The sequence below is a fragment of the Gossypium hirsutum genome, chromosome A02 (assembly GCF_007990345.1).
Source record: "Gossypium hirsutum isolate 1008001.06 chromosome A02, Gossypium_hirsutum_v2.1, whole genome shotgun sequence".
NCBI lineage: Eukaryota > Viridiplantae > Streptophyta > Magnoliopsida > Malvales > Malvaceae > Gossypium > Gossypium hirsutum.
The window spans coordinates 8,527,182-8,588,129 of NC_053425.1; the positions used below are offsets into that span (position 1 = coordinate 8,527,182).

The 60,948-nt window shown below is 34.0% G+C and overlaps 6 protein-coding genes across 8 annotated transcripts; 2 read left to right on the forward strand and 4 right to left on the reverse strand.

Annotated features, from left to right (window-relative positions):
• The first annotated feature begins 32,066 nt into the window (after positions 1 to 32,066).
• Positions 32,067 to 37,866, forward strand: LOC107951586 (nuclear export mediator factor Nemf). Of its 2 annotated transcripts, none has more exons than XM_016886682.2 (14): positions 32,067 to 32,333; positions 32,452 to 32,564; positions 32,643 to 32,739; positions 32,812 to 32,936; positions 33,125 to 33,671; positions 33,825 to 34,010; positions 34,163 to 34,456; positions 34,714 to 34,866; positions 35,119 to 35,273; positions 35,596 to 35,701; positions 35,799 to 36,620; positions 36,764 to 36,851; positions 36,952 to 37,305; positions 37,383 to 37,866. In XM_016886682.2, the coding sequence occupies exons 1-14, from the start codon at positions 32,082 to 32,084 to the stop codon at positions 37,580 to 37,582; spliced, it is 3,492 nt and encodes a 1,163-aa protein (XP_016742171.1). In that variant the 5' UTR covers positions 32,067 to 32,081; the 3' UTR covers positions 37,583 to 37,866. The 2 variants fall into 2 exon arrangements, with proteins under 2 accessions (XP_016742171.1, XP_040946094.1); XM_041090160.1 differs by lacking the exon at positions 37,383 to 37,866 and having other exon boundaries at positions 36,952 to 36,971; positions 37,063 to 37,284.
• A 240-nt stretch (positions 37,867 to 38,106) lies between these two features.
• Positions 38,107 to 40,612, reverse strand: LOC107951587 (30S ribosomal protein S1, chloroplastic). Its single transcript, XM_016886683.2, has 7 exons — positions 40,229 to 40,612; positions 39,575 to 39,850; positions 39,366 to 39,446; positions 38,903 to 39,184; positions 38,709 to 38,819; positions 38,468 to 38,554; positions 38,107 to 38,366 (listed from the first exon to the last, which is right to left on the reverse strand). Exons 1-7 carry the CDS (start codon positions 40,517 to 40,519, stop codon positions 38,262 to 38,264), a joined length of 1,233 nt encoding a protein of 410 aa, XP_016742172.1. The 5' UTR covers positions 40,520 to 40,612; the 3' UTR covers positions 38,107 to 38,261.
• A 1,540-nt stretch (positions 40,613 to 42,152) lies between these two features.
• LOC107951588 (craniofacial development protein 1) lies at positions 42,153 to 44,596 on the forward strand. Its single transcript, XM_016886684.2, has 5 exons — positions 42,153 to 42,438; positions 42,758 to 42,847; positions 42,976 to 43,100; positions 43,197 to 43,451; positions 43,954 to 44,596. The coding sequence occupies exons 1-5, from the start codon at positions 42,405 to 42,407 to the stop codon at positions 44,317 to 44,319; spliced, it is 870 nt and encodes a 289-aa protein (XP_016742173.1). The 5' UTR covers positions 42,153 to 42,404; the 3' UTR covers positions 44,320 to 44,596.
• Positions 44,597 to 45,888: 1,292 nt separating this feature from the next.
• On the reverse strand, positions 45,889 to 48,284 carry LOC107951589 (dihydrolipoyl dehydrogenase 1, mitochondrial). The gene is made up of 2 exons (NM_001327588.1): positions 47,982 to 48,284; positions 45,889 to 47,336 (listed from the first exon to the last, which is right to left on the reverse strand). The coding sequence occupies exons 1-2, from the start codon at positions 48,258 to 48,260 to the stop codon at positions 46,086 to 46,088; spliced, it is 1,530 nt and encodes a 509-aa protein (NP_001314517.1). The 5' UTR covers positions 48,261 to 48,284; the 3' UTR covers positions 45,889 to 46,085.
• Positions 48,285 to 49,170: 886 nt separating this feature from the next.
• Positions 49,171 to 51,279, reverse strand: LOC107951590 (probable protein phosphatase 2C 13). Its single transcript, XM_016886686.2, has 2 exons — positions 50,996 to 51,279; positions 49,171 to 50,490 (listed from the first exon to the last, which is right to left on the reverse strand). The coding sequence occupies exons 1-2, from the start codon at positions 51,095 to 51,097 to the stop codon at positions 49,495 to 49,497; spliced, it is 1,098 nt and encodes a 365-aa protein (XP_016742175.1). The 5' UTR covers positions 51,098 to 51,279; the 3' UTR covers positions 49,171 to 49,494.
• A 4,492-nt stretch (positions 51,280 to 55,771) lies between these two features.
• LOC107951591 (hydroxyproline O-galactosyltransferase GALT3) lies at positions 55,772 to 60,317 on the reverse strand. 2 transcript variants are annotated; one of them, XM_041090182.1, is made up of 8 exons: positions 60,054 to 60,317; positions 58,725 to 59,628; positions 57,636 to 57,871; positions 57,247 to 57,525; positions 56,945 to 57,073; positions 56,592 to 56,768; positions 56,409 to 56,516; positions 55,772 to 56,161 (listed from the first exon to the last, which is right to left on the reverse strand). In XM_041090182.1, exons 2-8 carry the CDS (start codon positions 59,539 to 59,541, stop codon positions 55,955 to 55,957), a joined length of 1,953 nt encoding a protein of 650 aa, XP_040946116.1. In that variant the 5' UTR covers positions 59,542 to 59,628; positions 60,054 to 60,317; the 3' UTR covers positions 55,772 to 55,954. The 2 variants fall into 2 exon arrangements, with proteins under 2 accessions (XP_040946116.1, XP_040946121.1); XM_041090187.1 differs by having other exon boundaries at positions 55,772 to 56,254; positions 60,054 to 60,252.
• Between the last annotated feature and the right edge of the window lie 631 nt (positions 60,318 to 60,948).

Sequence of the window (60,948 nt, forward strand, 5' to 3'; positions counted from 1 at the left end):
AATATAGATAAATTAGTTAAATTCAGTATAGATTAATGTGATTTGATATGAGTTAGGTTTCAGTCCAATGAACTTACTAAGCTTATTTAAAGCTTACTTTTTTTTCATTTTCTATTTTCTGTAGTTGAAATTTATGGAACTAGGTAATTCGGGTCATCCTCAAGAACACTATCCAAATTTCATTTTGGTAGACCTTTAATCATTCAACTTGATTATGTGGCATGTAAATAGCAGTTGAATTGTCGTTATGTGTTTTGGATTGAAAGTAAAGAGTTTAATGGTATTGTATAAATTATGTGTGCTTGTTGGCATATGGATATGATATCTTATGGCTTGGAAATGGTAATTTTGAATGTAATTATGTAAATGAGGTATAGATTATTATGGGGTTTTGGCAAGTTTGATCATGATATGGAATAATAGAAAATGAGAGATTTTGTCTGGTAACTATGGTATAACATTTTGATGGTTAAATTGTATGTCATTAGTATGATACGTGAACTTATGCTTGTTGACAAATAATAGCCTATTAGATTGGCATTATGGTAAACTTTTAAATGATAGGAATTTGGTATTTTGATCACATATAAGGAACTTGAATGGCTATGTTCTAAATTGGCATGTAATAGGTGTTAATGTATATATAAGTTTTGAATTTGAAACTTATGAACATGCCCATATTGATATGTTATAAGTGTAATGAATAAAAGAGATGTCGATGTTGTTTTAATAGGTTTGGTTCGTGCATCTGTTTATATGCTTGTGATATTGAGTATATTTAAATTAAAGTGTTATTAGGATTTGATATGGTATTGGTATGGTGATGCTTAAATAATGAATGGTGTGGATGATAAGTAGGCATTGGATTGGTTTGGTTTTGGTTGAAATATGGTGTCAAATGTGGCATATTGGTTAGGCATTTTAAGATGCATTTTGGCATGTTAATGTGTATATTTTGTGCAGGTTTTGATGTTAATGAAAGAGTGCATTTTAGGCTTTATTGAGTGTTTGAGCAAAACTAGGCATTTGGAGACATATTCTTGACTTCACAATTTGACACATGGCCGTGTGTCTCACACGGGATAATGATACGATCTTGTGTTCTTAATGAATTGGAATGCATGTATCCCACACACGAACGTGTGATTATTGCACACACGGTCATAACCTTTCACTCGACCTGGCCACACAGTCGTTTCATCCCTGTTTTAATAAATTCTCAATACTATTTGGTATATGTTCAATTAAGTCTTTATTTGTTTCCAAATTGGTTTAAGAGCTTTCATTAGCTCATTTGAGACTCGAATTTGTTTGTATATCATGTAAAACATGGATTATGATTTACTTTGTTTATTTATTGCAAACATAAAATGTTTAACGTTTGAATTGATTGTTAAATGTCAAGTTTGGATGTAATAGTTTTGTTATATGATGTAGCATTCTATAACTCGGGTCCGACGATCGGACCTAGTTAAGGGTGTACAATGTCTTCTTTTTCGGACGGCCCTTAGTGCTATGAAGTAATAGGTGTATAATTTGTGTACTTGAGTAATTTGAATCGATAATAAAATGGATGGTTCATGTTCAGGTGTCAAGGTATATTTATTTACTTTCTTGGAAGGGCCAGTTTTTGGCATATGGGTTCAGAAAGCTTAAGTGTATTGGACAAGTTTTTTGGAAAAAACGTTAGGTATGTTTAAGAGCATTTACTTAGGGGCCTGAGAATGACGTTTGGGGATGTGGTACTAAAGATGGCATCTTACCTAAAATGTCTCGTTTGGCCACATGTCACTCTTGTATTGGATGGTGTCGGGACATCATTTATTTAATTGAAACACACTGTTTGGATAGAGAGGTCTATAAAAACCTTTCTCTTCTTCTTCATTTATTTATTATTGTGTTGATATTCTACTATTTTTTTTCATCGTTCTTTTACTCGAATCCTCTTAATTTCACATAATTTCTTTTCTTGTTCATACAAGTTTTATTCTTCGGGTAAGAGTTTCGTTTTTCTTGTTGTTGTTGTTGTTGTTTATGATGTCTTCTTCTAAAACTCAATCCAGCTCGTCAAAATTTTTTAGATCTTCGATCACCAAAACTGTAGGAGTGAAGCGAGTTCTTCTAGAGGTGCTGATTGTGGTAGGGTAAGGAATCCTCCTCAAATGACGTGAAAAGTCACTCCTAATAGGTGTTTTTGGTGCACCATCACCTTTGACGAGTCTACAACACTACTGCAGGCCAAAAGGCTCCACTACAAGACAACCATGTACAATATATTTTAAGTGGAGGGGAAAAACAATCTTAATACGATGTACTAGAATCCTCTATGGTTTCTGCCCCCTTTGCATGCTTCAAAAGGGGGCTTTACTCTTCTGTTGCATCATTTTGCATGAGAGGTACTAAAATTTTATAATATAGCTCCCAAGTAGTGATCTAAGACCTCCTAGCGGTTAATTACTTGGTTCATCATCCTTTGTCAAGAAAGAGGAATAAATCTAAAGCTCAAGGTCTTTCAAAATCTATATTAGCTATCCGAGGGGAATCAGAAGAAACAACTTAGGCTACTATATTGTTGGATCTAGTGCCCTAAGTGTAGCACTTTTTTTATACACTGGTAATTTTTTTGAACAGGTTGGTTAATAAAATTATTTATGAATTACATTGATACCCAGTCAATACAATGGCCCACACCTAGTGGTTGGGCTCGTAGTATTTGAAAAAGTTCCTCCTGTGGTCCCGAGGGAAACTGAAGGAATGGATGCCTGATTTTCGCAGTAGGATCCGACGATGATGCTGCTCTTTTCCTCTTCTTCGAGGAGGGGACGGCTGTTTTATTGCCTCATGAATTTGACATGATATACCTGCAAGAAGAACTATTATTATATCCTAATGAATAGAAAAGAATATAACATCCTAACAAATTCAAAAAGGAATTAACATGTATTAAACTAATAAATACAACCAAAACTACTAACACTTCCTATACTCAACCAATTGGAAATCAAATTCGACTATAGAAATTGTATGGCAGGTAGCAAAGTGAAAGCGTGACTAAATTCAAAATGAACTAGATAAGAGTAGCTAGCATGGTTTAAAAATAAAACAAGGTATATGAACTAATTCCTATGATAATCAACTGGTAGCCAAATAGTAAGGTAAAAATCATGTTAGTAAGTATTAAAAGAAAGTAAAAGAGAAGAGAAAAACATTAAAAGAGGATCGGTGGTTGGAGGAGCGACGGTGTGAAGGTTAGGTGTTGTTGGGGTTGGCTATGGGCGTGGGTAGTGGGGCCGTGTGAGTCGCACAAGGGGTTAGAAGAGGAGAGAGGGGAAAGAGAGTGGAGCAAAATGGGAGAAGAGAAGAGAGTTAGGGGTGTTCGGTTGGTGGTGGGGAAGAGGATTCCGACGGCTAGAGTTAGGATTTGGGGAAAGGGATGATGAATAGTGAGGGGTTTATATAGATTTTGAGGCACACGGCCATGGGGCACACCCGTGTGCCCTTATTTCTTCCCATGCGTTTTGTGATTTTCAAATTTAGGCATGTTTGAAATTAGGCCCACACTCGTGTTTCTTGGGCCTGTTGGTACACACGGTCGTGTTGCACGGCCATGTTCTACTGCGTTCGCTTCTCCCACGCCCGTATGTATAGGCGCACGCCCGTGTTATTTTGTCATTCTCGACCACGAGTAGTGAGCACGGGCGTGTTATACGCCTGCGTTGTTTTATCAGTTTCTATCATGGCCTCTAGACACGAGCATGTCGCACGCCCATGTTTTCTTGACAGATTCTCGCACGGCTATGTCGCACGACTGTGGCAACTTATCGACTCCCGTGTTGGGGACAAATTTTGCCTTGTTTTCACATGGCTATATCGCACGGTTATGTTGGCTTCTGTGGTATAGGCACAGCCTAAGGCACACCGTATGCCTGGCCGTGTGGTTCTGGAAAACCTGTGTTTAGTGACTCGGTTAGTGAATTAAATGTTAGAAACAAAAATTTAAAGAAGTTAACATCGTTAGTGCTTGGGTTGCCTCCCGAGAAGCACTTATTTAAAGTCTAAGCTCAACTTACCTCTCTTGTTCTATGGTCATGGTGGTTCAAGGAGTTTACACTCCTCATTCCTGCTATCAATCTTATCAAAATAAGGTTTTAGACGAGTACTATTTACTTAAAAGTGCCAAATTTGGGATGAATTACCTCGACTGTACCATATGGGAAAATGCTAAGTACTGTAAGAGGGGTTGCTCCATTAGGTTCAGAAGTGGCAATATGAGGGTCTGCTGCATCCAGTAGTACTTTGTCTCCAACCTTAAGTTGATTTAGTGAGACTTTGAGCTCGTCATAGCATGGTTTTGGTTTATCGTGTGTCCTCTGTTTATGTGTCTGCCATTCATCTAGTTCCTCGATTTGTAGCCTTCGTTCTTTATAGATGGGTCCTTTATTGTTACTTGAACAAGGCTCATGTATGCTCTTCGAATGTGTTTCCTATAAAGAAGGTTGCATTACATAATCAGTATTAGTAGAATTTTGAGCTTGAAGATTGACTGTTTCATCCCCCACACGAAGTGTGAGTTCACCTGTGCCCACATTAATTATAGTTCTAGCAGTTGCTAAAAAGGGCCTTCCTAAAATTAAAGGCATGTCACTATCCTTTTCTATGTCTAGAACAACAAAATCAACTGGGAATATGAATTTGTCAATTTTAATGAGTACATCTTCAATAATACCGCTAGGAAATCTGATTATTTTGTCTGCTAACTGAATGCTCATCCTAGTATATTTGGGTTTCCCAAGACCTAGTTGTTTAAACATTTTATAAGGCATGACATTGATACTAGCCCCTAAATCAGCCAAAGCATTTTTAACATCTAAGCCACTAATTAAACAAGGAATCATAAAACTCCCTGGATCTTTTAATTTGTTGGCCAGCTTATTCTGTAGTATGGATGCGCAAATTGCATTTAACTCCACATGCGACGCCTCATCCAACTTCCTTTTATTTGTTAAAAGCTAAAGCTACTTTAAGAATTTGGCTGTGTTTGGCATCTGTGAAAGAGCTTCAATAAACGGTAAGTTAATATGTAATTTTTTTAATAATTTAAGGAATTTATCAAATTGTTCGTTTGTGCAGTCTTTTCTTGTCGCATTGGGGTATGGCACACGAGGTTTGTACTCTTTACTTACCAGTGTTTGTTCGCTGTGGTCTACCTCACTTTTGCTTTTACTTACCACAATTCCTTGCCTTGGTTCTGCTTTAGGTTCGACTACCACTTCCTCATCTTGAATGGTAATTGCATTGAGTTGTTCCCTTGGGTTAGATTCAGTTTTACTTGGCTGGCTACCTTGTGGTCGTTCAGAAATTAATTTAGCGAGCTGTCCTATCTGAGTTTCGAGCCCTTGGATCGATGCTTGTTGATTTTTAAGTGTTGTTTCGATATTCTGAAAGTGAGTTTTCGACACCGAGATAAACTTTGTTAGCATCTCCTCAAGGTTCGACTTCTTTTCCTATTGGTAAGGTGGTTGTTGAAAACCTGAAGGATGTTTTGGCCTTTGATTCCCTTGACCACCCCACGAAAATTTGGGATGGTTCCTCCAACCCGCATTATATGTGTTATTTTGAGATCTAGAATTATTATTTCCCATATTTTGAACTTATTCCTCTTCGGTGCTAGGGTTGAAGGGTTGATATTCCGTGTATACTCCTCTTCCATTTGAATCGCACCTCATCACTGGATGTACCTGTATAGAAACACACAAGCCGTCAATCTTTTTATTTAAGAGCCCTACCTGGTTAGATAGCATAGTAACCATATCGAGGTTGAAAACACTGGCTGCTTTCGTTGGTTTTGTTCTCATAACTTGCCACTGATAATTATTCAGTGACATCTCTTCAATAAATTTGTAAGCCACTTCAGGTGTTTTGTTATTGATAGTCCCACCAGCAGCTGCGTTGATAAGTTGCCTTGTTGGATCATTTGAATTGTGTTAGGTTTCAGTTCAAAATTATTTGCAGCAACAACAGGCCTAACTATATTTGACTCAGTTCCTGTTAAAGTAGGTTTAGCATAATCATACATAGTGAGTGGAGTAGGATTTTGATTTACTGGATCAGTTCCTGATTTTTAGCCATCTCCTCGGTTGTGGTGTGAATGTCGTCCTCTTGCTCTTCCTCTGTGTATCTTAGGCTTAGCCTTATCTCTCTTTGGTTTCTGCAAGCTATGCGTTCGATCTCACTGTCAGAAAGTAATGGTCCTGACGGGTTTCTTCTAGTCATGCACTATAAAAACCTGCCAGAAGCGAATAAATGAAAAATTAGAAAAGAAACTAAAAATTTAAATTGCAATAAAAGTAAAATGGCTAAAGTAATAAAAATTGAGTGTTCCTAATATCTTAGCTCCATAGCAGTGGTGCCAAAAACATGATCATATTGTGAATCGTGATAAGTTTTATAATTTATGAATGTCCGTTCTTGAAAACTAACTATTATCATGACAAAGGCAAGTGCACCTTATCGAATAGCAGTATAGCTTATGGCAAGACCGGGATGTCGAACCCAAAGGAACTAAAAGTACTAGTATTAACTTGCTTTTTATTATCTAGCCTAAAAATAAAGAGGTTTGTTTTATCTAAACTAATTTCTAAACTAAGAATGCACAGAAAGTAAATTGGGGAAATAACTTTTGGGAAAACTGAATGATTAAGACAATACCCAAGCAAAAATCCACCTAGACTTCACTTGTTATTTGACTCTGAATCAGACAATTTATTCATTTGACTTGATCCGTAGAAATCCCTAATTTATATTCTTATCTCTCTCGAGACTAACAACATCTAACCCTAGGTTGATTAATTGAAATCTTTTTCTAATTAACTCTCTAGTGTTGCATTAACTCGATCTATGGATTCCCTTATTAGGTTTCACCCTAATCCGAAAAAATCTTGTCACTCTATCTCTAGGCGTGCAATCAACTCCACTCAATTATGCTAGATCTACTCTTAGACAGGGACTTTTGCTCATCTGAATAAGCACATCAATATTTGAATCAATATTCTAGAACATTAAAGCAATAATTAAGAACAAATAACTAAGAACAAGTCAAATATTTATCATGCAATTCAAAAAATAATAACAAGATCCATCTTAGGTTTCATTCCCCTTAGGTATTTAGGGGGTTTAGTTCATATTTATGAAACAAAACATCTCAAAAGAATAATGATAACTAAACACAAAGAAAACCCAAGAACTCTTGAAGGGAATTGAAGGGAGATCTTCAGTCTTGAAGGTGAATCCGGCTTCTGAGATGGATCAATCTGTTTTCCTCGAGTAATTCCTTATCTCCTACTCCATGTGTCCCTTTTATGTGGCTCCTAGGGTGTTTAAATAGGCTTTAGAATGCCTAAAAGCCCTCCGAAGTGCCCTTTTCCGAATAGAATTAGACTTGGGCTTGATAGAGACATGCCCGTGTGCCACACCCTTGTGCGATTTCTTCAACCCGTGTTCAAGGCTGTTAAATAGACACGAGCGTGTGGTCTACCCGTGTAAATCGTGCTTGATTCTGTTAAGTAGAGACGGGCGTGTGGTCTATCCGTGTGGGGAAGTCCAGGTCATGTTGATTTCCCATGTTGGCCTATTTTCTCTGTTTTCGGCCCGTTTCTCGCTCTTTTTACTCTTCTATGCTCATCTAAGTATAAAACATGAAATTAAAGGATTAGGAGCATCGAATTCACCAAATCTAAGGATAAATCATCCAAAAATGTGCTAAGCATTGGGTAAAAATATGTATAAATTACGGTTTATCATTAGTTCTCTGGTTGCCTAATGTTTCAACTAACACTAAGCGGTATTACGTGGTTGGATCATAATACGAAAAGTCAACTTATATTAGTAGACAAACCTAAACATGTCCTTAGTTTAATCGAAAATTAGCAAAAAAATTGAAGACTAATATATTGTCTATCAAATCCAATTGGAGAGATGCCTTGTCTTGGGCATCAGAGAGGATGACTCCTAAAAGATAGGGATGAAGATGTGACTGACTGGACTGACAGTACATCAGATTGTACCCAAGAAGAATAGATCTTAAACCCGTTTATTGATTTATTCACTTGTGACGTTCAAAGTGTGGCATACATTAATCCTGAGTGGATGATGGACTTTGTATGCGTGACTCGTACATTTTGATGTAAGCAAAAGCCTGAGTTAAAATAGATAAGGAACCGAAAGCTGGTGTGTTGAGTATACGACTTTTTCAAAGTGTAGCATCATTTAAAAAAAGGAATTCATGGCCTAAGACACAGGTAAATGATATCCTCTCATTGGAATTATTATTTGATAGTAATTAACTTTTCATAAAGGAAGATCTAAAGGTTTCCAAGGGACAAAATATAATCATATTGGAAGAGCGAATTTATCCTAAAAAGATTAAGGATATGTTATGAAGGTAAAACACTTATGATAAGGTCGTTGGACGAGCATTGATCAAGTTGCTTTCAAAAATGAGATTAAATTAATTGGTCATAGTGAATCCGTTGAATGTAGAAAAATTAAATATATTTTCTCATAGATTCTTTTACAGTAAAATTGCCATGATTTTAACGAAATTAGAAGCGGGATGAGAAAATTATTTAATTAGAAAATTAATTAATTAAAATTAATTTAACAAATAATGTCTATTTTAGAATTAGAAAAACATATACTAGGTTGGATTAAATTATAAAGTGTTCGTTTAAAATTTCAAGAAACTAATATAATTGGACTAATACATGAGAGGCCTGAATCCCCTTCATAATATATATGAAGGGAAGCACACCCTATTAACCTCTCTCACTTTCTCCTAGTTCAACTAGGAAGTTGTTTTTCCTATTGAAATAGACTTCTACTAATTTAACAAGGGTTTCACTTTTTCCCTTATAAATAGATGGCACCGGTAGGGCTGAATACACAATAAGTTTTACTTAACTATGAAATATTGTTATTTTACCCAAAAAAAGTAATAATTTATTTCTAAATATAAATTTTGTTTTCGAAATAACAATTCTACCAATTTCTATTGAAGAGAGATTTTTTCCTACTGAAAGTAAAGTAAATAATTTAAGGTTTTGTGTTTGATTTGAATTCATTCGAGCCCACACTCAAAGTAGTTTGTGGTACTAGAATAGAAGAGAAAGCCATTCTGAATAAAGGCAGGAACGACAAGAATCCATCTAGCCAAAAACACAAGTGTCGCTTCAGGAAAAGTTTATTGTTATAAATATTAAAACTGACTTGCTTTTCAAAATTTTAATTTTCCGCTATGTAAGAAAACTGTTTTGAAACTGAATTTTTTCCGACATATGGTTCTATCGCCAGTAGGGTAATCCTTAAGCCAAGCACATTTTATATGGGAAAACAAGCAACATAGGCATTGATCATTGCAAGTATGTTACTGTTCAGCTGAATTTTGGGGATGGTGTTGGTTTCCCTACTAAGTGGCTCCTACTTCTAAGAGATATTTGCAACTTCAAACCCTCTCTAGCTGACGATCTGGAGGATCAATTGCAATTCAATATCATTAATCAAGTGGTTTTTCTTGTTTTTCCTCAATATATTTTCCTTCGAAAGGTCTTCAAGTGTTCTTTTTTTTATGCAAGAGGTTAAGGGTACACATATAAAGATCTTGTAAAAGGGTTTGATACAAGAGAATGTTGGAGACCTCAAGCTTAATTTTTCCCTTTCACTAGTAGCTGCCCTATAGCATAAATGATAATAGGGAGAGGTCTGAACCCTTTGAACTATTCAGTGGCTATAAGAGCTCATCTTGATGGCCTATGCCTGAGTCAGTAGTAGCAGATCCTTTGGCCCTCTTTCCCTCGAGCAGAGGTTTTTATGAGACCATCTAAGACTAGACTAAATTGTTTTGAAGGAGGTTATCTATGTTTTCCCTCTTGATCAGTCAACAAGAAGAAGTCGTTATAAGATAAAATCTTATTTTCAGTATTTGTTAAGTTATTAATTTGTGTTTGACTTTCTTTGTCTGTGCAGGGTTTACCATGGACAATGAAACAGTTCAACAAAAGGTTGAGGCTAAGGCAAGGAGCATGTTAATGGAGGTGGCCTCTCTCTTCTTGCCTCGAGGATACGGGACAACAAGAAGAGGAAGGGGCTCATTTCGAAGAAACCGTAGGAGTGGGAATGAAAGGTTATTTCTTCCCAAACTGAGAACCTTGTTGTTGAGGTTAATTTTCCAAATGGTGGTGATGGCAACGATTTTACTCATTCCCTTACCATCACTGCCGGTTTAGGTGGCATCTCTTCTAGTTTGAGTGGTTCTCCTATACTAGCTATTGTGATTAGGAATCCTCTCACTAAAATTGGTTCTCCTGCGTGCCCTATTGTGGTGCTTTCTTCCATAGCTGGTGTTGCTTTAGGTATTCCTGCAAAATTTGTCACCTTGGTTATCTTACATTTTCCTTTGCTAACATTGTTTGTTTATATAGGCTCTACGGAGCTCGTGTTGGTTTTGAGGCTATTATGTGATCAAGTCGCCCAAAAGGTGTCACCCCTTCGGGCAGCCAAAGATAAAGTGAAAGACATCGTTAAATCCTCTAAAAAAGATAAAAAGAGAGGTGGCGTTAATGCCAAGAAAACAAGCTCTGCCCTAAAGGGGAAAGGGAAGAGCCTTACTAAGGAGGTACAAGCTTTGAAGGATTTGGAGAATAAGAAAAAGATGGAAATAAAGAACCATCAATTAAGGGAGAAGGTTAAGGAGTTGGAAGACAAGAATAAGTTATTGGCTAGCTAAAGAGAAAGAGTCCCGTGCTCTTAATGAACCCTTTTTACTTTGGCTCAGGGGAAGTTGCTTAACCCATTCTAGGACCAACTAGTTCTAGCCTTGTAGGTTGTTTATAACCTATTCAATTTTCATTGCGTGAACATGAAACCTCTTATAGAGGAGGATTTGGAAGCGATGCACTTTGGCCTGCACAATATGTATCTTGAAGATGAAGATTGGCAAGAATTTCGAGATAAGCTTTTAGTTCCCTTGACTACTCCACCAAAGGAAACCTCTGCTGATGCAACACCTCTACGAAAGGTGACCAACTTAGCAGAAAACAAATGGTGGCAACTTGGTATGTGCTGGCCCTTCTTCTATCGTTGCCCCTTCAAAAAATATTGTTGACCCTTCTAGGATAATAATTGTAATGTTGGGCTTGAAGCCTTTGTAAATGTAGAATATTAATTCAATAAAATTTTCATTTTTTCATTCATTTATTTATGCTTTTATTATTTTTTTACATCTTTAGTAATGCTTTTTTTTTATCTCAAGCAAACTGAATTGAATTGCAACCTTGCGTTACTTAAACTTTACCTTGTTAGCTTTGTAAAACTTGTAAAGCTATTAATTTAAAATATATATATGTCGTATTATTTTGATGGAAAGTTTTTGTGATTATTTGTACTTAGCAGGATTCCTTGAATGACCATTTCAATATTTTAAATTTTTGGACTTTGAAGTTGAATGAAAAAGATGACTTGTTCGAATATTCTGCATTTGGAAATTTTATAACAATCCATAAATAATCTTACTTTTATGCACGGATGAAGGCTGATGAAAACTCCTTCTTCTAACGCATTGGAGGAGGCTTTTAGTGGGCCTGCTTCCACACATAGGAGAAGGCTTAAAGAAAGTCTTACTCCCAATCTATTGAGGCTTATAGGGGGCTTCTTACACACATAGGGTAAAGCTTACAGAAAGTCCTGCACCCAATGCACAAGGGGAAGAGGCTTGATTCCAGTCATGGAGGAAGGCTTGCGGAAGGTCTTGCTCCCAACGTATGGGAAGGCTTACAGGGTTCTACTTTCACAAGTGAGGAAGGCTTACAGAAGGTCCTACTCCTAACGTATGGGGGGAAGCTTATAGGGGCCTTACTTCTACACATGGGGGAAGGCTTACAAAAGGTCTTACTTTCAATGCATGGGAGAGGCCTACGGGGAGCCTACTTTCATACATACGGGAAGGCTTATGGAATGTCCTACTCCCAAACCATGAGGAAGGCTTAGGGGCACTTGTTTCCATACATGGGGGAGTGCAAATGCTTATGATGTATGACAAAAAATTGAATGACAAGTTATAGTTCTTTATTTATGCTATTCAGAATTGTACAAAGAAAATAACAAAAATGGTTTTCAATTTTGGGTACAAACTTGTGATGACTCTTGAAAAGAGTTATATTTAATGCCTTTAAACCTAGCTAATTGCTTGTACTTAAGTACATTTTGTTGCATTTTAGTACATTTTAATTAGCATTTTTAATATTGCATTAGGACTTAGACTGTGTTGGAATTAGGTAAATTTAATCGCTTGTGGTGGAGTCTTTGTGTTGGTATGGCAGGAACTGGTTTTGGAACAAGGAAATAAATGAGTGAAGTTTTGTCAGGGCAAAGTTCAGATAGTTTACTAGCATAGATTTCGTGGCAATACCAAGAAGACAAAGTCAACATTTTCAGGCGTAGCAGTCCCAATTCAAATTCAAATTCAAACTTGTACTAGATAAATCCCCCTAAAAGAGGAGAAGATAATCACGAGCTATTAGCTGAACCTAGCCTAATCTATCTATAAAAATTGATGAAGGGGACCTCACAAATGAGAAGAAAAAGTAAGATAGATCCTTAGGCATGAATAAGGTTTCGATTGTGCAAAGGACAGGAAGTTGAAGGTAGTCCTTCTTAGCCATCATAGGATGCTATGCTGTTGAAGTGTGGATTGCACAAGCGAAAGTTGCTCCCCGAAGTTCTTCTGTTATTTCCATTAATTTTCCTTCGAAAGATTGGACTAAAGTAGCTGAATACAATGTCGGATAATATTTTGGTTTGGAATTTTATTTCCTATCCCATGACCTAAATCTCATAAGGTTGGGATTACTATCGATGAAAATTTAATTGTTTTTATGGATGTCATATATATCTAATTTACTTTACTGTTTCATTTGATTGTTCTTAGTTTTTAATTAAAATGCAACGATCTCTAGATAGCACATGATATAAACTGATTCTAATTCCAAAAGCGTTGGATTGGTTGGATTAAAATTAAATGTAATGAGTAAGTACTCGATAGAAACTTGTAGTCGACTCTAGACGTAGAGTCACGATCATACAGAAGGAACACATGCAAGATATCTAAAAAGCCTATAGACACGGGTAAGGTAACTTGAGGTTTTGCTTTCGCGAGATGCATGCCATATTATAACTCTTTTGTACAGTAAAGTAGATACGATTTTGCCAAGGCATTATTGACAGTAAGGGTTGATTCTGGGTAATCTCGACCTTCTGAATCAAGATCATTTTATCCTTATTCTTTGTCGTAGTATCTTTGTCACAGTATATTTAGTTGTTTATTTCTTTGTTTACATTTTATTAAGATAATCACTCTCGTTATTACCATTACGGTTTTACTTTCATTTTTGTCATAGCATTTCCAATTACTCATCAATTCCATCTATCGCATACACCTTTGAATTATCATATCATACTTACCTTAGTTTTCCATAGCATTTTTATTCATCAATTTTGCCATAGCATTAACCAGATTATAATAACTTGACCAATTTTGTGCCTCAATTCAATCCTCATGGGAACGATACTCACTCATCACCTTATTTACTTGAACTGACATGTATACTTGCACAAAATCACATATCATTTTACATCCAACAACTTGTCATTTATAAATAAAACCTTCGCAGGTTTTAACCGTTCCAAGTCCATGGTATCTTTGCCACATCCATTCGCTTGGGCCGATATGTGCCAAATGTGACAATAGTTGTTACCCGATGTCGCGACGTGATCCCCTCAATGTCTCAATGTCAGCTCAATACTTTAGAAATTTTATCATTTTAGTCTCTCAATCAACGTCAGTTTATCATAAGAGCTTATGTACGCTTGTTTAAAGCCTAAATTTAATTACATATCATATTTTAATTAAGAATTTATAATAATAGCTTGCATAAGTTTTTTTACTTGATATAAAAATGAAATCATAATTGCTTCAGCAACGAATATGGAATCTTGGATCTGACAGTCGAGTCTGTACAAGGCATCAGCAATAGTATTTTTTGTTTTAAAGACCTTGTTCACTTGGATTTCAGGGAACTTCTTCAACAAATTCTTAGCTAAAGAGTAGTATTTGGCCAGGTTTGGCTTTTTGGCCTCATACTCTCCTTGAACTTGTTTTGCAACCAGCTAAGAATCTATGTGAACTTAAAAGTCTGGCACATTCAACTTATCGGCCAATTTTAATCCTGCTATCAAAGCCTCATACTTAGCAATGTTTTTGGAGGTTGGAAAGGCAAAAGATAAATTGTATTGCCGGTCCTAGACCCTTCTTTTCCTGCGAAACCATCGACGTGAAGCACCTAAGGTTTTTTTTTGTGTGTTAGAAGGGAAGCTATGAAAGGACTTTCATTAACTATCTCTATTGGAGTGTCAGTGGAATTGTTTTCTTCAAAAGCTTCAATTCCTCAGGAAAATGAACACTTGACTACAAAGTCTGCCAGGGTATGAGGTTGTATTACTTTTCTTGATGAATACTCCAATGCAAATTCACTCAATTTAACACTCCACTTGATTATCCTTCCAAAAATGTCAACTTTCCCTAAGATATCTTTGAATGGTTGGTTTAACATTACCATGATGGGGTGAGCTTGGAAATAAGGCTGGACCTTCCTTGTAGACATAATCAAGGCAAAAATGATTTTCTCTACTTGAGAGTAATTTAATTATCTATCTTGCAAGACCCTACACATGACTTGAGAGTAGTTTAACTTCTTTGACCGATATTGTTGCAACTGTCTCATCAGAGGTGGCGAGATAGACATATAAATGTTTCACCAAATCAAATATGCAACTGAAAGTTTCTTTAACTCTTCTCTAATGGCCATGACCTTCTTATTAGAAACTTTTCTCTTCTTCACTGATCGAGCACTAAGGTTTACTTCTAAGGGTTGCTGAATAATTGATGGATGAATTCCTAGTATGTCTGCCACCATTCAGGAAAAAAATCCTTACAATCTATCAATAGGGACTTTAAGCTCTCTTTCTTTTTAGAGGGAAGGACTGAAGCGATTTAGTTGACCTTATAATGCTTCTCTTAGTATAAGCAGATGGGCTTTGGTACATCTATTAGCTACATTTTAGGTAGTTGGTTCTCTAGTATGGTTTCAAGACCCTCCAAATCAATTTCCAATTTTCCAATCACATTAACCTAGTAGCATGATGAGAGTGTGATATGTAGCAAGCCGGAAGGAGAGGCTAAAAGTTTTAATCTTTCCCAGTGATCTATAGGACACTTCCAGGTTACCTTTTAGTTAGCCTTCATGTATCTCTCGCCTATAGGGGTAGGAAACTTTGACATCATGCAAAAGGTGACCACCATATATTTGTCACCCTCATGGTTGGCTTACCGAAAAAGACATTGTAGGCCACTAGGTGGTCAACCACTAGAAAATCCACCATCTCTGTACTGATCTACTCACCATCCCCAGTACCATCGCCAAGGACAATAGTTCCCTTAATCGCAATGGGTTCGTTAAGGAAGTCACACACGGGGCTTGCAGGTTTGAGTTGTGCATCCTTAAGCCTCATCTAATAGAAATCTTTAACCGTCAGAATATCTGCCCTACCCGTATTCATTGCCGGAATAGGGTACGAGGTATTACCGGAGTTTACGAGTTAAATTTTTTTTTTCAATATAACTCCTTTTATAAATATCTAACCTTCCCTGAAATTTTAAACCAAAAATAATCCACATCAACCAATCCAATTCAACATATTTTTAAGATAAATTCATGCATATTTATAAGATAACGTCATCACATACCCAAAACCAGGTTTGTTAGCCATACCATTGGCTGACCTTACATTAATTTCACAGAATCATTTACTTTATTAGCTTATACATGCCATTGATTTCCAAAATAAAGTTTTTTTTTATATACCGAAATCCTAAGGTTGATAGCATGATGTGTCTCCGACCAAATCCGACCTCCGAGCTCTTAACACTACAAAACAGGGGAAAAGAAAACAGGGTAAGCACTTTGTGCTTAGTAAGCTCATGTAACAAGAATTATAATTACCTAATATTTTCAATACAATACAATAAACATTCCTATATCCATTCAATGCATTATTACCCTAACATGCACAAACTCAACATTCAAGTTAGTACAATAATTTCCATGTACCAATAATATATACTATGATTGATGAGCTCATCAATACATGATTTCCATTTCCTTATATATATATTTTTTTATATTTATCCCGTTGGATTTCTTGGAATTTTCAATGGATTTTTAGAGGTACACTTTTAGTGTACAATTCTGGGTCCGTCAATTCATATTCATGTTCGCACATTTCCATTTCAGAGAGCACACTCCCGCGAACCTCATCCTTACAGTGGGATTACCAGTCCAGGCTAAATCCCCTGTAATATAAACTCATAGAGTACTGTCGGGATTACCAGTCCAGGCTAAATCCCCTACAACGATAATTACTCTAATGAGCTTGGATCTGAATTACCAGTCCAAGCTAAATTCAGACCCTAATTCGGATTACCCGTCTGGGCTAAATCCATTTTCCACATATTCTTCGGGAGGGCTATATCAGGATAGGATCACCCGTCCGGGCTAGATCCTTTTTACCGTCAATTCCTTTTCAGAGATCCATCTAAATTTCCTTTCATTAAACCGGGATTTCTTCCCCTTTTTATCAAATATATCAATGTTTCATAAATTTTCATACAATGAACTTTCAAATCATATTCACATCAATAACATACATTTCAAGCATTTAAGAATATAATTCAAGTTACATGAACTTACCTTGATACTTGTTCGTGTACAAAAATTTATTAATCCCGAACTTTTTCCTTTCCTCGATGTAGCTTCGTATTTGAATCTTCTGGATCTAAATAAATAAATTTAATTATCAATTTAATACATTTCATGTTCATATGCAACATTCTCTATAATTTCATTATTATTTATAGTTCATTCAAAGCTGTCTACTTAAGTCATAGTCACTAAATTATTTTTATTGTAAGCTACAGAACTCCAAATTAAGATCTGTTAATTTTCCCTTAAACGACACTCATATATATTCTTACCATAAAATTTTCAGAATTTTTGGTTTAGCCAATAAGTACAGTTTATTCTTTAAAGTCACCCCTATTCTGCTATCTGACAGTTCTGACCCTTCTTCACTAAAAATTAATTATCTCTTCATACAGGACTTATATGATGTTTTAGTTTGTTTCTATTGAAAATAGACTCATTCAAAATTCTATAAATATAAATTTAAGCCCCTAATTATTTTTATTCAATTTTTTATGATTTTTCAAAGTCAGAACAGGGGAACTAGAATTCATTCTAACCTTGTCTCAAAAAATTCATTATATCTCATGATTTACAGATCCATTGCTTACATCGTTTCTTTTATGAGAAACTAGACTAAATAAGCTTTAATTTCATATTTTGTTCATCTTCTAATTCAATTCCTAACATTTATGGTAATTTTTCAAAGTTAGTCTACTACTACTATCCAATATTGTTTTAGTGCAAGCTGTTTATTACCATTTCTCCCTAAACTTTTAATAAATAACAATTTCATCCCTACTCAATTAGCCTCTCAATTGAGCTGATTTTTCTCAATTAACACTTTATTATATCACCTAAAACTAGTTTACAACCTTTAGGGATCAAAATTTCAGAAATAGACTTTAATTCCAAACATTTTCACAATTAGGTCCTAAAAATCAATTTCTATTGAAATTACCTAATAAAATCATCTCATAAACAAATTAAAGCTTAAAATTCATTCTATTTCATCACAAACTTACATAACTCAACCATGGTGACTTTCAATTTCATCCATGAAATCAAAAAATAATGAATTTAATAGTAGGACCTAGTTGTAAAAGTCTTAGAAACACAAAAATTACAAGAAAAAGGCAAGGATTAACTCACTTGGTGCAAAAATTATGGAATAACAGCTTAGAGAACCCTCCTATGGCGTTTTTAGCTGCTGGAATTGAAGAGAAATAAAGAGAAATCTAGATATTTCCTATTTAGTCCTAGTTTTATTTAGTTAATTTTGTAATATTCCAATTTTACCCTCAATTTATCAATTTTCGTGCTGATTTCATGCCCTTGCCATCCAGCCCAAATAAATTTTGGGTCTAATTTCCTTTTAAATCCTCTCTCATTAGATACTTAAGCTATTTAATCATCCCATCCACTTTTACACCTTTTACAATTTAGTCCTTTTCATTTAATTAACTATCCAAACATTAAAATTTCCTAACAAAATTTTAATACCACATTACTAACATTTCATAAATATTTATAAAATTATTTTCGACTCGGTTTTACAAGATAGAGGTCCCGATACCTTATTTTACCCAATTTCTTCAATAATTTCTTTTTCTAACTAACCACTAAATCGGTAAAATTTTTCTATCAATATTTTCATACGATTTTCCTATCATATAAATTTTCATGCAAAAATATTGAAATGAATTTCTCCTTAAATCAAATTTGTGGTTATGAAACCACTATTCCAATAACATTGAATTTAGGCCATTACAATATCCACTTGTATCAACCAAAATCCTTTTGACTTGAAAGGGAGAGATATTAGTCAAAATAACTAGAGGATCTTCCCCTTCCACGTCAAAATCATATTTCTTGTCTCACTCTGAAAATCAGAGGTTCAATGGAGAAGGTTTGGGTTTCTTGATTGCGACAAAAACTAATAGGACACATCCCATGTGGGCTTCTCACTTCGAATTTGATGAAACCTATTTGGTGTGCTTGCCCCCTACTATCATAATAATATTCCCCCTAGATGGTTGTTTCCCCATGTTAAAACCTTGTGATCTTAGTGGTCTTGCTTTTCTGTCTTGGGCTCTATTTGTTTGGTGGGGCTCTTGAGTTAAGAATTGCTTAAAATGTTAGGGGTATTTTAGGAATTTTAGCCTATATGAACTTTAAATTTTATAATTTTGGTAACCGATAATGTTTTCGACAATGGTTTTCATAAAATCAAGTAAATTTTTGAAAATGAGTTTTAAATATCCTTAATTTTGAAAATATGATTGAATTGTAAAATAGTCAAAACTGAGAGTTTTTATGAAGCAATTAGACTAGAATTTCAAATCAACCTAAAAACCCCCATTCAACAGCTTTATTCCATGTTAAGCTTTGTTCCAAAATCAACCTAAGTACCTTTGAATTCTAACTCCCTTGAACTTTAAATCTCCATAAAAACCAAAAAATCACATAAACCTCACCATTTCATCATCTTCTCCAAAACATGAGTTTTTCAAATTTTTCTCAAAGCTTAGTTTTCTTCCATCAAAGGTAACCATTCGGCTTTCTATGAGTTTAAAATGATATCGAGTCCCTTAAACTGAACTTTTAGCCATTGAAACACATGTTTTAAATAAAAGGCAAAAATCGGGTCATTAATGGTGAATTTTGGTTTTGTGGATAAAAACTTGATTTTAAAGTGTTTTCAACTTTTTTTTAACATGATTAGAAACTTTCTAAAGTTACTTTGAAAGTTCGTTAAGAAATTCTTGATTTTAATGAATTATTGTCTTAAAGGCCAAAACTTGTCGAATATTTTGATATCTTAAAAAGTGTAGTTTTGTATAATTTAAAAGTTGATAATTAGCCATAGATTAATATCTAGATGAACAGAATTCATTTAGTGCGAAAAGATTAAGTGTAGACTGAGATATTTGAATCTAAATTTTTCTATGTCGAAAGTTTCGGTTAAAAGATAAGGTAGCTTAGGCTTATGTTTGTGGCTGTTTTAATGAAGTTGATGACTTATTGTTGAATAGAACCTTCAACGAGTAGAGATAAAGGCAAAGAAAAGTGTAACGCCCCCACGCCCGAGACCGTCGCTGGAGTCGAGTATGAGGTGTTACTAAGCTTAATTTAACATTTTTAGAACTTTGGATTATTTGTTTCTACATTCACAGCTTTTAAGCTACTTGTGTCACAGTCACAAGAAAAATCATATCTCGAGTTACGAAACTCAAAATCAAGATCCGTAAATTTTCCCTAAATCTAGACTCATATACCTATCTACTAATTTTTTTATAAAATTTTTGGTAGGGCCAATTAGTACAGTTTATTAGTTAAAGTTACCCCTGTTTCAGGACTTGACTGGTCTGACCTCTGTTTACTACGAACCACATTTCTCTCTGTACAAAATTCATATGACTATTAGGTTTGTTTCTCCTAAAACTAGACTCAATAAGGATTCTGAGGATATAAAATACACCACCTAATTATATCTTTAAAATTTATGGTGAATTTCTAAAGTAGGAACAGGGGATTCAGAAACTGCTATGACCCTGTTTCACTAAAATTCAAATATCTTCTAACATATAATTCCTTTACCTGTTTCATTTATTTCATGTGAAACTAGACATAATAAGATTCAATTTTATATGTAGTCCATCACCAAATTCAATTTCTATGATTTTTAGTAAATTTTCAAACTCGCGTCAGTGTTGCTGCAGTATTCTGTTTATGGCAAATTTCATCCCTCTTATGAGTTTTTATGCACTAAATATCTTAATAATTTTCCTTATCATCAAACATAATCTAAACTTACCATTTTCATAATTTATCATTATCAAATATTTTCTCAACCATTCTGTCACCATATCATAAGATCATTTACACAAAATAAGTATATTGCTATACATGCCATTTACCAAAAATCTTCCGAATAGTGTGACTGAGCCTTCGACCTATCCCGACTCCTGAACTGGCTTGTCCAAAACTACAATGAGTAAGAAGGAGGGAGTAAGCATAAATGCTTAGTAAGTTCATATGTAAATAATAAATAACATAACAAACAATCAAACTAATCAACATTAGCATATATCATCAACACACTTATCACATTTTTTAATCATTTTTCATCATCTTATTACCTTATCGTGGTTGTAATCAACACTCAACCCGAGGGTTAAATACATACCTGTCCAAAATATCCATTTCTCATCACTTACCAATACGTCTCTTTTCATCTCGAGTATTCCTCCATTTGAGTAAAACTTTACCCGTTGAACACATCGGAATATAATTCGGATACATGGATAATTTGCATATAAGTGCCACATATTCAATCAAGCCATCATGTAACCCGCCCATAAGCGAACTCGGACTCAACTCAACGAGCTCGGGCGTTCGCATCCATAAGTGAACTCGGACTCAACTCAACGAGTTCGGATGCCTAGTTACATTTCACGAACTCGGACTCAACTCAACGAGTTCAGACATTCGCATCCATAAGTGAACTCGGACTCAACTCAACGAGTTCGGATGCTCAACCATCCTAGTGACATGTCACTTGTATCCTAATCTATTCCTAAGGTTCAAACGGGATTTTCCTCGAACACTTATCCTTGCCGTCTTCCGTAGAATGCCGAAATCAATACTCGGTAACAATTATATTTAACAAGTAGCTCACATAATTTACATATTATTTGAAATTAACCACAAAGCATACATTTCATAATGAAATTCAGCATAACACATAATTAATATCAATAACCTAAAAATAACAATTATGCTACATTATTTACACATGAACTTACCTTGGTACCAAAATACAAAGATTTTGCAATTTAGTCCACAATCTTTTCTTTTCCTCGATTGAGGTCGATTCCACGTCTTTCTTGATCTAAAATAACACATTTAGCTCATTTAATACTATTATCAAATTAATCCTTAACTCAAATTTTGGCAAAATTACAATTTTACCCCTAAACTTTTGCATATTTACATTTTTGCCCATAGGCTCTGGATTAAACTTTATTCCTTATTCTTATGTTTTACAACATGCTGATCACTTTTCTCTTCTATGGCAACATCAAATTCTCACTCTAACATGTACTTGTGACTATTAGGTATTTTTACCGATTAAGCCCTTTTACTCGTTTTTGCTTAAAATCGAGTAGTACAAGTTGTCTAACATAATTTAAAACCCCATATTCTATCATAAAACATCAAAATACACAAATTTCACCTATTGGTATTTTTCCAAATATAAACCCTAGGTTGAATTATTGCTAACATAAGCTTAATCGAGCTACCGGGATTCCAAAAACATAAAGAACATTAAAAACAGGGCTTGGAATCACTTACTATGGAGCTTGGAAGCTTGAAACAAACCCTAGCTATGGAGAACCCTTGAAATTTCGGCCTAATGAAGAAGATGGACAAAAATTGGCTTTTAATTTTGTTTTTAATTCATTTTAATAACTAAATGACCAAAATACCCTTACTACTAAACTTTCCAAAAATTCCTTCCATGTCCTAATTTTGTCCATGAACTTAAAATTGGTCAAATTACTATTTAAGACCTCCTCATTAATATTCCAAAACAATTTCATACTAAAAACTTCTAGAATGCAAGTTTTGCAACTTATTCGATTTAGTCCCTACTTTCAATTTAAGCACTTTAGGCATAGAATTTCATCACGAAATTTTCACACAGTCATGCAATCATATCATAATCATCAAAATAATTATAAAATAATTATTTCTATCTCAGATTTGTGGTCATGAAACCACTATTTCGATTAGGCCCTAATTCGGGATATTACAAAAAGCTTGTCTAAGTTTTCTGTTTTCGACAAAAGCATGTATTTTGGTGAGTGTTTGGATTAGCTCGTAAGTGATTAATTGTATTATTTGGGAATTTAGAGGTAGCCTAAAGCCCTTCTCTAAATTCTAAGTGTAAGCGTTATTTTACCTATGCTAAATATGTGATAAATATCTTTGTGAATTGTGATAAAAAGACTTATGATGTGACAAAATATAAACATGTTGTGATGACTGTTGTGACGGTAAATATGAGGGTATGTTATTCATACCATGTGGCAGTGTGTATAATGTGCTAATGATATGGTTATGCAAAGAATATGTATGAATAATCGGTAAAGTAGTATTTGATGACAGAATGGATATTTTAGGTTTGTGACTTAATGAGACCGTTGGATATAGTTGGCATGCCATAGGATTCTGAGTACTCACCTATATGTGTTGTGATATTTGGGGTGTTGAGACCCTAGGACAATTTTTAGAGAGATAAGGGAATGCAAGCTAAGCTCCATTCACCGAAACGTGTGTGTTTGGTGTGTTGGAGAGTGTTAGCTATAAGCTACACTTATGGGATATGTTTGACTCTACGATTCTATGTATGGTGTGTTGGAGATCTGTGTATTCAATGAATGATGATAGAGCTCACTTTTATGTTTCATAGCTCAAGTGTCAAATTATCTTAAAAAATGTATATATGTGTAATGTGTTGTATGCCTAAACGAGTATGTGGATGTTATGTAAATTATTATAAATTGCGTTTAAATGGGATCATATGTGACTATATGTAATTAATATGTACTAGAATATATGCCTAAATATTCGTATATAAATATGTAAAAAGGATACATGAAAGATGATTAAATATGTAAATTATGGCACTAAGTTAAAGACATTTTGGAAAATTGCTATAAGTTGTTTGATTGATATATGACGACTTGTTTGCTTAGTGGTTATTCCGAGCATTCACTAAGCTTGTTAAGTTCACCCACTCCTTTTAAACCATTGCAAATAAGTAGTTTTGGTGTGAGTGGTGTGGTCTCGAGGAATGATCCAAGCCAGAAACTTAATTGCTATTAGTAGGTGTTATTTGTTTAATTGGGTTTTAGGAATAAAAGGCAATATGGTAGATGTTCTGTGATTTTACTATGAATTTTTAGTTGGTATTTTGTAAACTTGAAAATATGATGTTTGGGACTGCCATTTGAGGTATTTTAGTGCATATTTTATAAGGTATTTGATGTATGACGTTTAGGATTAATCGAGAATGATCAATGTGTTGATATATGTTATATTTTTAAGGTCTAGAACAGAGGTATCAATATTCGGGCTTTAAAAAAATGATACCTCTGCTATTTTCGAATTTCAGGAAGTTTATTTTGCTTGTAGGTATCGATATTTTATCTCGAGTTTCAATACTCGGGGTGAAATTATCGATACTTTGTCAATGCTACCGATATTTTTCGAAAGTTGGGTTTTTGAAACAAGAAATAGTAATCTAATTTGGTATCGATTTTCTAAGCAGTATCGATACCTCTTGAGCAAAATATCAATACCATGTCTTTAGTATCGATACCTACGTTGATGTTTTGAGATTTTGCTAAAACGGACTATATGCATGCTTAATTATTATTTTAAAGCTATTTGATGTGTGTTAGTATGTAACGACGATAATTACAGCTTAAGATAGACTTTAAACCTGTACAAATATTAAAATGGAAGACGTTTTGTTGAGAATGAGCTTTTACCTGTTGTATGTAACATGAGACAATGGTGTGGTTCCTTGATATTCCGGCTTGGCGACTAGGCTAAATATAGGGTGTTACTCAGATGACGATTTCAATGGCGTTCTTCAAATATACACATTGCTCAATCTAGTACCATTGAGCATTATTGTATTTGCAATGATGTCTAGAATTGTTATGATGTTTAATGAGTGGGAGATATGAAGCTACTTCCAAGATTCCCTAGTTTTTTTACCTAATCATATATTTGGGTCGGGGAGCAATTGAGTTCATGATAGGTTTTGAAATGTTCGTATAAGGCTTTGGGTCACTAATCTTGGCCTCCCCTATAATTGCGAATGGGTCTCTCACGGTCGATGGCATAGACATTTTTCACCCACTGATTTCTTTTCTGGCTTAACTAGTTATAATGCCCATGTCTACGTCTACCTACCTCTGAATTGGTCCTAGGCTGCTGATAGCCATGAAATCTCTTGAGGGTGATCTTCTCAGATGATTGCTCTAGCAGAATACTGTGTTGAGAAATCTATGCAAACTTTTCCAACCTCATCTCCCTTTGAGAACTTGTCTACCATTTCATAAAGATGGGAGAGCTTGGTTGAAGTTTTTCCGATGATGATGTATCTTAGGTGTTGATGTGAGGTCCCGGTAATGAAGGCATGAATGTCCCATTCATCAGTGACTCTCTTTGTGACCATGGTGGCAGCATTGAATCTTTTAACACAATCATATAAGGACTCATTTGCTCATTGCCAGATGGTCATCGAATATGTCGGGGATTGTCAAAATGTCTTGTTATCTAAAAAATGACTTATGAACTGCTCGACCAACTGATCAAAGAAATGGATTGATCCTTAAAGTAGTGATAGGTACCACTTTCGGGTCGTCTGGGAGAGGGTCATGGAGAAGGCTCTAGACTTCTCTTCATTAGATACTCTCAATATATTTATGTGGTTGTTATATCGAGCCAGGTGGTCCTTCAGATCCCCCGATCCGATATATAGTAACTTCGTAAACTTGAAAGAATTAGAAATGTGGTTTTCTTGAACTTTTATCTTAATTTTTCATTGTAGTAATTCCAAATAGATTCATTTGATTTTCCCCCCTTTTTACTTCTTGCATCATCTCTGTCTTGAAAGGCTTGAGTTATTCTTCCATAGAGATGTTGTTGCTACCTTGAGAGTGTTGGGATACCATCGAGAGGTCTACATTGTGCCTACAAAGACCTTTCAAATTATCGTGCTCATAACCCCTTTGAACTACAAATTGGGCTTCCTCCTCCCAATGTTTTAGATTTTATTGCGTCCAGACTTCTTACACATCTCTCAACTCTACAATAAGTTGCTCATCCTGAGTGTTCCTTTGGTCAAGGATACAGTACTGCTCTTGTTGCTCCTTAAAGTGGCATTCTTGCTGAGAGAATGTTCTTCCAGACATCACAGTTTTTCTCGAGTCTCTGAGTCATGAGGTTGAGGACCTAATGCTTATTGGTGAGAACCCTAGTTTAGTGGAATGGGAGTCGTGGTTGGAGGATAAGGTACGGATATGAGACAGGTTATAGGTTTTTACGAAAGCGGGCTATATGGTCAAAAGGTCTAAGATTAATAACACTAGGTTGTGATTGAGGCGTTGCAACTGCCAAGGGAGTCAAGGTGGCTGGAGTAGCATTTCCTGTTGATGTAGCAGTAGTAGTAAAGTTGGAGGCTAAAGGATCTTTTAGGGCCTTCACCAGTTGTTCTAAGATGGGGAGAAGGACGCTTGCATACTATAGATAAGCTCCAGCAAGAATGAAGGAAGAAGGAAAGGTTTGTGTAGAGTTCAAGCTAGTAGAAATACTTGGGCCAAGTAGGATGAAGGTGTTGAATAGAGCGAAAGAGTTGACTTAGTCAGTTGAGTTGTTGGCCTGGTTGATATGATCAGTTGGGGTGCCACTTTGAGATTGAGAAGTCATGTCGTCCATGCTGGCCGCACTAATTGTTGATACATTGATACAACAATGAGTAAATATGAAAGAGTGGGAGAATAAGAGTGATGGTTACTGTAGATGTTGATTTGCCTAGTCGGGGTGGAGAGCTAGGAGTTGTGAAGAATGGTGGAGAACTAAATATAAAAGTCGAGGGCTAAAAAAGTTTTGGCAAAGTATAAGTTTAGTATTTTTGGAGAGTTGATTCTCTCTTCCTTATTCCTGGAGGTATTTATAGGCAATGGTCTCGTGTAAGATGGCATTAATATGTTGGACTTGTTATCTAGCCATCATTATGAAGCGCATGAGAGGGATGCCTTTGATGGGATGAGGATGTTTGTGACAGGACATGTTCTATCATTCATTCTGACTCTAATGGGATAAAACAGTTGAACTTGTGTGATATTTAGTGACCAACAACTTCAGGTTCCTTATAAAGATTAGGCCATCAATTGCTTGAATAATCATCCTGTGAAGGTAAACTCGAAGATGACTTCCCAATTTATTGATGGGAGGCTTACTATTTAAACATTTTCTTAACTTACCACGTGTTATAATGTATATAGAAGCATAACAATAGATAATAATAATAAAAAAACTATGACGACTAGATTACATGTAAAAATGACGATAATAAAGATAATGAAGTTGACGTACGGTAATGGAGGTGCAACAACTACAGTGTATATATATCTTATATATATTGAAGAAATAAATAAAAAAACGGGTTAAGACTATGATGTTTATGGCATGGATTGAGGTTTGATTTGATATTTCATATGTATGATGAATAAGAAAGGAACGAAAAAAACTCCCAAAATATCCAAAGTCCAGATTCAATGTCACTTCTCTTCTAATATCAACTCCATGGAAAACGACATGCATTTTCCAAATTTTTTTTATGCTTATCTTATGTATCCGTTTAAAATTTGTGAAGATTTTAACAAAATATTAAACTTAAAACATAAATTTTGGTAATAAAAAAAAAGCTTGCATAAATTCTACGTTTAGATCTATTTAATAACTAGGGATGCATCATTTCCCTACTTATATTATTGTTGGTAAGCAATTTCCCAATTATCATAATTTATCACAATTTTTACCCCAACTAGCTAAGTCATGCCATTTGTGATATTAATGATCAACATAATTACATTTTTAAAAAAAAGGAAAATTGATTTGTACAAGGGTTTAGACAAAAAATAGTATTTCCATAATCATTAAACTTGAGATTATACATAAATTAAATTAATTTGATAAATTCAATTAAAAATTGCATAGATTAAAAGTGGGTTAGAACGAATCTATATATAGTATCGATATCATATACAATTGTTTAAGTTTAATTTAAAATACTTTTAAATTAGTTAAAGTCTATCAATATTTGTAAATAGTTTATCAAAACCTATATGAATCTGTCCATATTTTTAATTTAAAAGAACATAATTAATTTTATTTAATAATTAATAAATATACATACACTACTATTATAATTTTTATTAAAATTTTAAACATAAAAAATTTAATGTATTTTTAATATTTATATATAATATAGTATATTTAATTTTGATACGATGTATAATATATAAAAGAAAAATATGTATTTTATAAATTTAAAAACAAGTCATTCTTGGACTATGAATATTAAAATATTAGTTCAACTCATATTTTAAATGAGTTATAAACAAATTTTAAGTAAACCAATCGGGTCTATAATTTGTTATATATAAATTGTTTATTCATTCTATATCAGCTATGAATTTTTTATAAAACTTAAAAAATTAATATTATATTCAAATCTTTCGTAGTTTAGAGTAATTTTTTTAGTTTAAACGTAATCCAATCTTTGAACAAGTTTAAAATAAATACTTTTGATTGTTTTTATTTTTTATTTTATTCATATTGTTTTTATTTTTTATTTTATTCATATATATAATCAACATATTTGGTCATATATATCTCTATATATAATCCGTTGTGCCTTCGTACACAGCTTTCATAATTAATTTAGAAGTTAAAACCCATACACTAGGCTGCCTGCCAAACCAAATTTAATTGATTGGTTAGCAACTTAAGCCATCGACATGCTTTAATTTTGTTACTGGTCTAATAATGAATTTCAATGAAATTTGAGAAGTTAATTTCCTATTTTAATTTGTTAAAATTTTGTACGAGAAATTTAAATTTATTTGAATAATATTGATATATTTTATTGTTAAATAAAATTATACAGTTAAATAATTTATATGAAAATAATTAACAAAATCAATAATTTATATGTAATAAATTAGTTAAAACCAACATTTTATATTTGTCAATATAGTGATACAACTAGGAGTACATACGGAGGGGAGAGAGAAAGAGGGGTGGTTGTTGTGAAGGGTATGGAAGATGATAGTGAAGAGAACTTGAAGGTTGAGAGTCGAAAGAATGTTGACAGAGTGTAGGCTTAGTACTCATTGAAATGTCGATCCTTTCTTCATCATTTCTGAGGGTTTTTATAGGCAATGGTCTCGTGTAATATGGTGTTAACGTGTTGAATTTGTCATCTAGCAATCATTACGAAGTGCGTGGGAGAGATGTCTTTGATGGGACAATGATATTTGTGAAAAGACAAATCATGTTGTTCATTCTGACTTTGATGAAATAAACTAGTTGAACCCACATGATGTTTGGTGACCAAATGACTTCATACTCCCTGTGAAGATTAGGCCCTCCGTTGTTCGAGTAGTCATCTTAAGAGGGTGAGTTCACAGGTGGCCACCCTACTTGTTGGTGGTAGGTTTACTATTCAAACGTCTTCTAGGCTTGCCACGTGTCTTAACACAGATAGGGGTGTAACAAAATTCATGTACTTATCAATAACTAGACTGGTTATGTTTGATAAAGTGTTGAAAAAATTTCAATTAACTAAAAATTAATATTTTTAGCAACTTATTTTTTGAAACATGTTTGATAACTTACAATGAAAAAGAGACTTATTTATAAAAAAAAGAGTGAAAAATGATAAGTCAGATAGAGACTTATTTATCACTTAATATAAAATAGATTCAATTGTTTTTTTTTCTCTCTTTCATTTAATATAAATTTATGTTATAATTTATCAAACAACTTAATTGTATTTAGTATATAATTATAATTTTAAGTATTAAATTAAATAAATTTTATAATTTAAATTCAATCTTTAATTTTCAATACTCATTTTTTTCAATTTATCAAATATAGCATAATTTTTAAAATTTTTATAAATAATTAAAATTAAATTTTGATAAATTGAAAGCAAAAAGAAAAAAAAAGTGTAATTTATCAATTTTCGTGAATTAGACGGAAGTGTAGAAAGCTTTCCACAAAACACGAAGGAAGTAATGATGTTGTGCGTGTGACATGTTTCTATAAAGTGAATAAACAAAGAGTTCTAATCTCGTAACAAAAACGAAAAAGGAAAAGTGAAAGCCTTTGAGTTGATTAGCATAACTGAGGATTAAACAGGCAAATGAATTAAACAGGCAAACGAATAATGGTAATTATTATCTGATAAGATTATCGTACTTCACGTTGAGTACTCTAACGGGACAAGTCATGTCAAGAGTATCACGTGAGAGACCATTATTATGTCAATGACTAAAAATAAAAGTCTACCTCAAAATAAATAAATAAATTAAGGTTATAATTTATTTTATCTTTTAATTATGTAATCGAGATTTAATCTTAATTTATTGTAATGAAGTAGATTTTATAAGTAATTGTTTATTGTTTTGAAAAACTTTTGTGATAGGGGATAATCACCGTTATTAATGATAAATACTTTAATTTTGACTAAAATAAAAAAAAATACATTTAATTTAGTATAAAAATGAATAATTTGATTTTTTATATTTAATTTAAAAATGAAGATGTAAAAAGAAAAGAAAAAAATTAAAACTGCTTGAGACGACTTTATGGTTTAACTTAAAAAGTAAATTATTCTTTTTATTATAAAAATTAACAATTTTCACAATTATATTCACTCGGAATATGAAAAACATTATTCATAATAATATCATGAATCTTAGTAGGTTAATTACACCAAAAGACTTAACGGTTCTACTAGCACTACCTCACAATAGCAGGTCTAGCCACTATCACTTTACCAGTAAGCATTACTTTATCACTTACAAACCTTGTAGATGGGCATATGCACAGTACGTGGAGCTCCCTCGATTCACCTAACGAGTAACATGTGTTAGACTATTCTTTGCATGAATCACGATAGGGTTTTACTTAATTTATATCAATCACATCGTCACTTATCTAAAAGTTACTTTGCTCATTATATGGCCAACCGTGATAAAATAGATGGAGGATACATGTCAAGATTTAATGTCCCCTTACCTATAAATACTCATCTCTGACTTTCGGAGGGATTCTTTTCTTCTTCTCCAACTTTTCACTTCTCTAATAAGAGATAATCAAAACCATTTTGAACCTGTAAAAACTAGAAAACAGGTTAGAAATGGGAAGAAGCATTTTAAAACAAAAATTTCATTTCATTATGTATGTTTTCACTCATTTTCAAAAAAAAAAATTAATAATTTTAAATACTTTTTGAGTTTTTTATGATGTATTTAATTATTAAAAAATAATTTGATAGATTATAAGTAAAGTTTTTAAACTGTTTGTGAAATAAAAAGAATACATTGTTAATATATCAAATACTCACCCTTAATTATTATCAATTTCTTCTTTTTATTTTATTTTTAAATATTTAGATTAAAAATTAAAATTCAACCGATTCAACCTTTAATTTGATCTTACTATATTTTTCTAAGTAACTTAGAAAAAAATTAAAATTCAAATTTTTTTAACTTTTAACATGACAAGTATTATGTTGTTGTTTTTAGTTTTCATGTCTTTGAGTAAATGCTCCCTTTACTGATTGCTCAGTTTATAGATAAGAATGAAGTGAGGGGAGGCCTTTATTTATAGTTCAACTCTTCTCGTAATTAATGGTAAAATTGAATTATATCTATGACTTACATTCAAATCTATTTACAAGATAAAATTTTAAGGAATTTAAACTTTTTTTTATCCTATCCATAGGATTCCAAAATTACTGATTCACTCAAATAGTTATCTTAAACTGTTACATGCATCTTGATCATGGGCCTTTTTGCATAGACTATAACATAAAAGTTGTGCTCAAACTTGGCATAATTTTTTTTTCTTTTGAAATTATAAACTACATATCATATTTTAGATGAATTTAATAATTGAATAATTTGTGAATCTAATATTATATGAAGTAAATCTGATCTATTGATTAATCAAAACCAAAAATTAGATTTCGAACCAGTGATGTATAATCAAAATAATTAAAAGCTTTTAGAATTGGTATAAATATAAAGAACTAGACAAATAAATTATTTTTGGTTTTTTTTCTTTTTTAAAACAAAATATTTTGAATTTTTCATTATTTTTTTGTTCATTTTTATTTTTGATTTTTTGTATACATATTTTTTTTCTTAAAAATATTTCATAATTATTTTCAGTTATTATTAATTTTTAAATTGATTAAACCATCTGCTTCAACTAATTCAATTGATTGAATGGAATACAGAAAATCCAACCGATTTAATTTCTGATTCTATTCTTACAATAATCCGTAAAACTAAACAAAATCCTTGAGTTGAGCTCAAGCCTTGGTCCGATCCCCAGACATAATAGAGCCCAACCATGTTGGGTTTAATTGTCCCAATAACTAGCGCAAAGACCCAATTCCAAGCCCAGACTGAGCCTCACTGCAACACCATAATCACCTCTCTTGCGCTCAAAGGTTCCCCAAAACTAAAGACACAGAGAAACAAAGAAAGAGAAGGGAAAATGGTGAAGGTGCGCCTTAACACCGCCGATGTTGCCGCCGAAGTCAAGTGCTTGCGAAGATTGATCGGCATGCGTTGTTCCAACGTCTACGATCTCACTCCCAAGGTTTTATTTTTCTTTTTAATTTTTTCAATCCCTTCCCCCTTTCTTCAGCAAATGAAGAAACGAGGATTTTTTTTCTTTCTAAAACCTGAATATTAATGCTTATGGTTTGCGATTGTAGACATATATATTCAAGCTAATGAATAGTAGCGGCGTTACGGAGTCGGGAGAGAGCGAGAAAGTACTGTTGTTAATGGAGAGCGGGGTCCGTTTACATACAACTGCTTACGTTCGGTATGTTTCTTCTTATTGTAATGTCAATTTTTTTTTCTTTTAAATTTACATTTAATAAATTTTCGAAATGTTATATAGGGATAAGAGCAATACACCTTCTGGCTTTACCCTCAAACTAAGAAAGCATATTCGAACTAGAAGGCTTGAAGATGTTCGTCAACTCGGTTATGATAGGGTATATATATATATTAGTTTGCTTTGATTTCTGTTTTTTTAACTTCTCAATTTATTAAGCTTTTGTGCGCAGATAATTCTGTTCCAATTCGGGTTAGGCGCTAATGCTCATTATGTAATATTGGAATTGTACGCCCAAGGAAACATTATCCTCACTGATTCCGAATTCACTGTTTTGACACTTCTTCGTTCCCATAGGTAACAATTTTTCTCATCCTCAGTTTAAATTCATCTTTCTGGGAATGGAGTAAGAATGTCATGCTTAGTGATGTTTATTTGTTGTGGCATTTTCGTCCTTTTCAAAATTCATGGTTTTGATGTTTTCCAGTTTGTAATTGAAGTTAACTTAGTTTGATAAATGAATTGTACACATTCATCCATGGCAGGGATGATGATAAAGGGGTTGCGATCATGTCACGCCATCGTTACCCTACTGAGATCTGCCGGCATTTTGAGCGAACCACCATCTTGAAGCTGCAGACAGCCCTCACTTCTTCTAGTGATCCAGATGAGAATCAAGCTACTAAGGTTATTGAAGCTGGGAATAATTCACTTGACGCACCTAAAGGAAAAGAAAAAGACAAGAAGGGTAGTCACAAGGGTGGGAAAACTTCTGTGCCAAACAAAAGTGCCAGTGATAATACTCGTTCTAAACAGGCTACATTGAAGAATGTTCTTGGAGAGGCATTGGGTTATGGTCCTGCACTCGCTGAGCATATCATTTTAGATGCTGGTCTGGTTTCAAATACAAAAGTGAATAAAGATAACAAGCTTGATGATGATAAGATTCAAGCTTTGGCCCAAGCTGTTGAAAAATTTGAGGACTGGCTGCAAGATGTTATTTCGGGTGACAAGGTTCCTGAAGGATACATTTTAATGCAGAAAAAGAATCCAGGAAAGGATGGCTCCGACTATGAAGGAACTACTGGCCAGGTTGTTTTATCATTAAGTAACACTTGTTAGCAATTTTGCTGAGAACCGAGTTGTTTATTCATCCTTCAAAAACAATTACCAAAACTATTACATTGATTGAATTTCCTGATTCATGTGTGTTCTCGCTAATTGTAATCTGGTTATTCTCTGCAGATGTATGATGAATGTTGCCCTATTCTATTGAATCAGTTCAAATCAAGAGAGTATGTGAATTTTGAAACATTTGATGCAGCTTTGGATGAGTTCTACAGCAAAATTGAGAGCCAAAGGGTTGAGCAACAGCAAAAGACCAAGGAGAGCACTGCCAATCAGAAATTAAACAAGATTCGCTTGGATCAGGTTTGTGATATAATTCCAAAAATATATTGTTGCTTTATGATCTTGATAGCATGTCTATCCTTGAGGATCATAAAAGGCATTTCATGCTCTCTTTTTTTTTTCTTTTTAAATTTTTTTATTTTCATGTTAATGAAAGCCATGTTTTGCTACAGGAAAATCGTGTTCATATACTGAAGAAAGAAGTTGATAATTGTGTCCGAATGGCAGAATTGATAGAGTACAACCTAGAAGATGTGGATGCTGCCATATTGGCTGTTCGTGTAGCTCTTGCAAAGGGTATGAGTTGGGAGGATCTTGCTCGTATGGTAAAGGAAGAGAAGAAATCTGGAAATCCTGTGGCTGGCCTAATTGATCAGCTGCATCTTGAAAGGAATTGCATGACATTGCTACTGAGCAACAATCTTGATGAAATGGATGATGATGAAAAGACACTCCCAGCGGATAAGGTGCTATTTCAGTTTAAATTTAGGTTTCCCTTGCCACTGCTTAATCTCTATACTTATCTGTTTCTATAATGCTTATATATGCTTCTTTTATTAATTTTCATGCATTGTCCTAATCATATCTTATTCAGTTTGATTATTCCCTCCTTCGAAGGGGTTCTCTTCATCTACTCATGTATGTAAAAATAGGAAATGATTTAACACCCACAAACTGCATCCTAATTATCTGAGTTGCTATTGCTGTTTTTCACTTTGAAAAGGTTGAAGTTGATTTGGCACTTTCAGCTCATGCCAATGCTCGACGGTGGTACGAGATGAAGAAAAAGCAAGAGAGCAAACAGGAGAAGACCATCACAGCACATGAGAAGGCTTTTAAGGCAGCTGAGAGAAAGACTCGTCTTCAGCTTTCACTGGTAGCTGTAACTGTTCAGATACTTATTTCTGTTGTCAACTAGAAATACAACTTAAGTTTCACTGGTAGAGAATATAATGAAATATATTTATGTAAAATTAAAGATGCACTTTTTAGCAGCCTTTTCACTTGGGGCTTTGGACTTGCTCTTATGCTGATGGACTTCAATTGGCTCTTTGGGGTTGTATGATTGTGATCATTCTTTAAATGTCCTTCGTTCTAGCTTTCTGAACGCATCGTTAACGTATTGCAGGAAAAAACTGTTGCAACAATTTCACATATGCGCAAAGTTCATTGGTTTGAGAAATTTAATTGGTTCATCAGCAGTGAAAACTATTTGGTTATTAGTGGACGTGATGCTCAACAGAATGAAATGATCGTCAAGAGATATATGTCAAAGGGGGATCTGTAAGTATTCTTTTAATGGTTTACATTTTTGTTTTCTTTCTTTTTCAATACTTTCAGAGCTATTGCATTTTGAGTTTCCCCTGGATGTTCTTGGTCTTAAGTGCTGAGCATTAGAGATATCTATGAAATTCAATAGTCTAATTTGCATTGGGAAAGAGTTTCATTAAAAGTTGCTCAAGTGGAAGTACCTGAGATTTCGTTATGCTTTTTCTTTCCTTAGAAATGAGCATTCCTTCATTTTTTTTTGTAGCGTTTTTCTAGTTACTGGCTTGAAAATATGGTTTAGAATGCAATTTTAATAGTCATTTGCATATTGAAACAGGTATGTTCATGCAGATTTGCATGGGGCTTCTAGTACAATAATCAAGAATCACAGACTCGAGCAGCCAGTACCACCTCTTACTTTAAACCAAGCAGGATGCTTCACAGTAAATAATATTCCCGCATCCTCTGTTAGTTCACTTTATTTTTCGGGAAGAACAAAATAGAATACTTGCAGCTCATATTTCATTTGTTGTGAAATAGGTTTGTCATAGCCAGGCATGGGATTCAAAGATTGTTACCAGTGCTTGGTGGGTTTATCCTCACCAGGTTAGTAAAACTGCTCCTACAGGGGAATATCTTACTGTGGGAAGTTTCATGATACGTGGGAAGAAGAATTTTCTTCCTCCACATCCTCTTATAATGGGATTTGGATTATTGTTTCGCTTGGATGAGAGCTCCTTGGGATCACATCTAAATGAAAGGAGGGTGAGGGGCGAGGAGGAAGGGATAAATGATATTGAAGAAAGTGGTCCTCACATAGAAATTTCTGAGTCAGAATCAGATAAAGGTGGTGAAGCAACTGATGTGCCTGCAGTAGCTGCTGAGAACAGTACTAGTTTGAATGATGTTGGTAACCCAAATGTCTCCGACATTGTAGGCGGTGATGTTGCTTCTGTGAGTCCCCAACTTGAGGATCTCCTTGATCGCACTTTAGTGCTTGGATCTGCTAGTCTCTCGGGTAAAACTCCTGTTCTCGACACATCTCTAAATAATTGGGCAGATGAAGATAGCCATGAAGAGAAGAATGCTACAGTTAGGGATAAACCTCATATTTCAAAAGCTGAAAGAAGAAAGCTCAAGAAAGGACCAGGCAGTACTGCTGCCAATGCTAACATTGAGAAGGGCAATGAGAAGGCAAAAGAGAATGGTAATGCTGTCAATGTACCTGGAGATAGTGTGCAGAATAAGAAACCAGGCGGTGGAAAAATAAGCCGTGGGCAGAGGGGCAAACTCAAGAAAATAAAGGAGAAGTATGCTGACCAGGATGAGGAAGAGAGGAGCATTCGGATGGCATTATTAGCTGTGAGTACACCAACTTGATTATTTCTTACATGCTTAAAATATTTATAAATGTTGTAGGCTTCTCTCTCTTTGTGGAGTTTTCGTGCCTCAAATTGTATTGGTTGTAGTCTAGACTTAAAAACAGATGATATTTTGAATTGCAGTCATCTGGGAAAGCTAACAAAAATGAAGGTTCTGATGATGGGAAAATTAAAACTGCTGCCAGCGACAACCAGAAACCCAATGCTAGTGGTATGCTTTTTCCAGAAATTTTGATACCAAATTTTCTAGTGATTCAAAGTGGAGAATCCTGTTATCGGGCTTAAATTCCCTTATTTTTAAAAATTTTCAGGTCCTCAAGATGCCCCAAAAGTATGTTATAAATGTAAAAAGGTAGGCCACCTTGCCCGGGATTGTCCTGAACATCCTGATGACACTTTGCATCTTGCAACTGGAGTTGCAGATGATCGCCGTGCAGGTTTGGATGCCAGTAATGAGTTGGATAGGGTGGCCATGGAGGAAGACGATGTCAACGAGATAGGTGAAGAAGAGAAAGGAAGATTAAATGATGTGGATTACTTGACAGGGAATCCTCTTCCCAATGACATTCTCTTATATGCTGTGCCTGTCTGTGGCCCTTATAGTGCAGTGCAATCATACAAGTACCGCGTAAAGATAATTCCAGGAAATGCAAAGAAAGGAAAAGGTCTCAAAATGTTCTACCTACCATTCCGGTTCGTGTTTTTTTTCCACTGATACTTAACTGTTGGTATTCTTGTGTAGCTGCAAAGACTGCCATGAATCTGTTTAGCCACATGCCGGAAGCAAGTAATAGAGAGAAGGAATTGATGAAAGCATGCACTGATCCCGAGCTAGTAGCTGCAATTATCGGCAATGTGAAGATAACAGCAGCCGGTCTTACTCAATTGAAACAGAAGCAAAAGAAAAGCAAGAAGAGCAGCAAAGGAGAAAATAGAAGCTAACAGTACCAGTGTAGTAGTTGTAGAAGCAAGGACTGAAATCAAAGCATTTCTTCTAGACCTTTTTTTTTCATGTACAAGAGAAAGTGGTTTTATACTTATTTTTTATCTGTTGGATTTGCGGTTATATAGTCAAATTTGACCCTTATCTTTGGGTTTAAGTGTTTTCTTTTTGGGACAAGAACTTTATAAGTTGAAATAGGGAATTTTGTATTTGTATTTGTACGTAGGATAGTTCTTATATATAATAGAGACATCACAAAATGTAAACTTGTCGACTTCTAAAATCTTCTAATTCCTGTGCCGATCAATTATCATATATCCAATATTATATAATATCTTTAATATATAAATTCAGTATATATGCATATAGTGTTTGTATTCATTTTTTGTTATGTTTTGAGTCGTATTGTAATTATTTTTTGTCATAGTTGATGTCAAAGTCATGACTTTACCCTCGTACACTCTACCTACAGCTAATGGAACTTAGGCATAGAGCAGTTGTGTGTTACTATAGTGAGACGAGGTTGTAATAAACTCCCAAATTATACTAATAATGATTGGTCAAAGGCTCAAAGCTATATCCTACAGCGAAATGTATGGCATTTGGCTGTAAGAAAGCACTTGGACAACTTTTACAAAGTAAATAATATGGAAATTTGGAAAAGCAAATCCAAATGAATTAAACTTCTTCAGCTTCAGGAACATCACTGAGGTCTAAACCTTCGGCTGGCAGGTCTGATGCAAGGGGCCCTAATATCCCATCAGAGCTCAGGGTTAACCCACTCTGCAATATTCCATCACCAATTGAAAAGTCAGGTTAACAGCTACACACTAATCTTAACACCGTTCTACTATCAGTAAACTAGCTGGTAACTAAAATCGTACCTCGGGCTGGAATCTGAGCATGTCAGCACGAGCCATAGCTTCTGCTTGGGCAATTCTCTGCCTGAATGTCTGAGCCATCTCTTCAGCCTGTTATAAGAATTGAAACAAAACCAAATTCACAGTTATGCTGATCTATTCCCAGCTACAATGAAATGGATGATGAATGTGGTATATATCAACAAAGTATGGTCAAAATCCGATGCAACTGCAGAAGAAGATTGAAACCATTAATGGGAACTACCTTCTCAAACACAAGAGTTGGATTGCGAATCATGTCTCCAGGGGTAGGCTCTAGTTTCTTTGTGGAAAGACTTACTCGGCCTCTTTCACGGTCATGGCTCAATATCATGACCTGTTGTTACACGGTTTTTACAATCCATTTCTAAGAAGCAGAATTTCTCGCCAAGAATTAAATATTGCTGTAACACAATTCACCTTCAGAGTGTCACCAGGTTGAAGAACTGTAGCAATATCTGAGACACGATCATGACTAATTTGACTGACGTGAAGAAGGCCGTTAATTCCACCAATGTCGATGAAAGCACCATATGGTTTCAGGCTCTGAACAGTTCCGAGGACAACTGACCCAATTCCGAGCTGTGCTTGGCTATCAGCCATGGCCTTGCGGTTACTGAAGACAAGCCTGGACTGTTCCTCGTCAACCTCTACAAACTTCAAAGGGAGCTCCTTATCTGAAAGCTCTTCTGCAGTGGCTTTCTGATGAGACATGAAGAATCAATTTTATGACGAAAGATTCACAAAACTATTGTCACCATAAAATCACATTTTGAATACAAACTAGCAGCTAACCTACTAGTGCAAAATTTTGATCTTAAAGGGAATTTGGTAAAGCAAAATACAACATAAATAAGGACAGCAATTGGATCACATAACTAACCGATGATATCTGTGAGAAAGGAACAAACCCTCGAAGACCCTCCACCAATGCCACTACTCCACCCTTGTTTGCACCAACAACCTACTTCTTGCAAGAACAAGTTAGTCAAAGAGCAGTGCGCGAGAATGCTTGAATTAAGTATAAAATTTTTCTGGACGCTCTAGACCTATAAGAGTTTCAATCAGATACAATTGGCAGAAGATACGCACCTTGCCCTTCACGACAACATCCTCAGCTTGAAGTTGCCTGCATCTTTCCCAGGCAAGTTCATATTGGATGGACCTTAAGCTCAAAATTAAGCTATCATCAGCCTCGTTTTCACCGATAATCATAAATTCCTCCCTTAAACCAGGAACTATACCAACTTCTTCTACATGTTTAATTTTGTGAATGCTGGCCTCTTGGACCGGTAGATATGCAGAAGATTTGGCAGTAATATCAACCAACGCCCCATTGCCATCTGTGCAGAAAACTGTTCCTTTAACCTGAAAACATATACATTTCTTTTTATCCAAATCATAAACCTCAAGCACAAACACAAGTAAAATTGTAGAATTTCAATTAATCTTTTTCACACCTAAGAAACACCAGCAGAACTAAAAAAAGAAAATCCAAACACGAATTCCAACCAAACCTACCCTCAAACACAATTTCAACATAATTCACATTAATTACCTCATCTGAGCTCATACATTAACATAATTCATATTGAATGATTATCTTCAAATAAATGGCCAATAAAATAAGTACCCAATCCACATAATCCGCTAGCAATTCCTAATCCAATCTAAAATGGATAAATTTTAAGAATTTGAATGAAATAAAACAACCAAATGAAAAGAAAGGGGGAAAAACCCCCAAACCTTGGTTCCAAGCTCAGAATCAAAGTCATATTTCTCAAGAGCATTTTGAAAATCCTCAACAGTAAAAGCCACGCCTTCCATAGGAGCAGTTCGACAGCGTTCGTAAGCATCCTCGAACATCTTCTTGAGTTCAAGCCTATCTTTGGTCTGTGCATTTGAGACAGCGACGGCTGAAACTATAGGAGAAGCAAAAGCGCCCACTTTCTGGGTTTGCTTTGGTTTCACAGAAAACCGAGATGAGGAGAGTGGTGGACATCTTAGACCTGTGAATTGTTGAGCCAAAGACGCCATTTTTCTTTTAGTTCTTCGGTTTTGTTTCTGTGTTTTCTCGTCGATGAAATAATAATATAGAGATAAGGTGAAGACAGAGCGGGTTCATGTCACAATTTTGGAGGTCTAAATCTGGTTTAGTCCCTATACTATGTGTAAATTTTAAATTTAATCTCTCATTTTTAATTTTATATAATTTAATCCTTTATTTTTATAATTTTGTTAGTAAATTGATATACCATAGTTTTTGCCATTAATGTCATGTTCATTGTTTGTGTTGATATTATTGATTGCTGTAGTAACTGTGAAAAATGTATCTTTCGTAATGAAAATTATAAAATTTATTTTGAGAAATCGAATTGAAAATTAATGAATAGATATTTATTTTATTACATAAATATTTTTAATAATATTAAAATAATAAAATAATTAAAATGTTTCAAAAAATATGAGAAAGTGACATAGAAAAATGTAAAAATAATATATATTTTCTTTTAATTAGCATTTTAAAAATTCTGTAATAATCTTACAATTAATTATATTATACATTGATTTATGAAATGTTAATTTTATATATTAACTTATATAAATTTTAATACGATTTAATTCTTCAAAAATTAATTCACAATTCAAACTTCAACAACTCATTTTTTTAAATAAAGCCAAGTAAAAGAATCTGGGTTTTGTAACAAAGATCATTCATTTGTAATGCAAACTACTTGAATGATTCAAAACAATAATAAAAATAATTTTTATATTAAACAATGCATTTGTTAATACAAAATTTCCCAATTTAATTATATTGTAATATAAAAAATTTATTTTTTTATGAATTTACTAAAATCAAAATTTTAATATATTTACGTTAATTTTTCAAAAATTCTATACTCCTACAATTTACAAAAATTAAAAAATTAATCAAATTGGATAATATTTTTCAACTTTGTCATTAAATTACTTGAAAATTATTAATTTAATAGTTTATGGGTAAAGAATTAATAAAAATGAATTATCACTCTTTTAAATAGGAATGAACAAAATTCGATTCTATTTGAAAAATTTGATAAAAATTTTAAATTTTGAATTAAATAGTTCAAGTTAATCGAGTTATTAAGATCAACTTGAATAAAAAATCAAAAATTTCGATTTAACTCAAATATATATTACACAATCCGAGTTATCCAAAAATTTCGAATAAAAAAATGCAAAACTATGTCGTTTTGATAAATGTTTACCTATTAAGTTAAAAGGTAAAATTATTATTTAACTCGACTCGACTGAAAATTTTTAACTTGATTCGAAAATTTTTTAAATTAAGTTAAGCTATTAAAATAGGATTCGTCAACTCAACTAAGTTTTAATTTTTTTTACTCAATTTAACTAAACTCGATTAAATATTCACCCTATATTTAAATTCATATATTTATGCATATATTTATGAACAATGAGACTAACTTCTCAATTTTCACCTAACAAGATAAAATAGATAATTTTCTCAATTGACAATTGAACCTAAAAATTATTTTTATGAGCAATAATTATATTTTCAACTTATGAGTAACAATGTCACTTATAAATTTTATACACGTGGTATAGAAAATGTAAATATTTGAATTACTAGCCTATATATCTATTTTGGCCTAGTTACTAGTCTATATTTAATCAATCACCATAAATAAAAGTTAAGAAAAACGACATCGTTTCACTCCTTTAGACGAAGGAGGGAGCATGTAATTGCAAACTCAAAATCTTCCAATTTTCCTTCTCCTTTGTACTTTCCTTCTCGCAAGGGTTTCCAGTTTTCTCTGATTTTTCTTTTTCCTTTTATCCAAACAGCGCCTTCAGCTGAATCTTTTGGAAAATTAGATTCTCTCTTCAAATAGAATCCTAAATCTGGGTTTCAACAATGGCTACGACTTCGAATTGCCCTGACGACTCAGGTGCTTTTTTCTTTTCCCCACAAATTTAACTCTTTTGTTATTTTCTTGCTTAGAACAAGGAAAAGATCCCATTTTTATGTCAGTTTTTTGTCTGGGTTCTTTTTTCTACTTAGGATTTTAATTTATGCATGAAAAGTAGGAAAATAGAATTGGATTGGGTTCTAGTAATTTTATTTTGTTGATTCAAAGAGACTAATTGCATTAGTTTCTATGTTTTTGAATCTTTTTTATGTATGGGTATTTGTCATTTTCTGTTTTCTTGGTTTTTAAAAGAAAAAAAAAACCTTTTTTTTCTTCTCCTCTCTCTTTGATGTTTCAGGTAATGTAAATGGAAAAGAGGGAACGTTGAACGAGTCAGTGAAAGAAAATGCTATGGCTTTGAATTCAGAGCTCCAACGTGAAAATACTGGTGAGTTATTATGATTTTCTCAACTTGTATATTCCCTTAATGATCCCCTTTTTTCTTTGGTGAGAGTGTTATGTTTATCATTTGTGGAGCCAAAGGGTATGAATAGTTGTTTGTTTTCATTACGATAGAGGCGAAATCACGAGTGGAAGCGATGTGGGAGCAAATGAATAAGGGGATACCTAAGGATGCTTTGAGACAATTTTCAAGCAATAAAGCTTCAGCCACAAATAAAACTTCGCACAAAGCTTCCAATGTGAGCAGTTTCTTATGCTCTTTGTTTCTAATAGAACTGCATATTAGATTATAGTTGTGTTTTGTAGTAATTGTTTGCCTTGGATTTGTCTTGTAGAATTGGATGAAGTATCTGCAAATGAGACCAGCAGTGCCTGCTGGCGATACGATGCAAGAAAGATGGACAGAGGCAAAGGCTCCAAGTGCCACCAAAGAAACTGAAGCGCTTAATAAAGATAAAGCAGTAAAGGAAGCTACTGTGGTGCAGAACAATGTCAGTGATGAGGCAAAGAAGCTTGCAGCTGCTGCCCTGTCAGCAGTGAAAGATGCTGCAGCCGCTGCAGCAGCTGCGTCAAATAGAGGGAAAATTGAGGTAAGCGTATCCTTCACCACTGTTAGGAAAAAAATTGTAGTTGCCAATTGACTTAGCCATGGTATTGAGCATGCAAGTATGGCTATGGACCTCTTACTTTCTGTCAATGTTAGGTTCTGACTTAGTTTCAAAATTGTCTTTAACTAAATGTTTGAATTATGTTTCAATACTTGAGCACTCTTACTTTCTGTCAATGTTAGGTTCTGACTTAGTTTCAAAATTGTCTTTCACTAAGTGTTTAAACTATGTTTCAATACTTGAGCACTCTTACTTTCCGTCAATGTTAGGTTCTGACTTAGCTTCAAAATTTTCTTTAACTAAATGCTTGAACTATGTTTCAGTACTTGAGAACTCCAAAAGATTACTTATGTCCTGTCTTCTAAGCACTGCGGTCAATTTATTTTGAGGCATCCAACTGATAAACTCGAAGACATAGGAATGTAAGTATATGAGTCAACTGCATAGTCAAACAATGTTCTTAATTTCATCTCCCCTTTTGCAGATCACTGAGGTACGAGACTTCGCTGGTCAAGAAATTGAAATAAAAAAGCGAATCCATGCTGATTCAAAAGAGGCAGCTGAAAAGGCAAAAGCTTATGCACCTTCTGCAGTAGATGCTGTTCTTGAACAAATCAAGAAGAAGCCAAAGCTCAGTGTGCTTGACAAGACGAAAAAAGATTGGGGAGAATTCAAGGAAGAAAATAAGGGGATGGAGGACGAGTTGGATGCTTACAAGAAGAGTTCGAACCAGTATCTGGATAAGGTTTCTTTCTTGCAGCGGACTGATTATCGGGAATTTGAGAGGGAGAGAGATGCAAGGCTTGCTCTACAGGCTAGGAGGAGACCGGAAATGCGGGAGGACCCTTGATTGTGTACATTCATGACTTGCTTTTTATTGGATCATTGTGCCCGAGCTGTAGTAGGAAAAACCCGGAGTTGTTGACAATTGTGCAGCAGCCTTTTGTTCCCATAATTAGAGATGGAAGCCTTTAGCAAATACATTTCTGACTCATCTGTGTTTCAAATAAATGTTTTTGAGGTCTTCCTTCTCTCCCTCTATCAGTCATATTTGTTATTTGCTTGTAATGTATGCATCTAATGTTTCTTTTGAGAAAGAACATCACCGATGGCGCTGCCATTTAATATGCAAGTTTACAAACCCAAGTTAGCTTAGTACTAAATGATGATGTTTGCTAATCTAAAATGCCAGTGCCACTGAACCTAAAAAATTGCTTAATGTTTTTAGAGAGATCGTTCTCCAGTTTTGGGATTTCTTATGTTTGCATTGGCTCATGGTGTGTCAAGATTTTGTCCAACAAAAAGGCACTTTTAAGATGGTGCAAACGTATGCCTAGAGCTAATTTAGCATTCTTGTTAGCAAAAGTTTGGGTTGAAAAAGCGTGTTTAATAAGTGTGGTCCTGATGGTGTTTGGTATTGTGGTGAAAAAGTTCAGAGATGTGAGGATAATAAAGTCATTTTATCCAAAAGCAGCTTAAGTATCATTGTGAAAAGGTGCCATAAAATAAGTGCCGTTTAGATAAGTAAATCCTTAAATAATAATGTTATATTTGGTAGAAGCATTATTTTTTACAAATATTTTAGCATATGAGTTAGCAATAAATTAATTTCAGTTCACAATTTTTAGCTATTCACATTGCTTGTTTTGGAAAAAGAGGAAGAATTTTTTTTACTTATTTTAAAAATGTCTTATTTTTTTTTCATAAAGTTTACTCATCTTTTTAATTTCATATTTAAATTTATATGAATTATTCTTTATTTTATACCTAACCATTGTAATACATATGTATAAATATTTTTTTTGCTCATGCTATTACACTAATCTTATCATTACTGTTATTTTTACATTAACTACAGGTAAATCCACCATTCACTCAATTGTTCTCAATGCCACTATGATGATACACCAACGTTGATTTTGTTTTTCTTTTCTGATTATTACCCTAAAGCTGGTTTTGATACCATATATTACAATTCACGCCAACTTGCAAGTAAATTTTTACTTTGATCTATTAAGTTTCACAAATTTGTCCATAAAATATCCATTTTACGACTCTCAAGTTGACGAGAGTGTTGCGCATGTCATGATTCGCGCGAAAGTCTCAACCCGTGACACGTACACGATGTGAATTCATCGCTCCTCGGTAAATACCTACAAGTTGAAAGTATTTAACACTTCTATACCTGATCTCTAATTCACAACAATGTAAAATTCATTGCTCCTGTTTAGAATTCATTACTCTCTCGGATCATTACAGTTTTGCTTCAATAAACAATTGCATTCACTTTCATAACGAACCTGTTGGCCAACAAGAAATTAACTCAGATAGGAGAAAACTGCAATATATGTAAAACAGGAAATCAACAGAACATGAAATTTGCTTCAAGTTATTAACTGCATATCAATGATCAAACAGAGGACTGAACATGCTGAGTTATTATATGCCATTGGGAAAATGTAAACGATGAATGGCAAATGTCTATTCAAGCACGCCATCTGTTTCGAGTAAGGACAAACAAGAAAATGAACAGTTTGTGCTGACTGCTGCCGAGTCAATCTCGAAAATTTTCAAACATAAATCAAAATGAAGAATAACATGTAAAAATCCATATTTCTAGATGTGAATTGGCTTGTCATAGGTGGCCATTGCAGCTTCCTTCAATGCCTCACTCATTGTAGGATGTGCATGGCACACTCGAGCGATGTCCTCACTTGATGCATCATAATTAATGGCAAGGACTGCTTCATGGATGAGCTCTCCCGCATTTGGTGCCATAATATGGACTCCAAGAATTTTGTCTGTCTCCTTGTCAGCCAATATCTTGACTATTCCTTCAGCATCATCAATAGCCTTGGCTCGGCTATTTGCCAAGAAAGGGAATTTCCCAACACGGTAATCGACACCAAGTGCCTTAACCTGCTCCTCGGTCTTCCCGACAGATGCAACCTCAGGATGAGTGTAGACAACTCCAGGGACCTTGTCATAATCAACATGACCATGTTTACCAGCTATAAACTCGACACAAGCAACACCATCTTCTTCTGCTTTGTGGGCTAGCATAGGCCCTGGAATTACATCTCCAATAGCATAAACACCAGCCACATTTGTAGCGAATCTGTCATTGACTAAAATCCGTCCTATCTTATCAGTTTCCACTCCTATCTTGTCCAAGCCAAGTCCGGCAGTGAATGGAGATCTACCAGCAGAGACGAGAACAACATCGGCTTCAAGTGTGGTCTGATCACCACCAGCAGCGGGTTCAACCGTCAACTTCACACCATTTCCACTAGTATCAACACCTACCACCTTAGTTTTGAGCATGAATTTCATCTTCTGCTTCTCGAGTGAACGTTGGAATTGCTTGCGGATTTCTGCATCCATTGATGGAACAATATCTGGGGCAAACTCAACAACAGTAACTTCTGACCCCAATCGGCCCCAAACTGAACCCATCTCAAGCCCTATGTACCCTGCCCCAATGACTATGAGTTTCTTAGGGACTTCTTGCAAAGCTAAAGCTCCAGTCGATGACACAATCCTCTTCTCATCAATGGTGATACCAGGTAAAGATTTGACATCGGAACCAGTAGCAATTATGATATTCTTGCCTTTTACAACAGTACTCCCACCTTCAATAGTGTCTACAGAAACTTCAGAGGGAGAAATGAATTTGCCATAGCCCTTGACATAGTTTACCTTGTTCTTCTTGAACAGACCTTCGATACCACGGGTAAGATTAGAAACAGCTTTGTCCTTTTGGGCCATCATGGCAGGCAAATCAATCTCAACAGAGGAGAATTTCACACCATGGCCAGCAAATGAATGCGTAGCTTCATGGTACATGTGGGATGAATGAAGAAGCGCCTACATGTAAAACACACACACAAAAAAAAAAAAAAAAAAAATTGCAACGTTAAAAAACAAAAAAGCTCTTAAGGCAACTAATAAAGTTCATCCAAATTCATATTAAGACTAAGATAAAGGCTAGTAGTAATCAAGTAGGTATTTTCAACAATGACAACATTAAAGATAACCATGAAGATGAGATTTTTTTTTTCTCTCTTCAAATTCATAAAACAAATATACCAATCACAGATAGAAATAGATTATATATATTTAGCCGCATTAAGTCAGGCTAAATCCGAAGTCGAGCTGAATCAAACCCGGAAGGCAAAACTCTCTCAGCGCTATTTTCTCACATGCACAAGACTCAAACCCAAACAATCAAGCCCCTTAACACTTGACCCAACAGCTACGGATAGAATATCATATCATATCATATCATAGTTTCTTAAGGTATTCACAACAAGAGTGAGACACATTTGAATACCAAGATCAGCTTTATATACATCTCACCATATAATCCATGACCTATCACAACCTTAAAAAGACAAAAACGAAAGAACCCATACAAATAAATCCAAATCTTACTACAGATTTATAATCAAAATCGATTAAGAAATTATAAATTTTGAAAAAAAAATCCAAAATTGGAACCGCAGAGCATACCTTAGATGGGATGCAACCAACGTTAAGGCAAGTACCACCGAGGGTACCACGCTTCTCGATACAGGTTGTTTTGAGACCTAGCTGTGCAGCCTTGATAGCTGCCACGTAGCCGCCGGGTCCGCCGCCGATGACGACGACGTCGTTCTCTTCAGATCCTGAAGCGAAACCCCTCGAGAAATTGCTGAGTGAAAAAGAGTATTTCAACGCATCTGCGGGCGAATTCGACAGGTTTCTAGACAAAAGGTATGCCTTTCTTCTCACCAAGCTTGCCAAAGCCATTTTTCTTTTACTTCTTTTTTTTTTCTTTCACTCTGGTTTTTCTAAGAAAACTATACTATTATTTTATGAACAAACAAAGATGCGAGAAATTTTGGGTCTGTACTGATCAAAACCGTTGCTTCACTTCAGATTATAATGTCTTTTGCCACATTGGCCCATCTGGGGGCTCCTCAGATTTCTGTAATTTGCGATTCTCTGCGGTGACTGTGCATGACTTAGATGTGTTCTTCCCAATAAAGAAATGACGCGTGTATGATGAAGCATCTGGAATGTTGGATCAGTTGACCGTAAGAGATTGACTGACCTAGCACGCCAGTTTGGAAGTTTGGTAGGTGGGGTCCTCTTACACAATCTGAACCGTTGATTTAATTAGGTTAAATTTACTATTTTTTGTACAGCACTTGTTTAAATTTTAAAATTTTATTCAAAACCCAGTGAAATTAAATATGCTTAAATTGTAGATAATCATTTTTAGTTCATAAATTTGATTAGTTCTTCACATATAACAAAAAATATTAAATGAGGTGGAAGGAGCAATAAGAACTTGGATGATGGGCTCGTTTGTTGTTTATTGTGATTACAGATGCAGCATGGGATTATTTTTGTATCCTACCGTCATTGGTTTCTGCATGAATAGTGTTTGGATTGGAAGATAATAAAAATCCCCAGAAAAGAAAATGGTAGCCTCACAAGCTGAGTGCACTGCATGCATGGCAGGCAATTCAAGTTCCTCTCCTGCTAAGGATATCAGATTGTTCTGCAACACCCGCCAATCATTTTGGCTAATAATAATACCTTCCAAGCAAATTTTAACCCCTCATGATACAGAGGCAGACAAAAAGGCCAAACGATAACATATTCAATTCTAACCCTATAAGCTATCTCCTGGGACACACATTCAAACACCATATAAAAATATAATCTTTCAAATATCCACCAATCAGACCACATTCACAAGGAGGATGTTATCAATGTTATGAGACCAATATTCGAGTGAACAAAAACCCATTACAACCAATTAAAAATAATCCTGCAATGTACTGTTACACCACCAGAACATCATAAAAATAAAAAACACAATCCGATATTTTTTACTCTCACACCTACAAAACTGTCGGCTGCTTTTTTTCCTAAACTCTCTGAAACAGCCTAAAAACAGATTGCAACAGTTTCTAGGAGTAACCCAAAAAGAACAGTAAATAAACGAGAAATAAATTTGCCTGCACATTTAGATTCAATTGCCTTCTAACAAGCTCTTCAACTTATTCCTAGCCTCCTCAGATAGATTGCAGCTCCTAAACCTTCGCCGATGGGGAGGGCATGACTCAACACGAGCAGGGGAAGAAAAGCAGATGACGATTGCAGTGAGGTTATCTGATGAATTCAGGCGCGATGCTTCATTGACTAATTCTTTGGCACATTCTTCCGGGTTATCGTGTCGTCTTAGAGCACGGCGAACCAGGCTGACAGCAAACTGACTTGACATGACATCCCAAATGCCATCACAACCAATGATCAAAAATTCATCGTCCTCTGATAATACAATCTGTCTAACATCTGGCTCTGCAATCAGAGGAGATGCTGATCCAAGAGGGAATTTCATGTCCCAATCTCCAAGAGCCCTTGTGACCGAAAGATAACCATTAAGATACCCATCATCAATGAAGCCACCCAATTCCTCAACTCGCTTGCGCTCTGGCAAGTAAGATGGTCTATGGTCATGAGACATTTCAACAGCAGTACCTTTTCGGCAAAGAACAGCTCGGCAATCACCAGCATTTGCAACTAGCAAATGCCTTCCAAGTACAAGAGCAGTCAGCACTGTTGTTCCACAAGAACTGCTAACACTGCTTTCAGCAGCCAAGGCAAGGTCAGCCAACAAAAACGCCTTCCTATGAGAATCCTCCAACTCTTTTAAGAAAACAGCATCAATATCAGATACTTGCGGAAAATCAAAATCTTCGAAAAATAACCTTGTAGCATTGCTCTTGATATAAGCAGCGGCATCCACACCACCATGACCATCAAAAACGGCATAAAAAGCAGTTGGAATTGAAGGATTAAAGATAGAACCCAGATGGGAAGATAGATCATCAATCCTTATGTGTTCATCCTCCATAGATCTCCGTGGACCGATGTTCGCACAGCTACCAGAACGAATTCTTGGCACAAATTTGACAACAGATGACTCAATAACAGCATCTCCAATGGTCTCAGCACAAGCTGCAACCTACACAAACGAGAGAAAAAGCTAAGCCTAAGCCGGTTCATAGACACGTAAAAAACTGGAAATAAGATCTTTACATTGTGATTCCAGATTCTAATCAGATTCAACGGAAACAAGCATAATTCATCCATAAACAAGAAAACCCGTGAAAAATCTATGGTTGAACTTTGGATCTACAATAGTTAGCAAAGCATAAACAATTTTTTCTTTTGCCCCCTAATTGAAATCCAGTAATTCTATATTGCCCACAAAAAAGTAGAATCAAAGTCGCATAATTGTGGGCGAAATTCACAACAAAATTATTAAAAATACCAAAACTAGACGGGCGAAAATTTCCTTTTTCGATCAATCCATCAAATAAGATCCCAACCCATCAAATAAGATCCAAACCCTAACAGCGGCTAATCAAAAGAAATTGCCATAGCAAAATTCAACCCAGTAATTTCATAAGGAAAATAAAAGATAATCCAAGGAAATAAAGAAGAAAAAGTGGGGAAAAAAAACTCACCGAATCGAAGCGAGAAACTTGGGTGGAAATCGACATTACATCAACAACTTGGTGGCGAAATATGATATCGGCTTCGGCTCCCATATTTGAACTGACAATCATCTCTTAAAACGACGAATCGTACAAATTCGTTCCTTGATGAACAAACTCTGTAAACTTTAATATTTTTCTTTTCAAGAATAACAAAGAACACTTTTTAGGGTTTAGCCAAAATGGAAAGTTGTGTGCTTCGAAATTATTCTTTTATTTATGGATGTATAGTAAGGCATATGAAAGACGGGATTAGTCGGTACCGGCACGTGTAGGTGAAGTTTGAGATTGAGATCCACTGGGATTCAGAATAGTCAAATAATATTTTGGTCCCTCTATTTTGCTCAAATATGAGATTCAGTCCTTATACCATATTTTTATTTTTACCAAAACAAACATTTCAAATTTTACGACTATATTTTTGTTAATGGGGAAAAGGGTAGGAGAGAGAGTTTCAACGCACAATATTCAAATTTAATAATATCATTAATTAATTTAAATAGTTTATTACACTTAATTTTTTAATTAAAATGTTGATATAAGCTTTTCTTTTAAAAACATCATTTCCAAATCATCATGATGGCAATGGAATGTATTTTTGGTGTTGGAAATAATGATTTTAAGAAAAATTAATTTTCATCATTTAACTAAAATATTTAATTGTGTTCACTAGTTGAACCAAATTATGTGAAATTGAATTTTAGGACTAAATATTAAATTAAGAGCACAGTAGAGGGATCAAAATCATAATTTGATCGAATTCAGAGTAACGTAAAGTTGTAAACCTGCCGTGATGAATTTAAATGACGGATTTACCCTTTTTTATTGGTAGAATGCGGCTAATGGGGGCGTTGAGTAGTTGACTTTATTGTGTTGCTTTCCCTTCACATTTTGCTGGATAATAATTAGATTTTTATTTATTCTTAGAAAACGATAAATATATGCAAAAAATAAAAAAAAGTTTTGCGTTCCCTTTAAGAAGTGTAAAAATAATGGAGATTCTATTTCAAAACTAACTTCTTTTTTTGTACTTGGTTTGGTAGTAGTATAAATATTCAGTTTAATTGGCGTTCATAAGCATTAATTACTATTTAAAAATCTTTTTTTATATATTTATTAATATATTAACTTTATTAAATTAAAAAAATATTAATTTTATTTTAACTATATATCACTATTTTTTTTCAAAGGCGGTGATGTAATTCTTGTATTAATTGAGAAAATTATCATGTGAATTAATAAAATTAATAAAATAAATAAATAAATAAAAATTCATGTGTTTAATGAGAAAAATATCAACATCAAGATAGTTGGATTAGTATCTACAAATTCTTACCTAATGTTAATTTAATATTATATTTTTATTTAATTATGATATAATATAAATTTTCATTAAAAAAAGAGAATGATTAATTGAATTCCCATTGAGCTCAATTATTGCAACTATTAATTATCCATTCTCTCTGACTTTATATTATTATTACTAAAAGTGAAGATTAATTAAGAAATACCTAAGTTAATGTATAGATATATTTCATGATTGATGCAAATATTTTAAAAATTAAGACATATAAGTTGAACCCTAATTTATATTAAATACTAATCCTAATAATTGGTAACTTTGTATCTAGTAACTTGTTTAGATATTTATCTTAGATATTTCTTTTTGTTAATATTTTTTTCAAATAATTATATCCAACCACACAATCACAAAAAATATCATTTAGATATTTCTCTTTTTTTTGTTAATTTTTATTTCTTTAAATAATTAATTATTTCCAACCACACAATCATAAAAAAAAAGGGTTTCTTAATTAAAGCTTATAACGTGTCCTACTGAGAAATATAACTTTCGAAAGTGGAAGTTTGGAACACACATCACAATTACATCATAGCCTTTTGTCTTTTCCTTTTTTTTTTCTTTTACAATCACTACCATTCAAGTGGGGACACTTCACCACCAGTCACTTACCTTATTCCACAAACCAAAAGTTCTACCAATCAATTTAAGAGAAGACATTGTTAAATGGTACAACCATGGTGGAGATGGCATCTTTGTTTTCTAGTTCAGTGGATTGGAGCTAAAAGGCACACAACCAACCAATTCTTACGACAATGGTGTTGTAAGCTATAAAGTCAAAATGGGGGATGTCAAACTTATCGAGATGATATTATTTGACAACACCCTGATATGTATTTCAATATAGGCCACCATAAGTAGGGTTTTGACGTTAGGAAGATGAAAGTAAACGTTTAAACAGTTCGGTAGGTTTCGATACTTGAAAAGTACTATTATTTTTATGGATGCTAAATGCATATATCTCCACCCTAATCTACACCTAATAGCAGAGTCAGAATATTAATATTGAGGAGGGGTCAAGTTAAAATTAGAAATGTTATGTAACAGTCGATTTAAACATATAAACAATTGATTCAGAAGAAGTAGTATTTTAACATGACAACCGATTTAAACATATAAAAAAATATATTCATAAGAAGCAATATTCCAACAATTAAGACAAAATAACTATCATTTGTCTTGGTTAACTATTTTTTATTCCATTTTCACAGGAATGCTCATTGCTTCAGAAGTTATCATTTGAGATAATTTTAAACAAAGTGGCCAATGTTTTCTTCCTCTCCTTCACTTTGGCTGAAATTTACTATAACATTATCTAACTATTTTTTTTTCATTTTACACTTTTAACAAGTTAGAAACCGTCTCCTAATCATCTTCCATCCAAAAACATACACATTTCACTTAATCTTATAAGCTTCCAAGTTCTATCAATATCCTTCAATGACAACTTTTAATATACTTGATAAAACAAAAAAACTATTAGTACATATATGTAAAACAAGTTTCAAATATTCAAAATCTATGAAAAGTTTGAAAAAAACATACTTTATACTTCAAATTTGGAGGAAAAATGATAACGAATTTTTTTCTTCTTCTTTTCTTGCTAAGCACCAATATGAAACGAAAGATGATAAAAGTCTCTTCATTTTTTCTTTTCTTTTTATATATATTATTATATTTCTTTTAAAATATTATTATGTTAAGTAAACTATTAAATAAACATTAATTTATTATTATTTAACAAAAATATTATTCAAAAGTCATCATTTGGTAATTTAGCTTCTTCAAGAAGATTTTCTCTTTATTTTTATCAAGAATAAATTTTTTAATATTATTTTTAATCCTATAAAAATATTGGAGGGACCTACTTATACTTTTAGGAGGGCCATAATATATATACAAAGGGGAGAATTGCAAAAATCCTAAAACCTTGGGGGGCCTACTTATATTTTTGGGAGGGCCACAGTGTAAATTTATAAAGGACTAAATTGAAAAACCTAAACCTAATCATGGGTTGAGTCATCTTCTCAAGTCTGAAGGTCCATCCGAAAAGTGAGCTTGAACAAAAAATAAACTCCATTTTTTAAACGGGTCGGGTGTCGAGTAGAATTTTATTTTGCTCGAGCTCAACCCGAATCACATATCTATACTATTTTTTTATATTTTCAATTTGTTGGGAAATATTTATTTTAATATTTTTAGTCTCTTTAATGTTTTATTTTTTAAATTTGTTTTTATATAAAAATAATCTTAAAAAATTATCCTTGTCGGGCCGAGTCGGGCTCGGATTTAGTATTTTTAATATGGGTCAAGTTTGGGCAAAATTTTAGCCCATTTTGGGACAAGCTTGAACCTAGAAAGCGAGCTTAAAATTCTACATTGGTTCGGTTCGGTTCGAATTCGACTTGACTCAACCCATGATCAAGTCTACTCCACCTCCACCCATTACATTTCAATTTCAATTTTTACTAATTATTTTTAATATGTTTAATTTTTTATAAGAAGTAAATATTTAAACATAATTATTAAAAAAATAAAACATAAATTGGATGAGTTTTATGTGCAGCACATTTTTACAACCTTCTAACCCTTGTATGTATAAGGGTAGAATGGCACATATAATTTTTTTATAATATATTATGATAAATTTATCCATATAAAAGTTATAATATAAAGGTAAAATGATAAATTCACATTATGGGTGCAGTAGAACAAATCAAGCAATTACAATAACTACTTTCTACTCATTTTTCACATCCATATCTATCTTTAAAATCTACTTCATTTAAAGTGAATCAATTCAAAATCCATTTAATGGTTCAAGTTTTGCTATCACTGGTTCAAGTTTTGCAATCACTACTTCGCACTCCTATGATTTGTTAAAATCATTTTTTTATCTCTATAAATTAGTAAAACTACAAGGAAATAAAATGGTAAATTTATATTTATAATTCAATCTTGGCCCTTTAGCATAAAATTCTTTTGCTTTTCCCCTTTATATTTATAATTCAATCTTGGACAGACCACATTTTCCAGCATCATCACCTGATGGCTGCATGTCATGCCATACCAACCCTTAAAAGGGAAGAGGTATTCAATTCCACCATCAACATCATATGCTTGCATGCCATGATAATAAACTTTCCTTTTAAAGGGAAGGGACTATCCCTATCCATACCCATACCCATATAATTTGGCAGTTTGCAATTTGCAGAAAAAGGTTAGTTGAAGAGTAGTTCCACAATTACGTGGTAGTTCAAGAGTTCATATATATATATATATGAATGATCATTCAGTTTTGAGTTCCCATAAGCTCAAAAAAAACAGTTCCATGGACAATCTTTCAATGTATCGTCACACCCAACATAGACGATAATGCTAAAGAATTAACGAATGAACAAATGATATATGACACCAAATAATTGTTGTAATGTAAGATTCCCGGTGCTTAAAATCTCGTAATTACATGAACTGCGCATACACTATTCCCTAAAAAGGTTAGCTTTGGTTTCAATGTTACATGATGTTACATGTAAAAGCTGTATGAAGCTTCAAGTATGGTTAAATTATTACTCACAACAGTAGGCCTGGTGCTCTTTCTGCAACTTTTCCCAAAGGCATAACACCATCCTTGGGCCTTGATAGTGCGCAAGAATGTAATTTGATTCACAGCCGGCATTGTAGAATCTGTCATCGGTGATATAATGCACTTCTCGACCACTTCTTTTGAATTCTTCAATCCATATACCCATTGCAACGTCTTCTAGTTTGAAAAGCTGTCAAAAGAACATGTTAAGAACGTACAGACGCTTCTATAGATATACAGTCCTTGGACTTCCGGTGCAAATATTCAATGTAACTCACTATAACTGCATTAACAAAGATTTAAAGGTTATCTAAGTTGTTTACTGAATTTCCGAGATGGAATCATTGGAAATATATTGGTTAGCAAACCATCTTCAGTTCCCTCGATAGATCTCCGAAATTTATACATATGGTAGTCATAAAAGTTGTAAGTTTTACCTTGAGTTCTCTTTCTTTGTGTCCTTGGACAATGAATTTCGCAACATCTCGAGAGATAATATAACCTGGACCATGGGCCCATGGTGGATACGAAGAATGTGGCCATTCCTATGAAAGAAGTATTCATTAGAAGTGTCCACAAAGGTGATTAACATGCAAGTAAAGTTTGAGTGAGATAAATACCTCATCACTGATGTACCATTTGCTGTCTTTTTCCCTATGAGGAGATGAATCGAATTCTATAAGGCCATACAATAGGCCATTGGATGGCTTTTCCTTGAGACTGGAGAGAACTTCATCAATCCTGACAAAGGCATCGTCATCTGTTTTCATAATATATTTTGCAGGGAGGCTCTTAGTCTGCATATTCGATTCAAGGAAAAAGGAAAATATAGATATCCATTAGTCAATGTAGAATTCATTTCCATGAATATAAGACATTGAGAGCAGAGATTTCCGTGCTCGCTTCAGGATATGATGTCATACCGACACAAACAAAGACAGAAATATGGCTTTAAATGCATGCATCAACTTACCCCCATAATGCAAATTGCAATAGTTTTCAAACTGATCAGACTATAGTAATCAACAAAGGGCATGAATTGGATGTCTCCATATGCTTGAGCTTCTTTCCACAGCTCAAAGTTGACTTGTAAGTTCTTATTCTGCAGTTACAAAAACAATAAATCAGACAGAAAACAGATTTGTATGCAGTCAAAATTGTTATATGAAGCTGATCCATATTGATTTAGGCCCCTTTAACATTCTTAATTCAAGAATTGTGAGGAGAATGTGATTATTATCTTGCTAGAACAAAAACCAAAAATTTGTTATTTACAAGGCCAATAAAGAACTGGACTGCTACATCCCCGGAGCGTACAGCCTCAAATTGCATCCAAGATCTTCTCAATGCCATACGACGCTCGAAATTATTTCCAGTGGAGAAGACCCCAACTAACATTACAAGTCTTTTCCTAGTAATCACAGGAGCTTTAAGTATCTTGGAATTGACAATTAAATCATGATCTTCAGGAACAGGCAAGCCTTTGGCAAACGCAGATAAGAGATCCAAACCACCTACAACTTTGACTCCACTAACTGACCATGGTTCAAGTTTCTGCACATGTAATCGTCCACAGGGTCAGAGGGATTGCTTGTATCCATATAGGACAATTTGAAAAATACACCTGCTTTTCATTTTCATTTTACATAAAACTCATATCTTACCTCCCTGTATGCAAATGATGTTTCATGCCTTCCATTTACAGTCATATGGAACCCCTCTAAACCGACCCATAAGGTAGCTGTGAATGGGTTCCCTTCAACAAATGGGAAATTAGCACTTGCATGGCTGCTTTGCTGGGAAGCATTTGTCGAGGCATCGCCACTAGAAACACTAACATTCTGATTTTCTTCCATGGTGCTTCTGACAAGTTGTTCATTGCAAAGACCAAGTCCATCAACTGCAAAATGTGCTTAGATATGTTAGGTAACTAAATAAAAGAATCCTTCTGTAAACAAGAGCAAAAGATATTACAATGAAACAAGATGGTATGGGCTGAAGTAGTACTGGAGTATTATCAAACAACGTCCCATGAAATACACTCGATTGCTGATCGTGGAAATGTACCCTTTTCACCCTCCAATCTTTCTTTTCCATCAAATTTTCAGAATACAACTTACAATGACATAGTCTCATATTTGTTTAAGAACAAGATCAGTTAAGCCCAGAAATAGTTGATGCATAGCAACTACTGCATGAATATCATAAATGTGATATATAATCAATATAGATCATCATTCATGCACATGCTTAAAAAGGTTAAGAGCTTGAGCACAAATTTTGACTATAAGCCTTGTTGATTGAGTAGCATAAGTGGCCATGTACAACGGCATTCACATCGGCCACCACCTAAGTGTAATAAACTCAATCAAATCATAGAAACATACAACATCTTTCATGCTTTCCACTAATCATATTACAGATTTTGCAGTTCAAGATGATTGGTAGCTGATTCAAAACTGATCTATCATAATATGAGCTTCATTTCATGAAGTTGGAGTCTAAGTATTATTGCATGCTTTTGCAGAAATTATTGATTGTTCCCATTTTAAATATCACCGTACTAAAAGACCATCGAAAGTCTTCCTATGGTTTTACTTCTTTCTGTATCTCACAAGCACAGTATCTTACAGTAGATATGCTGCAGTACCTAATAACCATACAAAATATACTGAGAAGAGGCAAAAAAAAAAAAAGCAAGACCGGGTAGTCTATAACATGAGTCAAGGACTGTTTAAGGAAAATATTTATACCTTTTAAATTGTTAGAAGATACATGAGAAGGACATTTTTCCTCTTTTCCCCAGCCAAGTTCATTAGTCCATGTATTTTGAGCTATAAACGGCTCTTCTGTCATGTTATCTCCGGCAACACTGACATTGTAATGCAATACAATAGGAGGTTTCGGTTCCTCTGAAAAGTTTGATCCCACAAGATCAATTTCAAAACTCCGGTAGCTCCCATTAGGGGTACCAATCAATGTGATGGATGAATCCTCAACTAGACCACAAGGTAGTTCAAGTATATTTCCACCACTAAACAATGCATTGTCCGGGCTGCAAACCGAGAAAGGACAGTTTTTCTCTTTCAGCCGGATGTTATTACTAAGTTTAGTAGTTTTCTCTTCCTCGATCAAAGCAAGTAATTCTTTCCAGGCTTTAGCAGCCTCTTTAATCCCCTGACCAGTTTCAGGTAAAGCATCAGACCTCGACAATAGCAAGTGCAAATGAGGCCACAAAAGCAAGACATTTGACTCCTGTTCAGAAACATTTCTTGGAGCATACAATTTGTCAAGCCCTTCAACATTGATAAGTTTGGGTTTCTGTATTAAGGATGGTTTTTTAGCTTCCACCTTGGGAAGTTTAAAGGAATCATTTCCCTTTCTATGAGAATCTATGGGTGGATGGTTATTGAAGAAATCATAGGCTGACTGCTTTTTTTTTGGTTGGGGCCTTTGGGTTTCTCTAAGGCTATAACTGAAAACCATGACTATAGCAAGAACTAAAATCAGCACTCCACCATACCATTTCTTCATTTTGAATAACCCAAAAGTTGATCTTAATGGTTTCATCACTGAAAAAAGTGCAAACCCTAATAACCCATTATTGGATTATTGTCCTTTACCTTGTTTTCCTTTGCTCCAACAGGGTTTTCCTCACTGTGGAAAGAAAATAAAAACAAATCTTTTAGCTGCAATTATATGCAAATAAACTGATCCATCCAGTTCATTACAAAAAAAAAATCTAAATCAGAAAGCAGAAATTATAAACATAGCAAGTAGATTTTAAGCATAAGTAGTCAGCATGAATAATGTTGTTGGCCTTTTTTTTTTATAAATAAAAATGTAGAAAAGTTGCAAAGAGGCTGTTGCAAGACACCCCTTCACAGTTTAATATTGCATGTCAATCTGGAAAATCATCTCCTCATTTAGAAAACAAAGAAGAAACCAGGTAGAAGCAGTTCTACAATATTTAAATCCAGTGCTTCTGAATTTATTTGTTTTAATTCAAACAAAAATAAGACTTCTTGTTTCTTAATGAACAGTATGGAATGAAGTGGGTTATATATATAATTTAAGCTTACCTCAACCCTGAGATCTAAGAAAATGAAGAGGCTTGTTAAAAACAAAGAACCCAACACTAATAGATCTAAGCTTTAGAAGCTTCAACAGCTAGAAACTTGAAAGGTATGGAAGGGAAGCTGTCGTTTTCTTACAAAGATCTCTTCGTGTTCTGTTTCCCTGTCTGAACTACAACACCCCCCCCCACCCCCACAAAAAAAAAAAAAAAACTTTTACTGCTGCAACGCCGCGTTTTGACTCCCTTACGAGAGCACTGAAACTCTTTCGAATTTTCAAATAGGCAGGTTGATTAAAAGATAGATAAAAAAAACTAAATGTTAGTAGATTAAAGGGTTTATTCGTTGAAAATTGTGATATATATTATTTTTATAAAGTGTTATTTGTTAATGAATTGTCTTATTTTTAATATAATTTAAAAATATTAAAAATATTAAAAATAACAAAATATTATAATATTTAATTTTATATTAATATCAAAACAATAAAATAAAAAAGCATCCTTATTTAAAAATAATATATTAATATGATTGCTTTTAAAAATAATAAAATATATAATTTTATTAAATTAAAAAATATTTAAGTAATATAAATTGGTTTCTTTAGCCATGCATCGCATGGGATTGTTATATTTAATAATTAAATTGTATTAAATTATTTCATATAATATTTTTATTTTTTTTCAGTTTTGAAAATTATGATTAAAAAATTAAAATATAATAATTTACAAATTAATTTTTTAGAAAATTATAATTGGTACTAAAATGAATATATCATTATTTAGAAACTGTATATTTACTCAAATACAATTTATTTTTAATTTAATACTAAAGAATTTAAAAAAAAATTGATGACACATCTAAAAAGATAAGTTAAAAATGAAGAAGTTAGACACTATTC

Coding starts and splice junctions, on each gene's coding strand:
- LOC107951586 (XM_016886682.2), top strand. CDS start 32,082: ATGTTGGGTTTAATTGTCCCAATAACTAGCGCAAAGACCCAATTCCAA. Junction 32,937..33,124: donor ACACTTCTTCGTTCCCATAG/GTAACAATTTTT, acceptor CATCCATGGCAG/GGATGATGATAAAGGGGTTG. Junction 36,621..36,763: donor TTCGGATGGCATTATTAGCT/GTGAGTACACCA, acceptor TTTGAATTGCAG/TCATCTGGGAAAGCTAACAA.
- LOC107951587 (XM_016886683.2), bottom strand. CDS start 40,519: ATGGCGTCTTTGGCTCAACAATTCACAGGTCTAAGATGTCCACCACTC. Junction 39,851..40,228: donor ATTCTGAGCTTGGAACCAAG/GTTTGGGGGTTT, acceptor ATATGTTTTCAG/GTTAAAGGAACAGTTTTCTG. Junction 38,555..38,708: donor CAACTCTTGTGTTTGAGAAG/GTAGTTCCCATT, acceptor TTCTTATAACAG/GCTGAAGAGATGGCTCAGAC.
- LOC107951588 (XM_016886684.2), top strand. CDS start 42,405: ATGGCTACGACTTCGAATTGCCCTGACGACTCAG. Junction 43,101..43,196: donor CTTCGCACAAAGCTTCCAAT/GTGAGCAGTTTC, acceptor TTTGTCTTGTAG/AATTGGATGAAGTATCTGCA. Junction 43,452..43,953: donor CAAATAGAGGGAAAATTGAG/GTAAGCGTATCC, acceptor CCCCTTTTGCAG/ATCACTGAGGTACGAGACTT.
- LOC107951589 (NM_001327588.1), bottom strand. CDS start 48,260: ATGGCTTTGGCAAGCTTGGTGAGAAGAAAGGCATACCTTTTGTCTAGA. Junction 47,337..47,981: donor TTGGTTGCATCCCATCTAAG/GTATGCTCTGCG, acceptor TTTTACATGTAG/GCGCTTCTTCATTCATCCCA.
- LOC107951590 (XM_016886686.2), bottom strand. CDS start 51,097: ATGATTGTCAGTTCAAATATGGGAGCCGAAGCCGATATCATATTTCGC. Junction 50,491..50,995: donor AAGTTTCTCGCTTCGATTCG/GTGAGTTTTTTT, acceptor TCGTTTGTGTAG/GTTGCAGCTTGTGCTGAGAC.
- LOC107951591 (XM_041090182.1), bottom strand. CDS start 59,541: ATGAAACCATTAAGATCAACTTTTGGGTTATTCAAAATGAAGAAATGG. Junction 57,074..57,246: donor TCCAGTTCTTTATTGGCCTT/GTAAATAACAAA, acceptor TTGTAACTGCAG/AATAAGAACTTACAAGTCAA. Junction 56,769..56,944: donor TTGCAATTTGCATTATGGGG/GTAAGTTGATGC, acceptor TCGAATATGCAG/ACTAAGAGCCTCCCTGCAAA.